At 47.7% G+C, this 71,194-nt stretch overlaps 4 protein-coding genes and 1 non-coding gene across 6 annotated transcripts; 3 read left to right on the top strand and 2 right to left on the bottom strand.

Annotated features, from left to right (window-relative positions):
- The first annotated feature begins 13,558 nt into the window (after positions 1-13,558).
- Positions 13,559-16,573, top strand: LOC125511281 (bZIP transcription factor 29-like). Its single transcript, XM_048676610.1, has 4 exons — positions 13,559-14,924; positions 15,083-15,215; positions 15,318-15,402; positions 16,034-16,573. Exons 1-4 carry the CDS (start codon positions 14,218-14,220, stop codon positions 16,264-16,266), a joined length of 1,158 nt encoding a protein of 385 aa, XP_048532567.1. The 5' UTR covers positions 13,559-14,217; the 3' UTR covers positions 16,267-16,573.
- Positions 16,574-17,097: 524 nt separating this feature from the next.
- Positions 17,098-22,479, bottom strand: LOC125511280 (myosin-14). 2 transcript variants are annotated; one of them, XM_048676609.1, is made up of 13 exons: positions 22,069-22,479; positions 21,409-21,584; positions 21,226-21,329; positions 20,853-20,936; positions 20,652-20,755; positions 20,487-20,573; positions 19,945-20,147; positions 19,396-19,597; positions 19,253-19,303; positions 19,070-19,168; positions 18,893-18,952; positions 18,517-18,641; positions 17,098-18,419 (listed from the first exon to the last, which is right to left on the bottom strand). In XM_048676609.1, exons 1-13 carry the CDS (start codon positions 22,261-22,263, stop codon positions 17,333-17,335), a joined length of 2,577 nt encoding a protein of 858 aa, XP_048532566.1. In that variant the 5' UTR covers positions 22,264-22,479; the 3' UTR covers positions 17,098-17,332. The 2 variants fall into 2 exon arrangements, with proteins under 2 accessions (XP_048532566.1, XP_048532565.1); XM_048676608.1 differs by having other exon boundaries at positions 18,517-18,638; positions 22,069-22,458.
- Positions 22,480-50,068: 27,589 nt separating this feature from the next.
- On the top strand, positions 50,069-53,412 carry LOC125511278 (probable LRR receptor-like serine/threonine-protein kinase At1g12460). The gene is made up of 2 exons (XM_048676605.1): positions 50,069-51,623; positions 51,707-53,412. Exons 1-2 carry the CDS (start codon positions 50,431-50,433, stop codon positions 53,187-53,189), a joined length of 2,676 nt encoding a protein of 891 aa, XP_048532562.1. The 5' UTR covers positions 50,069-50,430; the 3' UTR covers positions 53,190-53,412.
- Positions 53,413-53,563: 151 nt separating this feature from the next.
- Positions 53,564-55,055, top strand: LOC125511279. The gene is made up of 2 exons (XM_048676607.1): positions 53,564-54,457; positions 54,629-55,055. Exons 1-2 carry the CDS (start codon positions 53,774-53,776, stop codon positions 54,662-54,664), a joined length of 720 nt encoding a protein of 239 aa, XP_048532564.1. The 5' UTR covers positions 53,564-53,773; the 3' UTR covers positions 54,665-55,055.
- A 250-nt stretch (positions 55,056-55,305) lies between these two features.
- Positions 55,306-55,379, bottom strand: TRNAN-GUU. The gene has a single exon. It is a non-coding gene; the product is annotated as a tRNA-Asn (tRNA).
- Between the last annotated feature and the right edge of the window lie 15,815 nt (positions 55,380-71,194).

Raw genomic sequence — 71,194 nt, 5'->3', positions numbered from 1 at the left:
AGAGCTTATCGCACCCGATCATCACGTGGTGTCTCGGCATGATGAACTATAGCAATGGTGCATATTCAAGGAGAACACTTGTACCTTGAAATTTAGTGAGGGATCATCTTATAATGCTACCGTCGTACTAAGCAAAATAAGATGCATAAAAGATAAACATCTCATGCAATCAAAATATGTGACATGATATGGCCATCATCATCTTGTGCCTTTGATCTCCATCTCCAAAGCACCATCATGATCTGCATCGTCACCGGCTTGACACCTTGATCTCCATCGTAGCATCATCGTCATCTCACCAACTATTGCTTCTATGACTATCGCTACCGCTTAGTGATAAAGTAAAGCAATTACATGGCGATTGCATTTCATACAATAAAACGACAACCATAAGGCTCCGGCCAGTTGCCGATAACTTTTACAAAACATGATCATCTCATACAACAATTTATATCTCATCACGTCTTGACCATATCACATCACAACATGCCCTGCAAAAACAAGTTAGACGTCCTCTACTTTGTTGTTGCAAGTTTTATGTGGCTGCTACGGGCTTCTAGCAAGAACCGTTCTTACCTACGCATCAAAACCACAACGATTTTTTGTCAAGTGTGCTGTTTTAACCTTCAACAAGGACCGGCGTAGTCAAACTCGATTCAACTAAAGTTGGAGAAACAGACACACGCCAACCACATGTGTGCAAAGCACGTCGGTAGAACCAGTCTCATGAACGCGGTCATGTAATGTCGGTCCGAGCCGCTTCATCCAACAATATCGCCGAATCAAAGTAAGACATTGGTGGTAAGCAGTATGACTATTATCGCCCACAACTCTTTGTGTTCTACTCGTGCATATCATCTACGCATAGAACTGGCTCGGATGCCACTGTTGGGGAACGTAGCATGCAATTTCAAAAAAATTCATACGATCACTCAAGATCTATCTAGGAGATGCATAGCAACGAGACAGGGAGAGTGTGTCCACGTACCCTCGTAGACCGAAAGCGGAAGCGTTAGGTTAACGCGGTTGATGTAGTCGAACGTCTTCACGATCCAACCGATCCAAGTACCGGACGTACGACACCTCCGTGTTCAGCACACGTTCAGCTCGATGACGTCCCCTGAGCTCTTGATCTAGTAGAGGGTCGAGGGAGTGTTCCGACAGCATGACGGTGTGGTGAAGGTGATGGTGATGTGATCTGCGTAGGGCTTCGCCTAAGCACTATGACGCTATGACTAGAGGAGTAACATGTGGAGGAGGGCACCGCACACGGCTAAGAGAAATCTTGGTATGCCTTTGGGGTGCCCCCCGCCCCTGTATATAAGGGGGGGAGGAGGAGGTGGCCAGCCCAAGGGGGCGCGCCAAGGGGGGGAGTCCTACTTGGACTCCCAGTACAACTAGGATTCGCCCCCCCCCCCCTTCCTTCCAACGGAGAGGGGAAAGGGGAAAGCAGGGAGAAGGAGAAGGAAAGAGGGGGACCGCGCCCACTCCCCTTGTCCAATTCGGATTGGGCAAGGGGGGGCTCGCCTCCTCCTGTGGACTGCCTCCTCTCCTCCATTATGGCCCATTAGGCCCATTAACTTTCCCGGGGGGTTCCGGTAGCCTCCCAGTACTCCGAAAAATCCCCGAACCTTATCGGAACCATTCTGGTGTCTGTATATAACCTTCCAATATATCAATCTTTACCTCTCGACCATTTTGAGACTCCTCGTCATGTCCATGATCTCATCCGGGATTCCGAACAAACTTCGGTCACCAAAACACATAACTCATAATACAAATCATCATCGAACGTTAAGCGTGCGAACCCTATGGGTTTGCGAACTATGTAGACATAACCGAGACACATCTCCGGCGAATAACCAATAGCAGAACCTGGATGCTCATATTGTCTCATACATATTCTACGAAGATCTTTATCGGTCATACCGCATAACAACATACGTTATTCCCTTTGTCATCGCATGTTACTTGCCCGAGATTCGATCGTCGGTATCATCATACCTAGTTCAATATCGTTACCGGCAAGTCTCTTTACTCATTCCGTAATGCATCATCCCGCAACTAATTCATTAGTTACATTGCTTGCAAAGCTTATAGTGATGTGCATTACCGAGAGGGCCCAGAGATACCTCTCCGATACTCGGAGTGACAAATCCTAATCTCGATATATGCCAACTCAACAAACACCTTCGGAGACACCTGTAGAGCATCTTTATAATCACCCAGTTATGTTGTGACGTTTGATAGCACACAAGGTGTTCCTCCGGTATTCGAAAGTTGCATAATCTCGTAGTCAGAGGAATATGTATAAGTCATGAAGAAAGCAATAGCAATAAAACTAAACGATCATTATACTAAGCTAACCGATGGGTCTTGTCCATCACATCACTCTCTAATGATGTGATCCCATTCATCAAATGACAACACATGTCTATGGTCAGGAAACTTAACCATCTTTGATTAACGAGCTAGTCAAGTAGAGGCATACTGGGACACTCTGTTTGTTTATGTATTCATACATGCACTAAGTTTCCGGTTAATACGATTCTAGCATGAATAATGAACATTTATCATGATATAAGGAAATATAAATAACAACTTTATTATAGCCTCTAGGGCATATTTCCTTCAACAGGAGCATATTTTTCATCGAAATCAATACCTTCTACCTGTGTGTACCCTTGAGCAACAAGACGAGCCTTGTTTCTCACCACAATGCCATTTTCATCTTGCTTATTGCGAAAAATCCATTTTGTGCCGATGATATTGTTCTTCTTAGGATTTGGTTTGTCAACCAATTCCCACACATCATTCAATTCGAATTGCACCAACTCCTCTTGCATAGCATTCATCCAATCTGGATCATTCATGGCTCTTTCATACTTGGTAGGTTCTGCCAATGACACAAAGGAGAAACTGCCATAGTAGTTAGCTAAGCAAGTGTGTGAATGAGTTGTGGGTCGATAACCTGGATTCTCGAGTTCAATGAGAATTAATGAAGGATCAACTCGATTAGCCACTCGTGGATGAGGCTTTTTCATCTTGATGATCATTATCATTTTCATCAGCATTAGCATTCCCATTCCCTTCAGGATTGCCATTTTGATCAGCATCTGCAATTTGATTGCCATTTGCATTCGGAGTGGAATTTCCTTCGGCAGTAGATTGACGAGTTCTGCTTTGAGTCATAGGGGCATCATCATCAGAGGACTCGGGTGCATTTCCTTCAACTGGCTTGACACTCCCAATAGCCATTTGCCGAATAGCCTCCGAAATCGGTAGTTCATCTATCACATTTGGCAGGTGCTCCTTTTGGGAGCAGTTAGATTCATCAAATGGCACATTTACCGTTTTCATAACTTTCCCATGGTGAGAGATATAGACACGATAAGTATGCAAGTTCGACCATAACCAAGAAGAAAACCTTCATGTGCCTTAGGTGCGGGAAGAATGATTCATATCAAGAATGTAGCAAGGTGCACCAAAAACACGTAAATAAGAAACAATAGGTTTCTTGCCAGTGATAAGCTTATATGAAGTTTTTATAAGGAACTTGTGAAGATAAACACGATTGATAACATGACAAGCAGTGTTAATAGCATCAGCCCAGAAGCGAATAAGAGTTTTATACTCATTGAGCATTGTTCTTGCCATTTCAATGAGAGTTCTGTTCTTTAGTTCAACAACTCCATTCTGTTGGGGAGTGTATGCGGCAGAGAACTCATGAGTAATACCATTTTCTTTGAGAAATTCATTGATACAAGTATTTTTGAACCCAGTTCCATTGTCACTCCCAACGTGCTTAATTCGCACATCATATTCATTCTAGGCCTTCTTAGCGGAACTTTTGAAGATATCTTGGGTGCAGGTTTTGTCTTCGAGAAAGAATACCCAAGTGTATCGAGAGAAATCATCAACAATAACCATACCATAATGACTGCCACTGAAACTTGCATAATTTTGAGGACCGAATAAATCCATATGAAGAATTTCCAGAGGTCTTGTTGTGGTCATAACAGTCTTTGATTAATGATGCTTCTTGGACAATTTACCAGCCTCACATGCAGCACAAAGAAGATCCTTGGTGAATTTTACATCAGGAATGCTGGAAGATGATTTTTCTTCACTAGGGTCTGCAAGTTCCTCATACCTGCATGACCAAGCCTTTGGTGCCACAACCAACCTTTGGTCGCTTTTGCAAGCAAACAAGTTTGGACTGAGGGACCCTTAGAGAAATCCACAATATATAGATCACCTTTTCTAATTCCCTCGAATATGAAGGAATTGTCAGAGGCTATGAAGACAATGCATTTGGATATTGAAAATAAAACTAGCATGCCTGGATCACATAGCTTGCCAACTGACATAAGATTGAATCCAAGAGACTGAATAAATAAAACATCATCAATGGACTTGTCTCTGGATATAGCAATTTTACCTAGCCCAATTACCTTTCCTGTGTTGTTGTCACCAAAAGTGATATATTTCAGAGGAGAACCAATTAAGTTCGGGTCAACAAAAAATGACTTGTCTCCGGTCATATGACTAGTGCATCCACTATCCATTATCCATTTAGTACACCCAGAGAGAGTCTTGCAGAAGAATTAGGCTTTATTAACCACCCACATCTTTGCAGGTGGCTTCAAAATAGTAGAACAAGCAGGATATGATTTCTTTCAATAAACATAATTGTTGCTCGAGGAAGTGTGAGCTTAATCAAAAGAATAAGCATTGAAATTCCTTCCAAATGAATGAGCGTAGTGATTGTATGAGGTATGCATATACTCATTCTGTCGAACTTTTTCAAGTAAGTAACGAGCATTTTGAGCCTGCATGGTTAGTAACATGGTAACAGGTAATGTTTCAATAGTTTTCTTAGGCACCCATATAGCCTTCTTTGGTGGGGCATTTCTGCTGTTTGGTCCAACATAGCAAACAACAGCCTCACCGTGTTGATTTTTGAACAGCTTATAGTTGTCCAGAGAATCATTATTAGGATATTCAGGGATGGGAGAGTTATATCTCAAAAGTAATGCTGGATCAAGTGTTTTGCTCTTGGCAGGCACCCACACAGTGCGAGGATATTGATGAGGTTCCTAGTATGAACCATTTTCATTCAGTTTCCTTTCGAAACTAATACCTTCCTTCCTGGGATTTTTGTGAAGAATAGATTTCTTCAGAACGTCACAAAGGGTTTGATGCCCTTTGAGAGATTTGAGCATTCTTGTCTGAAGAAGATCCTTCAACCTAGAATTTTCATCAGAAACAGAACCATTTTCCTCGACCGAGTAGTTAGCATTTATAGGAGATTCAACATTTGATTCAGCATTGGTTCTTTCAAGGCATTTTAAGCAAGGTGGCGCAAACACTTCAGGTTTATCCTTAAGTTGTTGGGTGAGAAGAGAATTTTCTCTTATCAAATCCTCATGAGCCTCTCCCAGCGCCTCGAGTTCCTGTTTCCTTTGGTAAACATAGGTCAACCTTTCATGGTCATCTCAGAGAAAATCATGACGAGTTGATAGTTCATCCATTTGTGACTTGAGAGTGGAATACTCTTCGGTCAACGACTGATTTTTCTCCATCTCCTCAACTAACAACCCTTCAGATTTCCTGAGGGTTTTCTCAATTTTCTCAAGAGAGTTTTATTGAATATTTGCAATTTATATTAGTTTAGCATGGTCATCCTCATCCGAAGAATATTGATCACTAGAGTGAACCTTGTGGTGTTTGGAGGATACCTTTTCCTTCGAGGCTTTGTCCATGAAGCAGTAGGCAGGAGATTCATTGTCGCTTGACGGATTCTCGAAGAAGATTGTTGCAGGAGAAGAGGCACATGTTATGCCAGCCATGCCGAAGTCGAAATCCTCATTGGATTCATCAGCTTCTTCAGAGTCGGACTTCATTAGAATCTATCTCCTTGCCGATGTACGCTTTGGCCTTACAAGAGTTATTCTTGCTGTTGGAGGAGGACTTGTAAGGATTCCTTGAGGAAGATCTTGACGAAGATTTGAAGTGGAGTTGTCCTTCTTCTTGAAGAACTTCTTTGTTTTCTTCTCATTATCGGAGTCGTAGTTCTTACTCTTGCTTTTGCCTCAACAGTTGCCAGAATCATATCTTCCACTAGCCCGAATTTCAGCTTCCCAGAGAGGGCAGCCCGAAATGAAATTTCCAGGCTTTTTGCACTTGAAGCGGGTGTATTCTCCAGTAGGTTTTGATGAAGATTTTGAACCGCCAGAGTTGTTTGAACCTTTCTTATGGAACTGGCTCTTCCTGTGAAGACGCTAGAATATTTTCATGATTAATGCGAGATCTTCATTGAGCCTTTCTGTGTAATCTAAATCTGCATCGGCATTTCCATCGAAGGATGAATCAGCTACAACCTTGAGAGCATGATTTTTGCATTGACTTGAGCCGTAGAGATCTCTTTTCTCTTCTTCTTGTTCCTCGTGGGTATTCAGTCTTTCCATGATATCAGTAGAGTCGGGGATTTTGAAATCAGCTCGTTCACGAATCATCAGAACAAGTGTGTCGAATGAACTGTCAAGTGATCAGAGCAGTTTCTTCACAACTTCATGGTCAATGATGTCTTTGGCGCCGAGACCTTGAAGCTCATTTGCTATGTCACTTAGACAATCGAAGGTTTGCTGACAGCTTTCATTTCCAATGCACTTGAATCGATTGAATTTTGCTCGAAGAGTATCAATTCGGGCTTCTTTTTGAGTTGAAACACCTTCATTTATCTTCTCGGGGACATCCCAAAAATCCTTCGCAGTTTCACACTGGCGATAGCGAAGAAATTAGGCATGAGACGGATGGCCACCAAATTCATCTTTGGCGTGAGCATCCATCTGAATGAGTTTCTTCTCCTCGTAAGTGGGTGCTTGAGGTATTGCAACCATGAACCCGAACTGCACCATATTCCACATATCATCATCTTTTGCTTTGAGACGGATCTTCATCTTCTCCTTCCAGAAGGGATACTCCGTCCCATCGAATATGGGAATCTTGAGATGCGACTTGTAGCTCACTGAAGACATACTTAAAATCCAAGGTTGTTAGACCAAAATGAGTAGAGTCAAGGAGTACCTTGCTCTGATACCAATTGTTGGAACGAAGTATGTCTACCAGAGGGGGTGAATAGGAGTTTTAAAATTTCTTCGAAAAACTGAAAACTCTTGGAACCCAGCAGCGGAGCGAATGAAAGACAAACTACAATGAGCTAAAACTAAGTACCGAATGGAAACTGAAGTATGCATGAAGACAATTTACACGAAGGAAAAGCAGATCGAATGTAAATATGGGTAGTAGAGGTAACCGGTGGTGCTCGATGGTGGCAGGGTATTTGTTCGACCAGTTCGTCCTTCTGCACAAGGACTACGTCTGGTTGGAGGGGCTGTGACTTAACATACAAGATAAACTCTCTTCACCATATTCTCCTCGACAATTGGTTTGTCAACCATTGTCGATCACTCACGGTAGATACTTGAGGTGATCTCCGAACCTTTACAGACTTCTTTTCGAGAACCACAATCACACTTGGTCTCTGAAGAAATTGACACCTAACCGGAGTTTGCAGCTCTCAAGAGTAATAGGCGGAGCGTACTGAACTTAGATTCGAGTGATACTGAACCAATATCTAATTCTTCAGCTCTAGGGGTTTTCTCTCAGTGGATTTAAACTCAAATCCCTCACAGAGGTGCTCAACAATCTTCTTAGAATCAAACGGAGCAGCCACCGGACAAAGCCCGCGTGGGGTGGCTATTTATAGCCGCAACCTTCCCTGGAGGGAAATGACCATTTTGGACACGTGCTCCAACCAATGGCCAACCGACACGTTTACAATAGTCGGATTTTGAATTAACGGTAACATTACTTGAGGAACAAGTAATGCTAACTCCTCGGTCTGAGACAAATCTCTTGCAGCGAAGAAGATCGCAGTCTCTTGCTGGCAAGTATTTGCTCGAAACACAAAGAGATTTCTCTCGCAACTTTTATAGGATTTGGGTTTAGCATCAGAGAATCAAAGTTTCAAACGCTACACCCCTCTTAATAGTATGGTGGTCCTATGACTCAATAAAGAGAAGAAGAACAACGAGATATATGCTACGTCTTCAGTTCGTCTTCAATCTCTTCGAACACAGTCATTTTTCTTCGGACAGACACCGAACCAATTGCTTCACTTCAGAAACTTTTGAGGGGTCACTCTTGTTATCATAATCTTTGGTGATAACCTTCGTGGCACTGCAGGGAGATTATCTTCGTCGTTTGCATCAAACTCCTCGATGTTGTAGGGACCTGTTACTTTGTGTGTACTAGCAAACACATAAGTCCCAAACTGTTTATGTCAACAAACTCCAAAACACAAGGGGCCTATCTTGCACCAACAAAGATGATGTTAGAGATACTCAGCCCTATAGTGTTAATTTTAATAAACTTGATATCCCTTGTGGATAAAGATGTCCAGAGGAACTTAGGTGAAAGGTGAATGAGATTATGCCAAAATCTGTGTTTGCATTTTTACATGACACTTTAGCTTCTCGATGGTGTGATGACCTTGTCACTCTATGTGAGTTCACGTGTGTAAATGCGGCTTTGTCACATTTCTTAAATGTTATATATATTGAGAACTCTGCTGGCCAATGAACGGTCTACCGGTGTTTTGGCTCGGATTTCGGCTATGAGCTTGTTACTATGCATAGTGGTAGCACTACATCAAATATTATCCAGCTTTCTCTTGAATGTGTGTGTATATGGTAATAACCTCACAAGAGCTCAAAAGAGACAACATATTGGTCCATATTACTCAAACTTAAGCCACCAGACAAAAAGAATTCCAACATGCAATGACTGAAGTAAAGTGCTTGAGAGCCTTGATAGCGAGTCACATGTGGGTGTTAGCGAGTTACTCTAGTATTGTGTTATATTTACATACCTTTCGCTCCCTAATTCATGTTTTGTCTAACTAGGCTAAATAATGTGTTCCCGGCAAGCAAGTGTTAACTAGGCTAAATAGAATGAAAGCTACTTTGTTATTTTGTCTAGTTGAGCAAGAACTTTGTGTTGATTATCTTTGCTTCACTAACACTTGCATAATAACCATGCCACCGCTACAACTATACTAGGTTTTCACGTGAAGAAGTGGAGGGCTATCTAGTCATACTGATAGTAGGGAACCAAAACCTTCACGTTATTTCGGTTTAAACAACTGAGTTCCTTATGGTTTGGATTTCTATCTATGTTGCTCGAGGATGATCAAGTTTAAGCTTGCGGGAGTTGATGAGTGTTAGTTTACACTCATCACACCTTAGTTTAAACTGGTTTATTTCATAAAAACCCGAGAGATGCGCTCCGATATTGCTACTAATGACTAATGAATGCAAACGATTCCAAAATCCCCTCTTTATTTTGTTTTCACATGGAATTGGGATAAATAAGGATGAAATCAAGCATATACATGGAAAGGAGTAAACTGGAGATAAGAGAGATCAAATGGGAGGCACACCAGGCGCAAAAGAGCACCTCATACCAGCACTCATACCAGGCACATGCGGCTCTAGGAGATCTAACCCAACAACTATTACAAACTGGCCTTCGTCTAATTCGCAAAAGAGCACCGTCCAGAACCTCATATGTGCAATAGAAGCCATTCATCAACCCTAGCCGCCGCCATCTCCCATCTCATCTCCATAGCCACCACCATCTTGTTGGAAATATGCCCTAGTGGCAGTAATATTATGTTATTATATTTCCATTATTCATAATTAAGAGTTTATATTTCATGCTATGACTGCTATGATCCTGGTATATGCGATTCAGTGGAAAACTCATATGCACATGTGAAATGATAAGGCCTCCTTTGGTTTAGAGGAATTTCATAGGAATTCTAGAGGATAGGATTCTTATAGGATTTTTTTCCTTTAGAGCCCTTTGGTTCATAGGAATGGATTCCTATTCCTACATAGGATTGGTTCCTATCCTCCACATTTCATAGGAAAATAAAAGAGCCTAGACTCAATGGAAAAATTCCTTTGGTGTCAACCAAATGACATCTTGTTTTCTATTCCTACTCATAGGATTTGAGATACATGTCATCTCATTTCCTACAAGATTCCTATTCCTATAATAATCCTATCCTATGAACCAAAAGAGGCCTAAACAGTTAATAATAGGTTCCCTGTTTCACCTCTGAGACTAGCTCAAGTGTTGTTGGTGATCACGTTTTCCAAATCTTAGGATATCGTTAAGTGTAATGATAGTCCTAAAACAACATTGAGGGTATGATGTTAGAAGAATGATCATATCAAATCAGCCCAATACTTTTCTGTTATACTTTGTGATTATCTCGTCTGAATCATCTTTCATAACATAGAGTGTTAGCATGTGTTTTAGTTCCTCAGACCATGAGAGTTTTTCGGTTACTTCCTACCAGACGGTGGGCTTTGGGGTTGCTCAAACGTCATCTGTAACAAGGTGATCATAACGACAACTTTCAGGCTCACCGAAAAGTTTGACAAGTGACCGGATACCTCGAGAGTGGGATTTGCTCTTCTGACAATGGAGAAATATTCTTAGGGCCCTCTCGGTGCGACGACATCCATCATCGTCTGGCCAGACACACGTGACTATGTCACAGGGATGTCAGAACACGTCAACGAGAAAGAAGAACAGAACCGGTAACATGAGCAATGGTATAGTGAGCATGGTGATGACTCAGGAGGATACCGATGCACAGCGGGTTTTGTAAAGTATCGCGAAGCAAAGGGAACCTCACATGATAACCAAATGTTCACTCGAATATCATTCATGTAATCATAGGGACCGATATGGATGTCCATGATTCTGCTATCGGTCATTGCATATAGGGGTCACAAGCTTAAGGTAATCACGATCTACTGAGTTTTAGTGGGATGGGAGTGATGAGAATATATTTGTGATATTGTTTCATTAATATCTGAAATAGTTCCGAGAGGTTTCAGAAGTGTTTCGGGGTCACCCGTAGGGTTTCGGTGAATATCGAGTAATACAGTGTATTGCCGATTAATATATATATATATATATATAGGTGGAAAATGTTTCTAGGGATGTTTAAATTATATATATAGTGGTTTGAAATTATTTAGAACATTTTATATTTAATTTAAATATCAGTGGGCCTTAAAAGGCCAAGTAGTGGAAGGAGATATGGGCCACAAAGGCCCATATGGAAGTGCCCCCCCTCCTTTCCTTATGGGGGGGGTCCTACTTGGGAGGGGAGTGGAACTCCCCCCCCCCCCCAAGGCTACCGCACCAAGGGGGACTCTTTCCCCCTTGGTGGCTGGCCTCTCCCTCCCCTCTAACCTATATATACTAGAGGATTTCCACCCTATGTGCATACAAGTTTTGGAGCCTCCTCTAGTTGATCTAGTTCTAGTTCTTGTTGGTCCTAGTTGACTAATTAGAGCTAGCCCTAGCCACCTCTAGTCTTTATAATTAGAAAGGCAAGTGTTTAGTTTTATAGTGCTCCCACACTGTAATTCTCCTGCCTTGGCCCCTCTTGATAGTGCGGTTGCCCTACGACTCAAATCAAATCAAAATAAAACCTTCGAGTAGCCGGAAAACATAACCTTTGATCTTTTTTAAGTGGGGGGGCGGGGTCAACCATCTCAACAAAAAACGTCCAAGGAACCAAACACCTGAGATAAACCTTAGCAATCGTCATTAATTCCACTAACCACATTGTCACCACACTGAAATACCATTTAGAAATAAATGAACTTCCAATAGTGTCTAGTGTTATTATCACCTTCTATAATATATGTTTCTTTACATTTTTGCACACATTTCAGTGGCTAAAGATGTAGTAATGTGGAAACAAGAATTTACAGGGAAAGCAACACACTCATGATGTTGCACAAGAGGTGCATTCGAGCATACACTGTGACCACTACTATTTTAGGAAACTAATATGGAGCAAACATTCTAAATAATGTCCCTAATAGCGTGACAACGGTGCCACTGTACAATCACCTGGTGTTGCAACGTGGATGAGATTACTGTGATATCATGGGTGCGTGGACGTTGTTTTCGGCCATTGAGCAATAATGCGCTGCACGAGTGCCCTTCTTTAAGAAAAATCAACGCCGGTAAATATGTAGGTAAAAATATGATACACAAATGTGGTTTAACAATTGTGTTAGTCGTATATGAGAAATCCATATTTTTTGCATTTTAGGTTGTTGATGGCCATTCGGCGGTGACACACTCAACCCAACTGTCCATGCGCATGTCGACAATGTCGTTGACGTGTATCCTACCCCTCCACCACCCCGCCTCATTATATCTGCCCCTCCCCTCCTCATCCCTCTCGCGTTTCTCCACCTACCCAGAGCCCTTTCTCCACCAGATCTGACGGCCTCATGGCTAGGTTCGGCTATTCCTCGAGGGGACGGAGGCACTGTCGACCTCCTCTCATGGCTTTCCTCGGCATAGTCGCCGTCATGGTCTTCCTTTATGACGAATTCTGCTCGGTTCGTCCCGAAGGTACCCTTCAAAATAACCCCCCTTCCTATTCATTGCATTCCCTAGAGATTTTCTCTCCTTTCGGTTCTTGGCACCGCGGTGGTCCTAGGCCCTCAGCTAAGGTCTGCATCTGGGATCCCACTGGTTCGAAGCCCCTTCCATATCCCTTAGTCTCCTGTCAGGCTCTCCCCATCCCATTTACGAAGACACAAGAGATCTTATTTATACGAAGATCTGGCGCTTCAGTTTTGATTTCAAGGAAACTGAAGCAGGCAATCGTGGAACCGCATGCCCTATCTTCCATGGATTGGTGTCGATTCTCTTCGCTCGAGTCGAGGAATGTATCATGCCCCATCTTCTGCTCTGGCTTGAGTGGAGTCTCATCTGAAATCCCGCGTGTGTCTAGAGGCAGTCATCCCTCTCAACCTCCTTCACTGGAGGCATACATCGTGGTCTTTGGATCCAGATCTTCGCCAAGTAGGTCTTCGTCGTTGGTTCATATTCCAGAGTTATGCCACCAACCGTACGAGGGACTTATTTCTCTCCTACTTATGATGCTCTGTGTGATCCTCGTCATCGACGAGCTCGTGCCCTTCCTTGTCCAGAGGCTATCAGATGAAGTTGTCCTTGTCCTCTTTTCGGTGGGCGGCCATCATCTTCATCACCGGCGTTCAGCTATGGGCCCCGTATGATTGCGGCCTCTCCCTGCACAGCTGGGTGGCACAAGTTATCTGGTGCGTTGTTGTAATTTGCCCCCTTGTGTGTATGTTATTTACTTCTTGTAAATAAATAATAATTGAAGGTCTTTTATTTTTAAAAAAATAAAATCCCATCGCTTATCTCTTCCACGGGTCATTGATGAGGATCCACCTGGCCTGCCTTTTATCGACGTACCAAAAAAATATTTTTTGGTAAGCCAATAAATGACTACCAAATAAGTTTTTATTACAAAATAAAATCTTTTTTATACTACTACATTTAATATTGACAGATAATCATGAGCTAACGTATTAGCATATTTATACCCCGTTGTGACGCTAAGTTTTTTTTTGAGATGCACGCAAAGTATATACTATTTTTTTATAAAGAAGAGAGAGAAAACGTGTTTTCTACCGCTTATTTCTTCGGGGGGGCCACCGACGAGGCCCCAGCTGGAATGGACACGCGGACGCCGCCCGCTTGCATCCCTAACTGAGGTGACACGTGGCACATGGTCCATAGGGTAAGCCCCGCAGGTAACATAGGTGCTGGATCACGAGGCCGCCCCACAGCCGTCCATCCGATGATCCGTAGGCAGGAAGTTTCCGCTGCCGCAAGCGGCCACTGCCAGTCGATGCGTACTAGCCACGGCCAGGGCAGCAGTACACTGAATGCCGCTGGAGCTTGCCAAAAAAACGGTGCGTCGCCAGGCTGTGAGCCGCGGTGCAAAAGTGGCGGCTTGCGAGGCCCAGGCGAGCTCACCAAAGGCAAGCAAACGGGCCGGGCGGGCGGGCGAGCGATCGAACACGCGCACCGCGCACGCACGAGCCACCGGCACCGTCCCAACGGACGGCGATTAAAGGCCTCCTTAAAAGCGCGTCGTCTCCCACCGCTCCCAACCTCGCGATTCGATCCATCACCACCGTCTCGACCAGCACGACCCATTTCCGCCGCCGGCGCTGCTTGCTTTGCACTACTACCACGGCGGACGTCCCCGGCGCGAGCGGGCAGGTAAGCATGGAGCGCATTGGCGAGGCCCACCAGGTGCACCAGCTGCAGCAGGCGGCGTCGTTCGGCGTGGTCGAGCACTCCGTGGTGGCGGCGGCGGCGGCGGCCAAGCCGAGGGCGCCGGGGCTGCCGCCGACGCCGCCCGCGTCCTTCGCCGGGCAGCGGGGTGGTGCGGGCGGCGACGTGTGCATGGACGACTCCTCGGGGGCGGCGGGGCGCAAGCAGGTCGTGCCGGCGCACCGCCGGTCCCGCAGCGAGGTGCCGTTCGCGGGCTACTTCCCGCCGCCGACGCACCAGCTGCCGCAGCCCAAGGCGGAGGCCGGGGGCTGGGGCGACGGTGCCGGCGGCGACGACCTCTTCAACTCGTACCTGAACCTGGAGGGGATGGACGTGCTCAACTCCTCGTCGCCCGACAGCAGCGCCAAGGCCGACAGCAGCGAGAACGGCGACTCCGAGGAGTGGGTCGGCGCGGGCGTCAAGAGGAGCGCCGCCGGGGAGCCGGCGATGGCCGGGCGGCACGCCCGGAGCCTGTCCGTGGACAGCCTCATGGGGAGGTTCAACTTCGCCTCCCCCGGCGGCGCCGCCGCCAACGGCGCGGGGGGCATGTTCAGCCTGGAGTTCGGCAGCGGCGAGTTCTCCCCGGCCGAGATGAAGAAGATCATGGCCGACGAGAAGCTGGCCGAGATGGCCCTCGCCGACCCCAAGCGCGTCAAGAGGTACGTACGTCGTAATCCATTCGAACATCGCCTCAACCAATCAATCGATCAAGATCGCGAATCCTTGCCAAAGCTTCGCCATTGATGATCGGCGATTGCTGCTTGCCTAAAACGTGCTGTGGATTACGGAACTGAGATCGAGTTTGGATTGTGCGCAGGGTGCTGGCGAACCGGCAGTCGGCGGCGCGGTCCAAGGAGCGCAAGATGCGGTACATCGTGGAGCTGGAGCAGAAGGTGCAGATCCTGCAGACGGAGGCCACCACGCTCGCCGCGCAGATCAACCTCCTGCAGGTACACCATCTTCTTCCTCCTCTCGACCTCGTGCAACATCCATCCATTTTTATCTCATTGACTGAAATTGAGTTGACTGATGGTTCGAATTCGATGGCGCAGCGCGACTCGTCGGCGGTGGCGACGCAGAACAACGAGCTGAGGTTCCGGCTGCAGGCCATGGAGCAGCAGGCGCAGCTGCGCGATGGTGCGTTGCGTGTCCCCTCTCTCTCCCACACCCTGCTTGTCGTGCGTACAACATCCGCTCGTCAACGTCCGTCCGTCCGATCCATCCATCCACTCATCCATCCACCGATGTGCTTGGCACTAGACTAGAGTCTACATAGATGGTCCTTATCGTATCACGGCTCCTGACGTTGACATGTTTATCTGCGTGTCCTAGTCGTACGTGTGCTCCGCTCACGACCGCAGCTCTGAATTCCCTCGGTAGGTACGCAGGTAGCTCCCTCCATGCCGGTAGTCGTTGGCATGTAGTCTAGCGTCTAAGTACTAATCCATTACGGATGTGCTTGGCACTTGACAATGATCAAGCACCAAGATTTGCTTCTGTTTTAAAATTGACTCTTCAGATAAAATATGCTGCTTTCTCTCATCATGTTGTTAGTTGCTACCATAGAGTAGAGTAGAATAGATTGATTTGCACTCCAGAGTCTTCATTCGTACTCTAATTTTGGAAGTGTTTCTTTAACCGCTCGGGTGGCATGTGCTGCCTTAGTCCGAGTCCACGTATCTCCAGAGTCTTCATTCATGATTTTGCAAGTGTTTCTTTTAAACTCATGGTTCTGACATTCAGTTCTTCTCCTTGTGTGCTTGAGCAGCTCTGAACGAGGCGCTGACAGGCGAGGTCCAGCGCCTCAAGATCGCGACCATCGAGCTCGGCATCGGCGACTCCTGCTCCTCCAACGGCATGGCCCAGCAGCACAACCTCATGTTTCAGCAGCAGCAGCAGCAGCTGCAGCAGGCTACACCCATACCATTCTACCAGCTGCAGCACCAACAACAGCAGCAGCAGCAGAACGGCACAGCCAACAAGCATGAATCAAGAGAGTGATGGCGATGATGGCAGAAGCATTTGATTGGACTAGAGAAGAAACATTGCAGATTGCAGACACCAAAGGAAAACTTTGGTTTAGAGTTGAACTGTGAATTCATGTGGTTTTATTGACTCTTTTGTTTTAATGTCGTCGTTAATAATCGTTGTTGTTTTCCAGGCAGTGAGCCCTGCCTGTACTTTCTTTTTCTTTCTTATTATGTTCATTGGTTCTGTGGATATGTTACCTTTCAGTCACCAAAACTGGTGGAGCAGTAGTTGATTAATAACATATTCTTTTGTAGAACTAGTTTCTATTTGTTGGGTATTTTCTGCCTCTTCGTCGCTTCGGAATACACCTAACATCTCTGTTCCTAAATACAAGATGTTTTGGCCTATAAGTGAAATAGCGTGCGATTTCAAAAAAAAAATGCCATGCTTTACCACATTCTTATTTAGACAAGATATGAATGCGGTAAGCATGGCATTTTAATTTTTTTTGAAATCGCACACTATTTCACTTATATTTGTTATTATCCGACTCCTACAGTTATACTATCTTCAGACAAACACCCATGGGTTTGTAGGTACTCCCTCCGTTTTTATTTACTCCAATCAACTTTGACTGAAGTCAAACTTTTTGGAGTTTAATCAAGTTTGTAGAAAACAATACAAACATTGACAATAATAAACGTATATGGTGCAAAAATATATTCAATAGTGAATCTAATGGTATTGATTTGGTGGTGTATATGTTAACATATTTTTCTACAAACTTGATAAAGTTTATAAAAATTGACTTTAGACAAAAGCTAACATGCAAAGTAATTAAAAATGGAGGGAGTACATATAACTACTTAACTGGAGTAATAACAATTGCCATGATATTCCCTTTTAAGAATCCATAGAACGAATGTCATGGCAATGCCAAAAACTAACAACAAGAACTAGATATTTCAGATTGGACTAGTGATACAAAGAAGTCAGAAGCACAAGGAGACACAATGATAAATGCTCATAAACCGACTCAAAGGGTGCAGAAACTTAAAAATCGACATATGTACGAGGAAATCAGTTGTTTTTAGGCCTAACCCACAGAGTCCTCAACCATGGCTTCACTGTCAATATCTGCATCCCCGGCCTCGCTACCGTCCCGAGTCTCAGCATCAGACTCACTATCTTCAACGAAGTTTCCTGGAAGCTTCTTTTCAGGATCAAGAAGTCCAATCATATGATTAATAGCACGACGACCATCCGCATTAGTCTGGCTACCCGCTGAGTGGCCATCAGAGTTCACCAAACTGGTCAGGGCATCAGCTGCTGTTCTTTCCCCTGCGTCATCACCGTGTCCTTCAGAGGGGTCACCACCCACGTCTTCCGAGCAGCACGGAGACTCATTCTCCCCATTGACAGACGGTCCTGTTTCCACTGCCCAGCTACCGGCAACTTCTGAGGCCAACAGATCAGCTGTGCGAATAGTTCCATCCTGCGTGTCGTCAGGTTTGCTCGCAGAGCAGTCGCCCTCATGTTTCCCTTCAGAACACTGACCAATGCCATCTTTGAGGGTTAGGGATTGCTGTTCCTCATTAACTAGTGGCTGCCCTCCGTCTTTTGGAATCAAGTTAGATTCCTCGGTTTCTTGTTGTGCCTGCATTTCATCCTCTAGCTGCAAAGTCTCTCCCCCCATAACGCTGTTAATGGAATTATGATCATTGCAGCCAACATTACCGATTTGGCTTTCAGTCTCCAGAACTTGCTCGGTCTCTTGCTCAGGAGCTGTTGCAGTGTGGTCACCATGAGAATCAGATCCGATTTTCTCTATTGTCCTTTCTGGACTGGTGCACTCTAAGTCTTGAGTGCCCCCTTCAATTCTGGTACCACCGTCCTGCTGCTCGGTCATTTCTTCATCGGTGGAACTATGTTCACTTGCTTGGGTATTCTCTGCTGAAGCACCCGACATTGTATCTTTTGCATAGTCTACTGGCTTTGCACGGGCAACATCGGTGTTCACATTTGCTACTGGTACTTCATTGAGATCAAGACCCAGCAAGGTGCTCTCATAGTTCTCTTCGTCCTCTAAAGTTCTCTGCATAGCCTTAAGCTGTTCCTGCTGTTTCGCAAATAGAGAAGAGATCTCTTCCGTAGTTGAATAGAAAGCACGCAGTTGGGTCTCTCTGCAATTAGCAACAGAGGAAAGGGATTGTAGAAAAAGTTAGTTCCACAAGCTTGGACTCATATTGCCTATATATGATGCTGAAATTAAATGCTTACCGTAAAATAACTCTTTCTCTGGCCCCTTGATACCTACGTTTTTCAATTGATAGATCTCTCATTGTAGCAGCTACTTCAAGCTCAAGAGATGAGACCTTTGCCCACGCTTCTTCCCGAGCAGCCTGCTAACGAAGCACATGTATTATCAGATTGTAAGTAGAGGAGTGTAGCCTCTCAAACGATGAATAGAATAAATTTTTGCTGTCTGAAATATATGATACAACTTCGAACCCATGAACACCAGAGGCAAAAGCACAACAGAAAAGGAACTCTGACCTTATGAAGAAAGCAAAAGAAAACCAATATAATTTGCTCATGTGATGAAACATCAGAGAAACAGAAAGAGTCCCATTATGTGACTGGAACATTTTTCTACCTTTTCGTTTTCAAGTTCTTTCTTGAGCTTTCGCAGTTCAGTTTCCAGATTATCAGATTTCTACAATTGCAACAGCAAGAAATAGAAAAAAAATGTTATACACAATTACAAAAGATAAAAATACTTTTCACAGATGTAAATTGTACAAAGTATAACATGTGCGGAACCTCATGATACCTTTTGACTTTTAGCAGACACGAGTTGCTCATCCTGGAGTTGAGTTTCCAGTTCTCGCACTTTTTTCTCAGATGTTACAAGGCTTTCACGAGAGTCTTCCTGCATGAGAGTGCAGCAGTTGAAGTACAGTAATGGAACGACATAACTTAATATGAATAATGCAACCAAAATAATTGTGCATACCAGCTTAGACCTCAATGCTTCCACAAGCAAACGGGTTTCCTTTTCCGATTCCTGAAAAATAATGAAACTCTATTTTAAGTATGTGATATCACGAACATGAATTAGTCACCTGAACTTTGACTAGAATTGGAAGAGGGTTAAACCTGAAGCTTGACGATAAACTCTTTCTGTTCCTTTTGTTGTTTAAGGTAAGCCTCTGTCTGTCTCTTCATTTCGTCTTGAGCCTCTGCTTGTACTTTATGCAGCGCAGATTTAAGGTCTTCTGTAGCCTTATCACGCTCCTCTATTCTTAAGTTTCTCTCCTCGCTTAGCTGTTCCTCAAGCTCACATATATTTACCTTTTGGCTGCAAGCATTTCAACTTTATATAAGTGGTGCTAGTACCAGAGCTCATACATGGCAAAAAAAACTAATTTATTTATTTTCATAAGGTTAACCCTTCATCAGCGGAACAACAAAAGTGCAGTATGGAAACTTAGAGTTGGCCTGTTCGGAACGCATTTCACAGCTTATTTGTAGGGAATATAGCAATTCCTCTGGACTTCCTCCTATCAAAATCATGATTCCTACCCAGGAGTTTTTTCACAGATTATGGAATATATGCACCCTTATGATATAGAAAGTTACAAGCAAAATCCTCTGTATTGTCAGAGTGGTGGTGCAAAAAATCGATCCAACAGCTATGAAGCTCACCTGTGAATTATCTCGTCAGCATCAGCACGTGATTGCTTAGATGCACTAAGCCTCTCATCCAGATCTTTAATGGAATTCTGCAACTCTGTGTTTAATGTACTAAGAGAATCTAGCTGTTTCTGTTTCCCCTCTAGTGCTAGCTGAAGAGATTTAGTTTGCTCGAGATAAGAACTTGATGTAGTTTCTTTGAACTCCTTTAGTTCCTGCATCATCAGATTTGCACCAAAAATTTGGTTACAGGGAAGGGCAGTCATGCGTATAATTTGATAATCATATAGTTGCTGAAAACAGATGGATAAGTTTAATCGAAAAGGGACCAAAATGTTTACATTTGAAATCGGAATACATACTAGTGTATTACATCAACAAGGCAGTAAATATAACTTGGCAACACCAACAATCTTTCTTGACATTAGAATATACAAGAGCATTATTGTCTTATTACATTGACTGAAGAAAAAATAGAAATGACCCTGTGACATGCGGTACACTCATGTATCCTCCAAAACTATAAGCAAGCAATTATCTGTGTTTGTAGATACCTTTTCATGCTGCGCTTCAGCTGTTTTGCTTTCAGCTCTCAATGTCTCAATTGTCACAACATGTGCCTCGAGTTGTTCCCTGAGCTCCTGCATGGATTTTAGCTTCATAAGATAATGGAGATACAAGGGAGATTAACTTTTGCCATCTTGAAGGAGCAAACTTACTGCATTAGATTTTTCTAGTCTTCGAATATCATCTAGTGAAACAGGACCATCAGATGAACCAATGCCCAGACCTTTTAGCCTCTTGCTTTCAGAACCAACCTCCCCTTTAGGATCAAGTACAAATGGACGGCCATATCTCAGAACATGCAGTGTAGTTGCGAAATGTGATGAGCAAACATAGGACACCATATTCCCTCTTACCTGATTTTCTTTTGAGTATGGTAGTACCATTCCCTACGCAGCTGACCGCATTAACTTCCCGATAGACAAATGCATAAGAGGCATCTGTAAAATCAATATACAAGTTAAATGGGCATCAACAGGTAATATCACTTCTATAAAATTAGAGTGTTCATGCATGCAAGAGAAACCAGAAGCATGACAGTGACAACATAATTAAGTGCACGGAAGTAAATAAGGAGGGACGGGCACAAAATGTGAGGAAACACGAAAAATGCTTATAGAGAACAGCAAGCCAGACAGCACAGACCAGGTACAGGCCAATGGATAACATACCCCAACAAAACCAACGAGGATTAGACTAGTAAAAGCGGAATAAGCAGAAGCATTTTACCATGATGAGGAGGTTGGGTAAATGATATGATGTCCCCATGATTAAGCTTGGTTGGAGGTGATCGTTTCGTAACCTTATTCCAGTTGACATATGTGCCATTCGTGCTGCACAGATACAGCAAGTTAATTTAAGAAAAGGAAATTATTGTTGTCAGATAGAGCAAGATCCAGAAGCAAAAGAAACCTCGTGTCCTTGAGGTAAACAGGCACAGGTTCATCGCGTTGCAGCTCCCCTATCACAGTGTCCTTATATATCTTGCAATGATTCCCACTGACTGCCAAAACAGAAATCCTGAAGCGCGGGTTCTCGGTCGTGCGGCCCAGAATGTGCTCGTCAGCACTCAAAAGAATGTTCATCCCCTAAGATTCCAATCAGCAAATTTATGCCTCCTCATTACAATGGTGGTATGCATAACACAAGTAAAGGCCACTATGTCTCAACGCTCAACCATTGACTAATCAACAACATATGTCTGAGCTTATGCCAAGAAAGTTCCTTGAAGGCAAAGCTTTGCACTACGAATTAGACCAAGCCGGCTATTCGCCGCACATACAGCTTACTAGCAGAACCAAAGCTGCTAGACTGTTACTCTAGTGGTATCAACAATTAAGCAGATAACTGTACCAGGGCCAGACATGCGAGGTAAATTCTTCACAGGTAAAGAGTACAATGCCTGTTTCTGTCCATGGACCATGGGTGGTATTGTCCATAAATAAAACAGATTAATCAGCAATGCGGACAGGAACATGGCAGAATGACAGCAATGCCGAGTACCCCACCCAAAAATAAAAAGACGAAATATTGGGTTCTGGGTCTAGGGTTTAAGAATGGGAGGGAGTGGACCTCGGCGCGGAGGCGGGCCTTCTTGGAGATGGCGGTGAGGACGGCCCAGACGCCGGGCTCCGGGTTCTGCACGGGCTGGTCGGCGAACTTGCGCGCGACGGCACGCATCTCGTCGGCGCCCACCGGCGAGGGCTTGGGCGGGGTGCAGGAGACGGGCGACTCGGCCTTGGAAGCCATCTTGGGCGTCACCAGCATATCAGGCGCGCGCGTGGGGGGCGCGGCCGGCCGGCGGCGGAAGAGCGGGCCGGGATAGCGGGGAGGGGCGGGGAAGGGGGGACGGCGGCGGCGCGAGTGGGGTGGTGGCAGTTGGTGGGCGCGGGGCCGACGGCGGAACCCCTCGGCGTGGGGGCCGCGTGGCGTGGAGTTGGGCTGGTGGGGTGCCTCGGAGAGGGCGCAGAGGGTTATGATTTGCGCGGGTGAAGGTTAAGATTAGTTGAGAGGATTTGCGGGAAGATGATGGTGACTGTGTTGTGTTTGAGAAGGAACCGAACTGATTGGGATGGTCAAGAGACACGGCGCGTTTGGCAACTGGAAATGGCGATTTAGTAATTAGTAGCAGAGACATTAAAACTGCGCAACTTTTCATCTCAGGTCATTAACATTCACAGCCGTCGGATTTTCGGTGTTAGGACACTTCCGACCGTCCGATCAAGCTCTGTTACAACGCTTTTTTTTTTTTGCAAGGTGAGCTGGGTAGCTGCTCCCACAACAAAATTGGAGGTATGCGGTTGAGTGGGTCCCCCTCGCTCGCACGAAGCCCCTTGTGGGCTAAATGTCTTGCTTTTTCACAAGAAAAATCGCAAACCATACAGCAAAGCGAAGAAAGCCGCCCCTTCCCCTCACTGACCTCACGTCTCTCTCCCACGATGTATGCGATCATCGCCGCCGCAACTCCGCCAATGTAGGTCCGCTGCACATCCGGTTATCCCCATCGTCGCATCCTCACTTACGCTCTTGCGGAAACGATGGTGACCTAGGCGCTCCCTTCCCAGACAAGACCTCCTTCTCGACCTCTCCTTATCTCTACTGACCGGCGAACATGTGGTCGCCGTCACAAAGCGTAAGCCGACGAGATCTTGCATTTATCCACAAAGCGCACTGTAATGCCCCTGGATCGGATCTGAGAATTTGGGGTGAGGAAGGAGAGAGCAGAGTAGGTGAGGGGCAGACTTGGAGGAAGGGAAAGGAGTTCATTCATCACACGCTACCGATCTCGTTCGGTGGTTCGTACATTTGTAGCTGCCCCCTTGGGCCACCCTTACATGGCCTCTGGCCCAACGCACACACACACTGGCCCAAGGCCCACACGCATGCACGTTGCAGTTTAGTTATCTGAATAACTAACTGCACTCGTTCAGTCCGCTACTGATGCATCAGTAGGCGTGACATTGTCCTCCTCTTGAGATGGAGCCCCGTCCCAAACGCCGGCTGCTGGATAGCGCTGGCGAAGAACATCATAATCTTCCCAGGTGGTGGCTGTAGGTGGCATGTTTGCCCATTGGACACAGAGTTGCACCACCGGTGCATCACCTTTCTTCATCATCCTTCGCTCCAGAATCGCCACGGGCTCTGTTTCACCGCCAGTGAGCTCTGGGACTCGTGGCAGCTCAGCGAAGACTGGAGTGTAATCTGGGGTGAAAGGCTTGAGCTGAGAGACATGAAATACCGGATGGATGCAACTGTCCGGCGGCAACTGTAGGCGATATGCCAGGGTGCCAACCCGCTCTGTCACCTCAAACGGACCGGAGAACTTGTAGGAGAGCTTGCGGCACGGGCGGTTGGCGACTGTTGATTGCGCGTACGGCTGCAGCTTGAGGAGAACCTGTTCGCCGACGTCGAAGGCGCGTTCTGCGCGGTGGCGATCGGCTTGCTTCTTGAAACGAGCTTGGGCGCACGCAAGCTGTGCGCGCAGCATCTCGGTGTGCGTTGTCCAGTCCAGTTTGGGCGAGGCCGCTTGATCTTGCAGGGAGGAGCTCAGGTGCGGCAGGCCGCCCAGGTTCGGTTCCTTGCCGTACAGCGCCTTGAACGGCGAACACTTGAGCGAGGAGTGGTGAGCGGAGTTGTACCAGAATTCTGCTGCGGGAAGCCACTTGCGCCATTGCCGCGGCGTATCATGAACTGCGCGCCGCAAGTACATCTCGAGGCACTGGTTGACGCGCTCCGTCTGGCCGTCTGTCTGGGGGTGGTACGCCGTGGAGTAGAGCAGTTTGGTGCCGGCAGCGGCAAGCAATTCACGCCACATGGCACTAGTGAAGATCTTGTCGCGATCCGAGACGATGGAGTGAGGAACGCCGTGCAGCTTGATGACGTGCTCCCAGAATGCTCGGGCAACTTGAACCGCCGTGAAGGGGTGATGAAGAGGGATGAAGTGCGCGTACTTGGTTAGGCGGTCGACGACAACCATGATGGCGTCAGACCCCTCGGACTTGGGCAGCCCTTCGACGAAATCCATGGTCAAATCATGCCATGGTTCGGTTGGAATTGGTAGTGGCTGAAGCTTGCCGGCGGGGTGCGTGTGCTCGTGTTTTGCATGCTGACAGACGGCACATTGCTTGACAAAATTCTCCACGGCGCGCTTTAGGCCCGTCCAAGCAAACAGCTTCCGGACACGATGATACATGGCCGTTGAGCCGGAGTGGCCACCGACAGCACTGTGATGCAGAGCGGTGATCAACTTGGTCTGCAGCGCAGAGTTGGCCCCGATCCACAGGCGCCCATGTTGTCGGATCACACCATTCTGAAGAGTGCGCCCTTGATCATCAGAAGTGGTGACTGCCAGCTTGGCCAGGAGTTCTTGCGATTCAGGATCGGTTTCATAGGAGTTGGCGACCTCTTGCAACCACTGTGGCTGACAGACCGACAGTGCGTCGAGTGTCAGTAGATGCCCAACCCTGGAAAGCGCGTCAGCGGCGCCATTGTCGATGCCTTTCTTGTACCTGAAGGTGAACTGCAGACCCACCATCTTGGACATGGCCTTGCGCTGCAGCTCAGTCACCAGATGTTGATCGCCGAGCGTGCGGAGATTCTTGTGGTCGGTGACGATTTCGAATGGAGCGCGCTGCAAATAAGGCCTCAACTTGTCGATGGCCATCATGACTGCTAAGAACTCCTTTTCATACGTGGACAACTTCTGGTTCTTGATCCCCAAGGCCTTGCTAAGGTAGGCGATGGGGTGGCCGTCCTGGGTGAGCACCACACCCACTCCCGTGTCGCACGCATCGGTCTCGATGGCGAAGGGGCGTGAGAAATCCGGGAGCGCCAGTACTGGCGTGCTCACCATCGCTTGTTTGAGCATGTCGAACGCCTGCTGGGCCTTGTCGTTCCATTCAAATCCCTTCTTGGTCAGGAGCTGAGTGAGCGGCTTCGCGATGATGCCGTAATGCGAGACGAACTTGCGGTAGTAGCCCGTGAGACCAAGAAATCCGCGCAGTTCAGTTGCTGTGGAGGGCACCGGCCACGCTTGCATCGCGCTCGTCTTGCTTGCGTCTGTGGCTACTCCAGCCTGGGAAATGACGTGACCCAGGTACTCGATGCTCCTCTGGGCGAACGAACACTTCGACGCCTTGGCGAACAGTTGATGCTCGTGGAGCAGCTCGAGCGTGAGGCGCAGATGCTGTTCGTGTTCCTGCAGGTCAAAGCTGAAGACCAAGATGTCGTCAAGGAAAATGATGATGAACTTACGGATGTAGCGGCCGAATATGCTGTTCGTCAGGCATTGGAAGGTGGCTGGCGCGTTGCAAAGACCAAACGGCATCACTCTGAAGTGATAGTGCCCGTGGTGGGTTTTGAATGCCGTTTTTGCTTCGTCCTCTTCGCGCATACGGATCTGATGATACCCCGCGCGTAGATCAATTTTAGAAAAGTATTTCGCTCCTGCGAGTTCATCCAGGAGCTCATCCACAATGGGCAGTGGAAATTTGTTCTTGACCGTAGCAGAATTTAGTCAACGAAAGTCAACACAGAAGCGCCAGCTCCCATCCTTTTTCTTCACCAACAGAACTGGGGCGGCGTACAGACTCATGTTGTGTGTAATGACCCCGGACCGCAACATCTCGTGCACTTGTTGCTCGATTTCATCTTTCTGTGCTGGCGAGTACCGGTATGGTTTGGTGTTGATTGGTGTAGTGCCTGGCTCTAGGTGTATGCCGTGATCATACTGACGATGAGGAGGCAGTGACTTGGGTTCAGCAAATACATCTTGATATTCAGAGAGCACTTTCTGAATGTTGGGAGGTACTGGCTCATTGTTCACCTTAGCTGGTGCCTCAACAGTAACCAGCGTTGCCGTCCAGATGTCATTGGCGACTTCCATTCGGTGAAGTTCATAAACATCCAGTGCAGACGTGGGCGAGAGATTGGTGGTGCGAACCCCTTGCAGCTGCACCATTTTGCCTTCTGTTTCAAAGGATATCCGCTTCAGTTTCCAGCAATTCATCGGACTGTGGTCCGAGAGCCAATCCATGCCCAAAACTGCATCATATGCGCTCAGCTGTAGTACTCGCAGATCCGTGTGGAATGTGTGTCCTGGTACTTGCCATGCCAATTGCTTCACCATCTTGTTACAGTGCAGGCGTTGACCATTTGCTACCCGAACAGAGACGGGTGGCAGAGCTTGAGTATCGACTGCAATGCGCTGAATGAATGCCTCACTGACAAAGCTATGGGAACTGCCCGAGTCCACCAGGAGGAGCATCACTTGATCCCCAACTTGTGCACGGAGACGAACGGTGGCCGGCGCGTCTTCGCCGGAAATCGCATGCTATGATAGGGTACAGCACTCCGGCTCGGGAGGGGCCGGCTCATCGAGCAACTACAGCGCATGCACGGTGTCGTCCGAGAGGATCTCGCCGAAATCACCCACCTCGATCATCAGGATTTGTCTCGTGCGCTTGCACTGATGTTCACGGGAGTACTTATCGCCGCAGCGAAAACAGAGTCCATTGGCTCACCTGAATTCGCGCATCTGCCGCTCGCGTGTGTATTCGTCTCCGCCTGGTCGTGGGGGAGGCGCTGCACGCCCTTGGTTGGAGTTGGGTGTTGCTGGCGGTGGTCTGCCCACCGAAACGATGCGCGGGCGCTGCACCCTTTGCTTCTCCAGTTCGTCTTCCTGAATCCGCGCGAAAACAGCTGCTCGCCTGATGCTTGTTGGGGCTTGCAAACGGACGCCCAGTTGCAGTTCGTCTTTTAGGCCGAGAAGGAACTGGGAGATGAAGAATTGAGTGCTCAAGGTTGGATCCAAGGACAGCAGGTGATACATGGAAGTCTCAAATTGCTGACGATACTCCTGCACGCTCCCTGTCTGACGCAGCTGCACTAGCTGATGCATTTGGACTTCAAATTCTTCAGGTCCGAACTCTGCTTCCACTGCTGTTCTGAAAGCAGGCCATGTCAGAGCAGGATGCGTCTGTCGGTACGCCTGAAGCCACATCGCTGCGAGACCATCCATGTACAGGCCGGCAGTGGTGACCCAACTGTGCTGAGGCACCCGGTAGAGCTTGAAGTAAGAGAGGCAGCGCTCCAGCCAGATGCGCGGCGCATTGCCGTCGAAACGAGGGAAGTCGTGCTTGGGCGGCTTGGTGTGGTGCTCAACGCCCCTCTCGTACGCTGTGGGCGAATTTTGCAGCAACAGCGGTGGCCCGTGGTTGACCAGGTGAGCGAACGGCAATTGGGCAGTGCCCTCTGTGTAGAGCGGTGGTGGCGGGGGTGGGCGAGTCGTCGGCGGCGGAGGTGGTGGTGCGGGGTGGAAGGGGCCTGAGGTCGTCGATGTCCCTGATGCAGATGCCCTGAGGTTGCTTGCCGTGGCGGGATCGAGAGGCGGAGGGGATTTGCGGGCCTCGTCCACATCCGCTTGTGTGAGATCGATTTGCTTCGCTAAGTGCTTGAGCTCGGTGGAGACTTGGTCGTTGTAGGCGACTTGCGCTTGATGGCGCTCGTCGGCGGTCTTCTGGCTGTCGTCGAGGCGACGGAGGATGGACTCGAGGAGGCCCTGCATCTTGTCCGTGGTTTCCGTCATCGCATCCAGTACGCGGCGGGTCTGCGCTGACGGCTTGGACGGCGCCGTGGTTGCTCGCCGGATCTGGTGAACCCCAAGTAGGATTTCGAGCGAGCGCGTCGGAGAAGCTCGCACCTATCTCGGTGTGTGTTACCGCCGGATCGCGGTGCAGCAGACGGCGGGGGGGGGGGGATTTTTTTGAGAAGGCTCTGATTACCAGATTGTAATGCCCCTGGACCGGATCTGAGAATTTGGGGTGAGGAAGGAGAGAACAGAGTAGGTGAGGGGCAGACTTGGAGGAAGGGAAAGGAGTTCATTCATCACACGCTGCCGATCTCGTTCGATGGTTCGTACATTTGTAGCTGCCCCCTTGGGCCACCCTTACATGGCCTCTGGCCCAACGCACACACACACTGGCCCAAGGCCCACACACATGCACGTTGCAGTTTAGTTATCTGAATAACTAACTGCACTCGTTCAGTCCGCTACTGATGCATCAGTAGGCGTGACACGCACATGGTTGCACCTTTGTGGCCTCGATTCCATGTACCGCCATGACGCTCACCTCCTCGAGGTCTTCATGCCACACACAAGATGACAGATGGTGGTACCCCATGAAGGCCCATTGGGTGGTTTGATCTGTCACCTTGACTCCTCTCCATCACCGCATCATTATTGGATTTGAGACTTAAGGTCGGGTTGGATTTGTGGGTTAGTTTAGAAACTCACGTTTTTCAAGAAGAAGACATGTACCAAAGTGTATGCTTTCATTCTATACGCTGGATATCTTCGCATTGGCGTTGCCTTTGGAGACCATGCCTTCATATGTTCACTTTGCTCATACCATTTTGTTTGGCCTCGTCAACGGGATGGAGGAGGTCGAGACAGCGGTCTCGAGTTTGCTGGTTGGATGCCGGGGCGGCGGCTCCGAGCTTCAGTGCGACAATGGCCCTATTTGGTGGGTTATGCATCATGTTGGGGGCGTTCCGGGGATTCGAGGGTGGCAAGGTATGTCATGGTTGTGGGGTTTTGCATGATTGTCCCTTTATCAATCATTTGGTCTGGTCTTTTGCACGGTTGGTCCTTAATCAATCATGTGGTCGGTTTTTTTTGCACGGTTGTCCCTTATCAATCGTGTGGTAGTTGTGCGTGTGTGTGTGTGTGTTCGTATCAGGTTTTCGCCTGGTTATCCCTCATTAACTGGGTAATTATCTTCTTAATGAACTGCAAGAACCCCCTACCCGTCTTGAGGTGTACTAAAAAGGAAATATTTCACACTTAATATGACACTTGGATTGTTAGATTTGGTTTTTGGAGTTAGTCAGTGTTGACATAGTTCTAGATTAATGCATCAAATAAAATTTATTAATATGTTGTGCACCACATACGAAAATTGGTAATGTGCATGGACCGCAAGAGGGCTAGAAATTTTCTTAATGTGCCCTGGTTGTAGGACGACTTTATTGATGCTCTGAATAAAAGTTATGGTCTTCCAAGGTGAAAAAGACACTGAAGGCTGAAGGCCGATACATTTTGATATGGAGAACAATGCCATACAAGGTGAAATCGTCACTCCTACTTTTTAATTTAGAAGAGGTCATCTTTGTTACTGCTACTTCAGATGGATTGGTACCTCTATCATCAATAAACCACATGAATTATCATTTATAACATTCATTCATGTAAATGCTGAAAATGCATTTGATACACCAAATTCACATGTCTAAAGATCACATTTTGCTTGTTTTCTGTAGATGAAAGACAAAGTCAAGGAGCCTTCCGCGAGCGCCATAGGTCGGGTAAGCTTCATTTTTCTGACTAATTGTGTCGGTCATTGTTGCATAACATTGACATCGACCAAGTGTTATCCATTCGAACTTTCAGGTAAGGAAGCAACAACAATCGGATGTCAGGAGGTTTGAAAGTGCTAGTGATCAACTAGAGAGGGGGTGAATAGGCGATTTTTATGAAAGTCTTCAAAACATGGAAGTTTCGAAGACAAACGATAGAAATAAACCTATTACCATGTAGCGGAAGGTAGACTACACTAGGCAAGCCATAGTCAAGTATTCAATGAAGTGAAAAGCACAAAGACTAATAGCAGCTAGGCAGTATGGATCAGAATGGAAGATAGTATGAAGCCAATCAGAACAAGCAGTCACACAGTGAAGACAGAAGGATAATGCAAACAGGCAATGACTTCACAAGGACCAACTGCAAATAAAGAGATGGGAAGGATAGAACCAGTGGCTCGTTGAAGACAATGATTTGTTGGACCAGTTCCAGTTGCTGTGACAACTGTACATCTGGTTAGGGAGGCTGAGATTTAACTCAGAAGACCGCGTCTTCACCTTATTCCCCTTGAGCTAAGGACACCCAGTCCTTGCCCAATCACTCTGGTAAGTCTTCAAGGTAGACTTCCAAACCTTCACAGACTTCGTTCACCGGCGATCCATAATGAATCTTGGATGCTCAGAACGCGACGCCTAACCGGCTGGAGGATTCACAATCCTCAAGTGTAATAACTCTTCAGATCACTCGTCTGTTACAAAGGGATTTCATTTTTTAACTTGTTTGAACTCCATAGTTTTTCTGTGTTCAAAATGCACCATTCAAAGCCACATCATCAATTAGTACATATAGCTCTCATGAATAGATAAGTGACCAAATTAATAGAAGTTCATCATCACATTAAAAACAAAGTACATACATAGTTCTCACTGAACAACATATAGCTCTCCAGAGCATCTAGTTAAACCATACATTGAAACTATGTAAAACCTTTCAATGCAACAACAAATGCGATCATAATCACAACCAAGATAAAAATTGATCCAACGGCATAATGATACCAAGCCTTGGTATGAATGGCATATTTTCTAATTTTTCTAATCTTCAACCACATTGCATCCATCTTGATCTTGTGATCATCGACGACATCCGCAACATGCAACTCCGATATCATCTTCTCCTCCTCAATTTTTTTATTTTTTCTTTCAAGTAATTGTTTTATTCTTCAACTAAATTTAACCTCTCGACAATAGGGTCGGTTGGAATTTCTGGTTCAAGTACCTCCTACATAAATAAAATCTATGTCAACTTGATGGGCATAATTGTCATAAACAATAAATGAATCAAATAGTTATAGAAGATAATATATACCACATCCGAATCATAGCCAGGACGAGGGCCGACAGGGGCGGATACCAAAACCATCGCACTATATAATAACAAGCAATAATAAAAGTAAGAAAATTAGACAAGTATCTATCTAAAGTAAGAATTTTTTTTCTTTCAGAAGAAGATAAGAACAAGAGGCTCACCACGGTGGTGCAGGTGACGAGATCAGCGCGGGCGATCGACGGCGGTGAAGACGGGGACGGGACGTGACGGACCGCTAAACCTAGACAAATCTCGGGGAAAATGGAGCTTGGAGGTCGAGCTTCGAGAGGAGAAAGCTTAACTAGCGTGAAAGATCATGGATGTCGCCTAGAGAGGGGGGGTGAATAGGCGCTTTAAAATAATTACGGTTTAGGCTTGAACAAATGCGGAATAAACCTAGCGGTTAATTTGTCAAACACAAAACCTACAAGAACTAGGCTCACCTATGTGCACCAACAACTTATACTAAGCAAGATAAACAACTATGTGATAGCAAGATATATGACAAGAAACAATATGGCTATCACAAAGTAAAGTGCATAAGTAAAGGGCTCGGGTAAGAGATAACCGAGGCATGAGGAGACGACGATGTATCCCGAAGTTCACACCCTTGCGGATGCTAATCTCCGTTTGGAGCGGTGTGGAGGCACAATGCTCCCCAAGAAGCCACTAGGGCCACCGTAATCTCCTCACGCTCTCGCACAATGCAAGATGCCGTGATTCCACTAAGGGACCCTTGAGGGCGGTCACCGAACCCGTACAAATGGCAACCCTTGGGGGCGGTTACCGAACCCGTACACTTTGGCAACCCTTGGGGGCGGTCACCGGTACCCGTCAAATTGCTCAGGGCGATCTCCACAACCTAATTGGAGACCCCGACGCTTGCCCGGAGCTTTGCACCACAATGATTGAGCTCCGAACACCAACAACCGTCTAGGGCACCCAAGCACCCAAGAGGAACAAGCTCAAGGGTACCAAGCACCCAAGAGTAATAAGCTTCTCAACTTGTAACTTCCATGTATCACGTGGAGAACTCAAACCGATGCACCAAATGCAATGGCAAGGGCACACGGAGTGCCCAAGTCCTTCTCTCTCAAATCCCACCGAAGCAACTAATGCTAGGGAGGAAAATGAGAGGAAGAACAAGAAAGATAACACCAAGAACTCCAAGATCTAGATCCAAGGGGTTCCCCTCACATAGAGGAGAAAGTGATTGGTGGAAATGTGGATCTAGATCTCCTCTCTCTTTTCCCTCAAAAACTAGCAAGAATCCATGGAGGGATTGAGAGTTATCAAGCTCTAAGAAGGTCAACAGTGGGGGAAGAACACGAGCTCAAAGGATCGGGTTCATTGGGGAAGAAGACCCCCTTTTATAGGAGGGGGAAAATCCAACCATTATGTGCTCAGCCCGCACACGAGCGGTACTACCGCTCCACGGGCGGTACTACCGCTCAGGCAGAAGAAACAGGGAAAGGAGCAACAAAACATGAACCTTGGGGCGGTAGTACCACAGGAGACAGCGGTACTACCGCTGGGTTAAGCGGTACTACCGCTCCCTTCGGCGGTACTGCTGCGTAGAACAAAGGGTAAAGGGAAAGAGGGAACCGGGTGGTACTACCGCGGAGGAAGGGCGGTACTGCCGCTAAGGAGTGGTACTGCCGCACTACTGCCGCAGCGAGGTACCACACAATCCGACACAGAAAAAGACCCCTCGAATCAACACGGTAGGGACCTGGTAAGCCAGCGGTAGTACTGCTACGGAGTCACCGCCGGTACTACCGCTGCGGAGCGGTACTGCCGCTTGTGACCCCTCAGCGGTACTACCGCTGGGTACCATGGTACTACCGCTGGGACCCTGACAAATGTTGGGGATCGTAGCAGAAAACAAAAAAAATTCCTACGTTTCACCAAGATCAATCTATGGAGTCAAGTAGCAACGAGAGGAGAGTGCATCTACATACCCTTGTAGATCGCGAGCGGAAGCGTTCAAGAGAACGGGGATGGTGGAGTCGTACTCGCGGTGATCCAAATCACCGATGACCAAGTGCCGAACGGACGGCACCTCCGCGTTCAACACACGTACGGAGCAGATGACGTCTCCTCCTTCTTGATCCAGCAAGGGGAAGGAGAGGTTGATGAAGATCCAGCAGCACGACGGCGTGGTGGTGGATGCAGCAGTGATCGCAGCAGGGCTTCGCCGAGCTTCTGCGAGAGGGAGAGGTGTAGCAGGGGAGAGGGAGGCGCCAAGGCTTGAGGTGCGGCTGCCCTTCCTCCCCCCTTTATATAGGCCCCCTAGGGGGGTGTGCCGGCCCTAGGAGATGGGATCTCCTAGGGGGGCGGCGGCCAAGGGGTGGAGTACCCCCCAAGGCAAGTGGAGGCGCCCCCTCCCCTAGGGTTCCTAACCCTAGGCGCAAGGGGGGGCCAAGGGGGCGCGCACCGGCCCACGATGGGCTGGTTCCCCTCCCCACTTCAGCCCATGGGGCCCTCCGAGATGGGTGGCCCCACCCGGTGGACCCCCGAGACCCATCCGGTGGTCCCGGTACAATACCGGTGACCCCGAAACTTTCCCAATGGCCGAAACTACATTTCCTATATATAATTCTTCACCTCCGGACAATTCCGGAACTCCTCGTGACGTCCAGGATCTCATCCGGGACTCCGAACAACTTTTGGATTACTGCATACTCATATCTATACAACCCTAGCGTCATCGAACCTTAAGTGTGTAGACCATACGGGTTCGGGAGACAAGCAAACATGACCGAGACGACTCTGTGGTCAATAACCAACAGCGGGATCTGGATACCCATGTTGGCTCCCACATGCTCCTCGATGATCTCATCGGATGAACCATGATGTCGAGGACCTAATCAATCCCGTACTCAATTCCCTTTGTCAATCGGTACGTTACTTGCCCGAGACTCGATCGTCGGTATCCCAATACCTTGTTCAGTCTCGTTACCGGCAAGTCACTTTACTCGTACCGTAATGCATGATCTCGTGATCAACCACTTGATCACATTGAGCTCATTATGATGATGCATTACCGAGTGGGCCCAGAGATACCTCTCCGTCATACGGAGTGACATATCCCAGTCTCGATTCGTGCCAACCCAACAGACACTTTCGGAGATACCTGTAATGTACCTTTATAGTCACCCAGTTACGTTGTGATGTTTGGCACACCCAAGGCACTCCTACGGTATCCGGGAGTTGCACAATCTCATGGTCTAAGGAAATGATACTTGACATCCAGAAAAGCTACAGCAAACGAACTACACGATCTTTGTGCTATGCTTAGGTTTGGGTCTTGTCCATCACATCATTCTCCTAATGATGTGATCCCATTATCAATGACATCCCCATGTCCATAGCCAGGAAACCATGACTATCTGTTGATCAACGAGCTAGTCAACTAGAGTCTCTCTAGGGACACATTGTGGTCTATGTATTCACACATGTATTACGATTTCCGGATAATACAATTATAGCATGAATATTAGACAATTATCATGAACAAGGAAATATAATAATCATTTTATTATTGCCTCTAGGGCATATTTCCAACAGTCTCCCACTTGCACTAGAGTCAATCATCTAGTTACATTGTGATGAATCGAACACCCATGGAATTCTGGTGTTGATCATGTTTTGCTCTAGGGAGAGGTTTAGTCAACGGATCTGCTACATTCAGGTCCGTATGTACTTTACAAATCTCTATGTCTCCATTTTGAACACTTCCACGAATGGAGTTGAAGCGACGCTTGATATGCCTGGTCTTCCTGTGAAACCTGGGCTCCTTGGCAAGGGCAATAGCTCCAGTGTTGTCACAGAAGAGAGTCATCGGGCCCGATGCATTGGGTATGACTCCTAGGTCGGTAATGAACTCCTTCACTCAGACTGCTTCGTGTGCTGCCTCCGAGGCTGCCATGTACTCCGCTTCACATGTAGATCCCGCCACAACGCTTTGCTTACAACTGCACCAGCTTACTGCCCCACCATTCAAAATATACACGTATCCGGTTTGTGACTTAGAGTCATCCAGATCTGTGTCGAAGCTAGCATCGACGTAACCCTTTACGACGAGCTCTTCGTCACCTCCATAAACGAGAAACATTTCCTTAGTCCTTTTCAAGTACTTCAGGATATTTTTGACCGCTGTCCAGTGTTCCATGCCGGGATTACTTTGGTACCTTCCTACCAAACTCACGGCAAGGTTTACATCAGGTCTGGTACACAGCATATCATACATGATAGACCCTATGGCCGAGGCATAGGGGACGACACTCATCTTTTCTCTATCTTCTGCCGTGGTCGGGCATTGAGCCAAGCTCAATCTCGTACCTTGCAATACAGGCAAGAACCCCTTCTTTGACTGATCCATTTTGAACTTCTTCAATATCTTGTCAAGGTACGTACTCTGTGAAAGACCAATGAGGCGTCTCGATCTATCTCTATAGATCTTGATGCCTAATATATAAGCAGCTTCTCCAAGGTCCTTCATTGAAAAACACTTGTTCAAATAGGCCTTTATGCTTTCCAAGAATTCTATATCATTTCCCATCAACAGTATGTCATCCACATACAATATGAGAAATGCTACAGTGCTCCCACTCACTTTCTTGTAAATGCAGGCTTCTCCATAAGTCTGCATAAACCCAAACGCTTTGATCATCTCATCAAAGCGAATGTTCCAACTCCGAGATGCTTGCACCAGCCCATAAATCGAGCGTTGGAGCTTGCACACCTTGTCAGCATTCTTAGGATCGACAAAACCTTCTGGCTGCATCATATACAATTCTTCCTTAAGGAAACCATTAAGGAATGCCGTTTTGACGTCCATTTGCCATATCTCATAATCATAGAATGCGGCAATTGCTAACATGATTCGGACGGACTTCAGCTTCGCTACGGGTGAGAAAGTCTCATCGTAGTCAACCCCTTGAACTTGTCGATAACCCTTAGCGACAAGCCGAGCTTTATAGATGGTCACATTACCATCCGCGTCTGTCTTCTTCTTAAAGATCCATTTATTTTCTATGGCTCGCCGATCAATGGGCAAGTCAGTCAAAGTCCATACTTCGTTTTCATACATGGATCCTATCTCGGATTTCATGGCTTCCAGCCATTTGTCGGAATTCGGGCCCGCCATCGCTTCTTCATAGTTTGAAGGTTCACCGTTATCTAACAACATGATTTCCAAGACAGGGTTGCCGTACCACTCTGGTGCGGAACGTGTCCTTGTGGACCTACGAAGTTCAGTAGCAACTTGATCTGAAGTTTCATGATCATCATCAAAAACTTCCTCTCTAGTCGGTGCAGGCACCTCAGGAACATTTTCTTGAGCTGCGCCACTTACCGGTTCAAGAGGTAATACTTCATAAAGTTCTACCTTCCTCCCACTTATTTCTTTCGAGAGAAACTCTTTCTCTAGAAAGGACCCATTCTTGGCAACAAAGATCTTGCCTTCGGATCTGAGGTAGAAGGTATACCCAACAGTTTCTTTAGGGTATCCTATGAAGACGCATTTTTCCGACTTGGGTTCGAGCTTTTCAGGTTGAAGTTTCTTGACATAAGCATCGCATCCCCAAACTTTTAGAAACGACAGCTTAGGTTTCTTCCCAAACCATAATTCATACGGTGTCGTCTCAACGGATTTCGACGGAGCCCTATTTAAAGTGAATGCGGCAGTCTCTAAAGCGTAGCCCCAAAATGATAGCGGTAAATCGGTAAGAGACATCATAGATCGCACCATATCTAATAGAGTGCGATTACGACGCTCGGACACACCATTACACTGAGGTGTTCCAGGCGGCGTGAGATGTGAAACTATTCCACATTTTCTTAAGTGTGTGCCAAATTCGTGACTCAAGTATTCTCCCCCACGATCTGATCGCAAGAACTTGATTTTCCTGTCACGTTGATTCTCAACCTCACTCTCAAATTCCTTGAACTTTTCAAAGGTCTCAGACTTGTGTTTCATTAAGTAGACATACCCATATCTACTCAAGTCATCAGTGAGGGTGAGAACATAACGATAGCCACCGCGAGCCTCAACACTCATTGGACCACACACATTAGTATGTATGATTTCCAATAAGTTGGTTGCTCGCTCCATTGTTCCTGAGAATGGAGTCTTGGTCATTTTACCCATGAGGCATGGTTCGCACGTGTCAAATGATTCGTAATCAAGAGACTCTAAAAGTCCATCTACATGGAGCTTCTTCATGCGTTTGACACCTATGTGACCAAGGCGGCAGTGCCAGAAATATGTGGGACTATCATTATCAACCTTACATCTTTTGGTATTCACACTATGAATATGTGTAGCATTACGCTTGAGATTCATTAAGAATAAACCATTCACCATCGGAGCATGACCATAAAACATATCTCTCATATAAGTAGAACAACCATTATTCTCGGATTTAAATGAGTAGCCATCTCGTATTAAATGAGATCCTGATACAATGTTCATGCTCAAAGCTGGCACTAAATAACAATTATTGAGGTTTAAAACTAATCTTGTAGGTAAATGTAGAGGTAGCGTGCAGACGGCGATCACATCGACCTTGGAACCATTCCCGACGCGCATCGTCACCTCGTCCTTCGCCAGTCTCCGCTTATTCCGCAGCTCCTGCTTTGAGTTACAAATGTGAGCAACCGCACCGGTATCAAATACCCAGGAGCTACTATGAGTACTGGTAAGGTACACATCAATTACATGTATATCACATATACCTTTTGTGATGCCGGCCTTCTTATCCGCTAAGTATTTGGGACAGTTCCGCTTCCAGTGACCACTTCCCTTGCAATAAAAGCACTCAGTCTCGGGCTTGGGTCCATTCTTTGGCTTCTTCCCGGCAGCTTGCTTACCGGGCGCGGCAACTCCCTTGCCGTCCTTCTTGAAGTTCTTCTTACCCTTTCCTTTCTTGAACTTAGTGGTTTTATTCACCATCAACACTTGATGTTCCTTTTTGACTTCTACATCTGCTGATTTCAGCATTGCAAATACTTCAGGAATGGTCTTTTCCATCCCCTGCATATTGAAGTTCATCACAAAGCTCTTGTAGCTTGGTGGAAGCGACTGAAGGATTCTGTCAATGACCGCGTCATCCGGGAGATTAACTCCCAGCTGAGTCAAGCGGTTATGCAACCCAGACATTTTGAGTATGTGCTCACTGACAGAACTATTTTCCTCCATCTTACAACTGAAGAACTTGTCGGAGACTTCATATCTCTCGACCCGGGCATGAGCTTGGAAAACCATTTTCAGCTCTTCGAACATCTCATATGCTCCGTGTCGCTCAAAACGCTTTTGGAGCCCCGGTTCTAAGCTGTAAAGCATGCCGCACTGAACGAGGGAGTAATCATCAGCACGTGTCTGCCAAGCGTTCATAACGTCTTGGTTCTGTGGGACGGGTGCGTCACCTAGCGGTGCTTCTAGGACATAATCTTTCTTGGCAGCTATGAGGATGATCCTCAGGTTCCGGACCCAGTCCGTATAGTTGCTGCCATCATCTTTCAGCTTGGTTTTCTCTAGGAACGCGTTGAAGTTGAGGACAACGTTGGCCATTTGATCTACAAGACATATTGTAAAGATTTTAGACTAAGTTCATGATAATTAAGTTCATCTAATCAAATTATTCAATGAACTCCCACTTAGATAGACATCCCTCCAGTCATCTAAGTATAACATGATCCGAGTTGACTAGGCCGTGTCCGATCATCACGTGAGACGGACTAGTCAACATCGGTGAACATCTTCATGTTGATCGTATCTTCTATACGACTCATGCTCGACCTTTCGGTCTTCTGTGTTCCGAGGCCATGTCTATACATGCTAGGCTCGTCAAGTCAACCTAAGTGTATTGCGTGTGTAAATCTGTCTTACACCCGTTGTATGTGAACGTTGGAATCTATCACACCCGATCATCATGTGGTGCTTCGAAACAACGAACTGTCGCAACGGCGCACAGTTAGGGGGAACACTTTCTTGAAGTTATTATGAGGGATCATCTTATTTACTACCGTCGTTCTAAGTAAACAAGATGCAAAAACATGATAAACATCACATGCAATCAAATAATAGTGACATGATATGGCCAATATCATATAGCTCCTTTGATCTCCATCTTGGGGCTCCATGATCATCTTGTCACCGGCATGACACCATGATCTCCATCATCATGATCTCCATCATCGTGTCTCCATGAAGTTGCTCGCCAACTATTACTTCTACTACTATGGCTAACGCTTTAGCAATAAAGTAAAGTAATTACATGACGTTTATGTTGACACGCAGGTCATAAATAAATAAAGACAACTCCTATGACTCCTGCCGGTTGTCATACTCATCGACATGCAAGTCGTGATCCCTATTAGAAGAACATGATCAATCTCATACATCACATATATCATTCATCATTCATCACAACTTTTGGCCATATCACATCACAAAACACTTGCTGCAAAAACAAGTTAGACATCCTCTAATTGTTGTTGCAAGTTTTTACGTGGCTGCTATAGGTTTCTAGCAAGAACGTTTCTTACCTACGCCAAAACCACAACGTGAATTGCCAATTTCTATTTACCCTTCATAAGGACCCTGTTCATCGAATCCGATCCGACTAAAGTGGGAGAGACAGACACCCGCCAGCCACCTTATGCAACTAGTGCATGTCCATCGGTGGAACCGGTCTCACGTAAGCGTACGTGTAAGGTTGGTCCGGGCCGCTTCATCCCATGATGCTGCCGAATCAAGATAATACTAGTAACGGCAAGCAAATTGACAATATCGACGCCCACAACCACTTTGTGTTCTACTCGTGCATAGTAACTACGCATAGACCTAGCTCATGATGCCACTGTTGGAGATCGTAGCAGAAAACAAAAAAAATTCCTACGTTTCACCAAGATCAATCTATGGAGTCAACTAGAAATGAGAGGAGAGTGCATCTACATACCCTTGTAGATCGCGAGCGGAAGCGTTCAAGAGAACGGGGATGATGGAGTCGTACTCGCCGTGATCCAAATCACCGATGACCAAGTGCCGAACGGACGGCACCTCCGCGTTCAACACACGTACGGAGAGGATGGCGTCTCCTCCTTCTTGATCCAGCAAGGGGGAAGGAGAGGTTGATGAAGATCCAGCAGCACGACGGCGTGGTGGTGGATGCAGCAGTGATCGCAGCAGGGCTTCGCCGAGCTTCTGCGAGAGGGAGAGGTGTAGCAGGGGAGAGGGAGGCGCCAAGGCTTGAGGTGTGGTTGCCCTCCCCCCCTTTATATAGGCCCCCTAGGGGGGTGCGTCGGCCCTAGGAGATGGGGTCTCCTAGGGGGGGCGGCGGCCAAGGGGTGGAGTACCCCCCAAGGCAAGTGGAGGCGCCCCCTCCCCTAGGGTTCCCAACCCTAGGCGCATGGGGGGCCCAAGGGGGGGGCGCACCAGCCCACTATGGGCTGGTTCCCCTCCCCACTTCAGCCCATGGGGCCCTCCGGGATGGGTGGCCCCACCCGGTGGACCCCCGGGACCCATCCGGTGGTCCCGGTACAATACCGGTGACCCCGAAACTTTCCCGATGGCCGAAACTACACTTCCTATATATAATTCTTCACCTCCGAACAATTCCGGAACTCCTCGTGACGTCCAGGATCTCATCTGGGACTCCGAACAACTTTCGGATTACTACATACTCATATCTGTACAACCCTAGCGTCACCGAACCTTAAGTGTGTAGACCCTACGGGTTCGGGAGACAAGCAGACATGACCGAGACGACTCTCTGGTCAATAACCAACAGCGGGATCTGGATACCCATGTTGGCTCCCACATGCTCCTCGATGATCTCATCGGATGAACCACGATGTCGAGGACCTAATCAATCCCGTACTCAATTCCCTTTGTCAATCGGTACGTTACTTGCCCGAGACTCGATCGTCGGTATCCCAATACCTTGTTCAGTCTCGTTACCGGCAAGTCACTTTACTCGTACCGTAATGCATGACCCCGTGATCAACCACTTGATCACATTGAGCTCATTATGATGATGCATTACCGAGTGGGCCCAGAGATACCTCTCCGTCATACGGAGTGACAAATCCCAGTCTCGATTCGTGCCAACCCAACAGACACTTTCGGAGATACCTGTAATGTACCTTTATAGTCACCCAGTTACGTTGTGACGTTTGGCACACCCAAGGCACTCCTACGGTATCCGGGAGTTGCACAATCTCATGGTCTAAGGAAATGATACTTGACATCCGGAAAAGCTACAGCAAACGAACTACACGATCTTTGTGCTATGCTTAGGTTTGGGTCTTGTCCATCACATCATTCTCCTAATGATGTGATCCCGTTATCAATGACATCCCCATGTCCATAGCCAGGAAACCATGACTATCTGTTGATCAACGAGCTAGTCAACTAGAGGCCCACTAGGGACACATTGTGGTCTATGTATTCACACATGTATTACGATTTCCGGATAATACAATTATAGCATGAATAATAGACAATTATCATGAACAAGGAAATATAATAATCATTTTATTATTGCCTCTAGGGCATATTTCCAACAACAAAAACCACACTCAAGAAAACAAGAACTGCCATAACTTCTGCATATGAGCTCCGAATTGAGCAAACTCAAGCTTGTTGGAAACAAGACGACGAGTAGCATCAAAACAGCGACTGGTTATAGTAAGAAGAGGAAGGGGAGGTATGCCTAACAAAAATAGGAGTGAAACCTCCAATCGAGAAGAACCGGCAAAACCTCCAACATCGAAAACATCATAGAAGATGCAAGCGAACTCCGTTTTCGATGAACTCAAGCTTGTCAACAAGATGACCGTAAGCTCTAAGACTCACAAAGAGAACCAAACAAGAACCAAGAAAGATGATGCAAGGATGCAATGGTTTGAGCTCTCAACGAACGATACGATCAAGCTACTCATTGAGAGCCCCCCTTGATAGTATGGCAATCGATCCTATAACCCGGTCTCCCAACTACCATCATGAGACCGGTAAAATAGAAAACCTATCAAGGGAAAACCTTTGCCTTGCACATGGTCCACTTGAGCTAGATGATGACGATCTTGACTCCCTCAAGTTGGACCACCTTTCTTGATTGTGTTGGCTCGATGAAGACTAGTTGATTGCTCCCCCATACTCCACTATGGGTGAGCCTTTCTTCCGCACATCTTCACAGGTCCATTGTCACCACAAAGGACAACAAGCTTCAAGCATTTGATCTCTTCATGGTGCTCCACTTGAACTTGCACACCGCAACCTAACCCCACAAAGAACCCTCACGAAGACCATGGGTTAGTACACAAAGCGTAATTGACAATGCTTACCATACCATGGGATCACTTGATCCCTCTCGGTACATCTTCTACGCTTTGTGGGTTGATCATCTTGATTCACTCTTTAACTTAGTCTTGATCAACCTCTCACAAGACCAATCTTTAGGTAATTCCTTGAATAGCACCTTGGTCGACACAAACTCTCCTTGAAACCAACACATGTACTCCAAGAAAAGCCTATGGACAAAACCTTCAAATATAACTCAAGGCAACCATTAGTCCATAGAGATTGTCATCAATTACCAAAACCAAACATGGGGACACCGCATGTTCTTTCATAGCATGGCTCGGGCATTTCATCGAACACCTCATGTGCATAGGAGGTGAGCTAGAGCACCCAAATGCCCTCTCCTCGCCGGCCAGAAAAAACAGAGCACTGTGGAGTGCTCTGCTGCGGCGACGGGGTATATATAGGCAACTCATTTGTCCCGGTTCGTGGCTGGAACTGGGACTAAAGCCCAGCCTTCTGTCCCGGTTCGAGCCAAGAACCGGGACCAATGTTTGTGGGCCAGGAGCGAGGCCCATTGTGTTGGGGAACGTAGTAATTTCAAAAAAAATTCCTACGCACACGCAAGATCATGATGATGCATAGCAACGAGAGGGGAGAGTGTGATCTACGTACCCTTGTAGACCGACAGCGGAAGCGTTAGCACAACGCGGTTGATGTAGTCGTATGTCTTCACGGCCCGACCGATCAAGCACCGAAACTACGGCACCTCCGAGTTCTAGCACACGTTCAGCTCGATGACGATCCCCGGACTTCGATCCAGCAAAGTGTCAGGGAAGAGTTCCGTCAGCACGACGGCGTGGTGACGATCTTGATGTACTACCGTTGCAGGGCTTCGCCTAAGCACCGCTACAATATTATCGAGGACTATGGTGGAAGGGGGCACCACACACGGCTAAGAATATGATCACGTGGATCAACTTGTGTGTCTAGGGGTGCCCCCTGCCCCCGTATATAAAGGATCAAGGGGGGGGTGCGGCCGGCCAGGAGAAGGGCGCGCCAGGAGGAGTCCTACTCCCACCGGGAGTAGGATTCCCCCTTTCCTAGTTGGAATAGGATTCGGGAGGGGGAAAGAGGAGAGAGAGAAGGAAGGGGGGCGCCGCCCCCCTCTCCTTGTCCTATTCGGACTAGGGGGGAGGGGCACGCGGCCCAGCCCTGGCCACCTCTCCTCTCTTCCACTAAAGCCCACTAAGGCCCATATACCTCCCGGGGGGTTCCGATAACCTCCCGGTACTCCGGTAAAATCCCGATTTCACCCGAAACACTTCCGATATCCAAATATAGGCTTCCAATATATCAATCTTTATGTCTCGACCATTTCGAGACTCCTCGTCGTGTCCGTGATCACATCCGGGACTCCGAACAAACTTCGGTACATCAAAATGCATAAACTCATAATATAACTGTCATCGAAACCTTAAGCGTGCGGACCCTACGGGTTCGAGAACAATGTAGACATGACCGAGACACGTCTCCAGTCAATAACCAATAGCGGAACCTGGATGCTCATATTGGCTCCTACATATTCTACGAAGATCTTTTATCGGTCAGACCGCATAACAACATACGTTGTTCCCTTTGTCATCGGTATGTTACTTGCCCGAGATTCGATCGTCGGTATCTCAATACCTAGTTCAATCTCGTTACCGGCAAGTCTCTTTACTCGTTCCGTAATACATCATCTCACAACTAACTCATTAGTTGCAATGCTTGCAAGGCTTATGTGATGTGCATTACCGAGAGGGCCCAGAGATACCTCCCCGACAATCGGAGTGACAAATCCTAATCTCGAAATACGCCAACCCAACATGTACCTTTGGAGACACCTGTAGAGCACCTTTATAATCACCTAGTTACGTTGTGACGTTTGGTAGCACACAAAGTGTTCCTCCGGCAAACGGGAGTTGCATAATCTCATAGTCATAGGAACATGTATAAGTCATGAAGAAAGCAATAGCAACATACTAAACGATCGGGTGCTAAGCTAATGGAATGGGTCATGTCAATCAGATCATTCATCTAATGATGTGATCCCGTTAATCAAATAACAACTCTTTGTCCATGGTTAGGAAACATAACCATCTTTGATTAACGAGCTAGTCAAGTAGAGGCATACTAGTGACACTCTGTTTGTCTATGTATTCACACATATATTATGTTTCCGGTTAATACAATTCTAGCATGAATAATAAACATTTATCATGATATAAGGAAATAAATAATAACTTTATTATTGCCTCTAGGGCATATTTCCTTCACATTGGTCCTGGTTCGTGCCAAGAACCGGGACAAATGGGCCCAGACGAATCGGGACCAATGCCCACGAGGCCGCGGCCGGCCCCTGGGCTCATGAACCGGGACGAATGCATCCATTGGTCCCGGTTCGTGGCAGAACCGGGACTAATGGGCTGGCCGGGCCCGAACGAAAGCCCCTTTTTCTACTAGTGCCTTGCCCACGTATATAAAGGAGGGGGGAGAGGCCGGCGGCCAGGAGGGGCACGCCATGGGGGGAGTCCTACTTGGAATCCTAGTCCAAGTAGGATTCGCCCCCCCTTTTCCTTTCTCCACCGAAGGGAATAGGAAGGAGAGGGAGAGGGAAAGGGAAGAGGGGTGCCACCCCCTCCTCCTTGTCCTATTCGGACTCCCTAGGAGGGAGGCGCGCGACCACCCCCCGTGGGCTTCCCTCTCACTCCCTTAGGCCCATGTTGGCCCAACACTTTCCCGGGGGGTTCCGGTAACCCCTCGGTACTCCGGTAAAATACCCGAATCACTCGAAACCATTTCGATGTCCAAAAACAACCTTCCAATATATGAATATTTACCTATAGGCCATTTCGAGACTCCTCGTCATGTCTGTGATCTCATCTAGGACTCCGAACAAACTTCGGTCACCAAAACACATAACTCATAATACAAATCGTCATCGAACGTTAAGCGTGCGGACTCTTCGGGTTCGAGAACTATGTAGACATGACCGGGACACATCTCCGGTCAATAACCAACAACAAAACCTGGATGGTCATATTGGTTCCTACATATTCTATGAAGATCTTTATCGGTCAAACCGCATAACAACATACGTCATTCCCTTTGTCATCGGTATGTTACTTGTCCGAGATTCGATCGTCGGTATCCTCATACCTAGTTCAATCTCGTTACCGGCAAGTCTCTTTACTCGTTCCGTAATGCATCATCCCAAAACTAACTCATTAGTCACATTGCTTGCAAGGCTTATAGTGATGTGCATTACCGAGAGGGCCAGAGATACCTCTCCGATACTCGGAGTGACAAATCCTAATCTCGATCTATGCCAACCCAACAAACACCTTTGGAGACACATGTAGAGCATCTTTATAATCACTCAGTTACGTTGTGACGTTTAATAGCACACAAGGTGTTTCCTCTGGTATTCGGGAGTTGCATAATCCCATAGTCAAAGGAATATGTATAAGTCATGAAGAAAGCAATAGCAATAAAACTTAATGATCATTATGCTAAGCTAATGGATTGGTCTTGTCCATCACATCATTCTCCTAATGATGTGATCACGTTCATCAAATGACAACACATGTCTATGGTTAGGAAACTTTAACCATCTTTGATTAACGAGCTAGTCAAGTAGAGGCATACTAGGAACACTTTATTTTGTCTATTTATTCACACATGTATCAAGTTTCCGGTTAATACAATTCTAGCATGAATAATAAACATTTATCATGATATAAGGAAATATAAAATAACAACTTTATTATTGCCTCTAGGGCATATTTCCTTCACATATGTTGTGGATTTATTAGTATAGTTTTTTTGTGAATGAAAATTTGTATTACTCAACCACCAAGATTACAATCAGTAGAGGCTAGTTCAACTACTACAGAGGGGCCAGAACCAATCCAAGTCATAGTTATACCCTCAGTTCGAGCAAATTTTGTTAGGCTATCACTAACCTTATTTTATAAGCGGCTAACATGAGTAATACAATTTTCATGAAGGGACAAGTGATATCCAATATCTTTAACTAAAGAAGCATAAATGGATCTATCTTGGTCTCATCCTTGGATCATCTTAACTATAACTGAAGAGTCCATCTCAATCATAATCCAAGAGATCCCTCCGCTAGATTGCCAAGGACAATCCTTCCATATAGGCACTCAACTCTGCCTCCAACGCTTCACGGCACGAGAATAAATTCCTGCAAGCAGAAAATATGATACTACCATTGGAGTCCCGAAGTACCATACATGCTCCTGCCCTGTTATCAGCAAAAGATCCATCTGCGTTCAGTTTGACCCATCCAGCCGACGGAGCAACCCGGTGGACTCACGCTCTGAAGCGGTTCCTTGTAAAGCATATGGTCGTAATAAATGACAGATTTTCCTTCCAAGGGGTCAATATTGGATTCACCTTGATTACTATTAAGGACTCTAGATAGCTGACGGGAAATTTCTTGGACACTTCAAGCGGAGGTGGCTTTTTTAGATGAACTCACATTCCAAATGAACCAACAATACCATAAAGTCATGAGCAGCCTGCTTCTTTCAATCTCATGTAGGGGATCCAACACTTGGAATAACCATTCCTTCCCAGCATTCATAACCTGATCGACAGTCGGAAGATGCCAAACATCTGTCATGTATTTCCAGTATTCACGAGCTCTTGGGCATCTACAAGATGGGTGGAAGTTATCCTCAGGTTCTAAACCACACACAGGGCACATACTAGTAGTCTCAAGTGTTCTCTTGTGTTTATTTTTCCAGGTTGGTAGGGAGTCCGAAACAACACGCCATGCAAAAGTTCGAATTGTAGGTGGCACTTCAGCAGACCAAATGTTCTTCCACAGCACCCTTCGGCCATCTGGAGCTAAACTTGAGGCCGTGTCAATGGCTCTATTTGCTTCTTCGAAAGCGAAATCATATGCACTTTTTACAAAAAAAGACCAAGTTTGCCCGCCCCCCAAGCCAAAGTATCCGCATCATGCCTTGGAGATGCTCTAATTTTCAGAATCTCACTCACATCGCAAGGCAGAAAATAGTTGGCCAGTAGATCCATGTTCCATGACCCATTGTCATTTAGGACCTCAGAAACAAAGCGAATACGATAATGTCGTTGAGGAGATATTGGTTTAAAAGAATGTGGTCTTGAACTCGGAATCTAGTTATCCCTCCATACCCTTATACTTGATCCAATACCAACCCTCCACACGAGGCCTTTCTTGAGCAACCGAAGACATAAGTGATTGCTTGACACGAAGATGAGGCATTGCCCGAAAAACTTTATCTTCAAGTTTGCCTTCGGGGTAATACCTGGATTTAAGCAACCGGACGCAAAGGCTATTCGACCTATCAATAAGTCTCCATGCTTGGTGCCCTAGGAGTGCTTGGTTGAAGAGCCTATAATCACGAAAACCAAGTCCGCCTTTGCATTTGGTTTGAAGCAAATATCCCATGCCTTCCAATGTACTTTCCCCCGCCCTCTTTTAGACCCCCAATAAAAGTTCCTAACCATTCTCGTTAGGTCATCACAAACAGAAAAAAGAAGCTTATAAACACCCATAATGTAAGTTGGGTACAACTTGGGCCACTGACTTAATTAAAACCTCTCTGCCAGGTTGTGCAAGCCACCCATCTCCTTATTGGATTAACCTCTTCGTGAGACTTGCTTGCAAATTTTGGAAGCACCCCTTAGTCATACACCCTTCTGGAGTATGGAGCCCAAGTATTTCTCTTCAAACGCTGGCATAGTGACATTTAACACAGCCCTAACATCCTCCTAGTTGGCGATCAGGCATTCTTGGCCAAACATAATTGAACATTTGTTAAAATTCAGACTTTGTCCCGTGGCACTTCCATATAAGTCGAACACCCCCTTTACCTTTACTGCTTGATCATGGGTAGCTTCAGAAAAATAACAATGTATCATCCGCAAATAGCAAATGTGAGATCCCAGGTGCTCTACGACAAATTTTGATGGGAATGATATTTCGAACATTAACCTCATGTTTCAAGATGGAAGATAGACCGGCAACAACAAATAAGAATAAGAACGGTGATAGTGGGTCACCTTGCCGTAGCCCTCGCGACGGGTGCAAACAAATCGAAGAGGGTTCCATTTAATTTAACTGAATACCTCATCGATGTGGCACACGCCATTATGCAGTCCACCCAACGATGAGAGAAACCCAACTTTTGCATCATTTGCTTCAAGTCTTCCCAATAAACTCTATCATATGCTTTTGACATATCTAACTTGTATGCACAAAAAACTCTTTGACGGATGCGGGGGGCTACGACCGTGGTCGCTGGGAGCGGGAGATAGATAGAATGAGGGCAGATTGTGAAAATACGCTGGGCCACTTGTTTTTCATTTCCTGAAGCTGACATTAGAAAAGGAAGCGCGAAAGGGAATTAACAGTGATATGTACTCCTACTAGTAGTTGTAGTTTTCTGGAGCAGATATCGTGGTCGATTCAGGCCGTTTGATGGAATGGCATGGCATGCATGCCAATTGTCAAGAGACGCATCAAGCTCGGCAGAGAAAGAGAAAGGAAGCTCTCGACAGAGACGTTAGCATACCATAATGTCTCTTCTTTTTAATCAAACCCTGAGCCGAGTTGAGCCGAGCTGCAAGTGTGGCAGTCAGTGGCGCCCATGATTTGTGAGGATGATTACCGTTCTCTCTGGCTCTGGGGTTTGTAACGGAATCATTGCCGACAGAAAGGCACGCGGCTTCCAACGAAAAGCGCGCCGCCTCTGGTCCACGCCACCACTCCGGCTGCCTCCCTCCCTGCCGGTTAAACTATCCGGCCACCGCGCGCGCCGTGCATAATAAACAGCCACTGGAGACTGGACCAACAAGGTTACCGATCGGTGTGGGCACTTATACATTACACACTCTTGATAATTGCTGGATCGGCGTACATGCCGGTACGTGCGTGGTACTGGCACGACGGGCGCACGCAACCACCACCTAATCATCGTCATACCGAGGCATGTGTACCAGCACGTACACGCGTGTCGTGGCGTACGCAATGCAATGTAATGTACCGTACCCACGCCTGCTGCTGCATGCTTAACGATGGACGGAGCAACGTCGCGGCCGCCGTGCTGCGCTCCGCTCCAACGAAACGAAGGAGCAAAAAAGAGTGGGGAACAGCGGTCCGGACAGCGACGGAGCCCGCGTGCCGCCGATCGCCAGCGAGCCGGAGGAGGAGATTCCCCCACACCCACCCACCTCCTATCTGCTGCTATGCCCTGCCGCCCATGCGCGGCCAGCGATCCACCCGGTTCCCCACCCAAACCTGCGCTTTGCCTTTGCAGTCGCGACGCGCCTGGATGAACAATCCTCGTCTGCCTTTCAAAAAAAAAAAAAACAATCCTCGTCTGGGCCACACGCGCACCACGCCTCGCCGCCCTTTTCCCAACCCGATCTCCCCCATCATCATCTCACCTCCCCTCACCCTAGGCTTGGAGGTTTGACCCCTCCCTCGCCCCGGAAAGAAAGCAGTTTTTCCGCCTAGATTTCAGCATTTTCCCAGGTAAACCCCCGCGTACCCCGTCCCGGCGCTGTGCTGCGCACCGGACCAACCCGACCGGACCGACGTCAAGCGTCAGGCCATCGCCCGGCCGGCGCGCAAGTACTGGGGAAGTGGCAGTTGGTTCGCCGTGGCACCCGCACATTAACGCGCGCCACCCACCGCCACCTACTCACCGGTTAACCCCCTCCCTTTCTTTCTTTGGACTATACTTAGACCTCATCACTCCCACTGTCCACCGGAGCCGATCCTCGCCCGGACCCCGGAGGAGGAGCTAATGCGCGCCGTGCCGCCGCCGTTGCTCTCGCGATGACCCCCGCCCGCCGATCCCTCGCGCCGCTGGCGCTGCTGGCTCTGGCAGTGCTGCTGCATTGGGCCGCGCCGCGGGCGCTGGTGGAGGCGGCGACGCCGGCGGAGCGGCGGATCCTGCTGGACTTCAAGTCCGCCATCACCGCGGACCCGGACGGCGCGCTCGCGTCCTGGAAGCCCTCGGGCGACCCGTGCGCGGACTTCGCGGGGGTCTCCTGCGACCCGGCCACGGGCGCCGTGCAGCGGCTGCGCCTCCACGGCGCCGGCCTGGCGGGCACCCTCGCGCCGTCGCTGGCGCGCCTCCCCGCGCTCGAGTCCGTCTCGCTCTTCGGGAACGCGCTCTCCGGCGGGATCCCGCCGGGCTACGCCTCCCTGGCGCCCACGCTCCACAAGCTCAACCTCAGCCGCAACGCGCTGTCGGGCGAGATCCCGCCCTTCCTCGGCGCCTTCCCCTGGCTCCGCCTGCTCGACCTCTCCTACAACGCCTTCTCCGGCGAGATCCCGCCGGGGCTCTTCGACCCCTGCCCCCGCCTCCGCTACGTCTCGCTCGCGCACAACGCGCTCCGGGGCGCCGTCCCGCCCGGCATCGCCAACTGCTCCCGCCTCGCCGGCTTCGACCTCTCCTACAACCGCCTCTCCGGCGAGCTCCCCGACCAGCTCTGCGCGCCGCCGGAGATGAACTACATCTCCGTCCGAAGCAACGAGCTCTCCGGCGGCATCGCCGGCAAGCTCGACGCCTGCCGCAGCATCGACCTGTTCGACGTCGGGAGCAACCGCTTCTCGGGCGCCGCGCCGTTCGGCCTCCTGGGCCTCGCCAACATCACCTACTTCAACGTCTCCTCCAACGCCTTCGACGGCGAAATCCCCAACATTGCCACCTGCGGCAGCAAGTTTTTATACTTCGACGCGTCGGGGAACCGGCTCGCCGGCCCGGTTCCGGAGAGCGTGGTGAATTGCCGCAACCTGAGGGTGCTGGATTTGGGGGCGAATGCTCTTGCCGGAGACATACCACCAGTGATCGGGACATTGCGGTCGCTTTCCGAGCTCAGGCTCGCCGGCAACACAGGCATTACCGGTTCAATTCCCGCCGAGCTTGGAGGAATTGAGATGCTTGTCACACTCGACCTTGCCGGCCTTATGCTCACCGGAGACATCCCGGTGTCCCTGAGCAAATGCCAGTTCCTGCTTGAGCTGTGAGTGTTCGTTCAGTACTCAATTTCATCCAATTCGTCCAATGCTTTGATGCATGATGACTAACTGAACTGAATCATTGCAGGAATTTGTCTGGCAACAAATTGCAGGGAGTGATCCCGGACACCCTCAACAACCTGACTTACCTCAGGATGCTCGATCTTCACAAGAACCAACTCGACGGGGGCATTCCGGTGTCGCTTGCTCAGCTCACCAACCTTGATCTGCTAGACCTCTCAGAGAATAGACTGACTGGGCCAATCCCCTCAGAACTTGGGAACCTCTCTAAGCTGACACATTTCAACGTGTCCTTCAACGGTCTCTCCGGCATCATACCTTCTGCTCCAGTCTTGCAGAATTTCGGCAGCACAGCCTTCATGGGAAACCCATTACTATGTGGATCACCATTGAACAATCTGTGTGGTGGACAGCGAGCAAGACGATTGTCAGTCGCTATCATAATCGTCATTGTCGCTGCAGCGCTCATACTTATTGGGGTCTGCATTGTCTGTGCTATGAACATTAGGGCCTATACAATGAGGAGTAAGGAGGAGCAGGAAGGGAAGGAGGACGAAGAGGTGCTGGTCTCCGAGAGCATATCCGTCGGATCTCCAGGCCAAACTGCCATCATTGGAAAGTTGGTGCTCTTCACCAAGAGCCTGCCTTCAAGGTATGAAGATTGGGAGGAAGGAACCAAGGCACTGGTTGACAAAGACTGCCTTGTTGGTGGAGGGTCAGTTGGCACGGTGTACAAGGCCACCTTTGAGAATGGGTTGTCCATTGCCGTGAAGAAACTGGAGGCACTCGGAAGTTTGACAAACCAGGATGAGTTTGAGCATGAGATGGGGCAGCTTGGTAACCTCAACCACCCCAATCTGGTCACATTCCAGGGTTACTACTGGTCGTCCTCGATGCAATTGATCCTGTCGGAGTTTGTGACCAAAGGGAGCTTGTATGACCACCTCCATGGGAACCGTCGTCGCGCGTTTTCCAGAAGTAGCAGCGGAGGTGAGCTCTCCTGGGATCGGAGGTTTAAGATTGCACTTGGAACGGCGCGTGCACTCGCATATCTTCACCATGACTGCCGACCACAAGTCTTGCATCTCAACATCAAGTCTTCAAACATAATGATAGATGAAGAATATGAAGCCAAGCTGTCTGACTATGGATTTAGAAAGCTGTTGCCTATTCTAGGTAGCTTTGAAGTGAGCAGATCTTATGCTGCCATCGGGTACATTGCCCCGGAGCTAGCATCCCCGAGCTTGAGATACAGTGATAAGAGCGATGTATTTAGCTTTGGGGTGGTGTTGCTTGAGATTGTGACAGGGCGGAAGCCAGTGGAGAGCCCTGGGGTTGCTATACATGTGATTTTGCGCGACTATGTCAGAGAGACACTGGAGGATGGTGCTAAATCGGACTGCTTCGATCGGAGCCTGAGGGGATTCATTGAAGCCGAGTTGGTCCAAGTGCTCAAACTAGGCCTGGTATGCACTTCCAACACACCATCAAGCCGACCAAGCATGGCGGAGGTGGTGCAGTTCTTGGAATCTGTTAGGACTAATTCTTGATGTTCTGCTATCTGGAACATAGTAGCAGAATAGGATGTTAAAACAGGAAAAGGGTTTTCTGATTTTTTTTAACAGATGAAGATCACATTTCTTCTTTAATTCTTTATTATTATTATTGTGGCCCCAGTCCTTTTGTAAATGTGTTTAGATTTGTCTGCTCATTATCTATACTTTTTTTTAGATCTGTTTGCTGAATAAATGGCTATTTTGGTCGAATCACTAATTCCTCAGGATCTCCTCTTACTAATTTTGTACCAAGTAGATATCCTCCTTTTATCTATGCATGCATGCAAAATGCCAATGCAAGAGCGACCGCTCTGATTGGGAAATGGGAACCTTTTATCTTCATGGTCAGACCTACTCCTTTTATTTGTGGGATCCAAAGAGGAGTTGTTATTGTCCAATGGTGTATCAACTTTTATCAAGCTTGTAGCTGCAGGTTCAGCAAAGGGAACAGTTGAACTAACATTTTTGAAGCAGGGGCAGCTCATCTAACCCACAATATCCTTCCCTACATATCCCAGCACTAAATACAAGATTTGCAGCAGTCCAGATTTCATCCCCAACCCACCAATACATTCCAAATGGCCGAGGAGTTCGAGCTGCCTGAATTCAACCCGAGGGAGCGCGCCAAGCAGCAGATTTCGGTGCCATTTCTGTGGGAGGTGAAGCCCGGCGCGCCGAAGAGGGACTGGGCGATCTCCACCAAGCCATCACCCACAGTCTTCTCATGTCCATCCCCGGCCAAGCTTGTTGTCAGCGTGCCATTCCAGTGGGAAGAGAAGCCTGGGAAGCCCCTACAAGACATGTCACGCTTCCATGCACCGTCCGATCGTCATGCCGGCTTTTCGGTATCTCCTTACTCACTGAACCCTTTTGTGGCCGAAGATGATGAGGAGTACACGCTGGGGTTCGACCTGGAAGCGTTCGGGTTTCCCGACGACAGCAAGGCGTCCACCGGCGCCGCGGATTATGCGGACGGGTCGAGCCGCCATGGCGCCTGGTACTCGTTCTCAGAGTCGGAGGACTACAGCAACTCGAGCGGGAACACCTCTGCCCGGGAGTCCCAGTTCCCCCGGGCGCCGTCGGAGCGGAGCTGGGAGGTGGCCAACGATGATGACCATGAGCTGACCACCAACCGGCAGAGCCCTCTGAGGAGCGCCTTCACGCTGGAGGAGCTCATGATGCTGAGCCGCAAGCTGGGCGGCGGGCAAGGGTTCCCGGCCGATGTCAGGAAGAAGAGCCTCTCCCCCTCGCTCTCCTCCGTGGTAATAATGCCGTACACACTTCACACTTTTACACTGAGCTTTGCTTGATTAGTAGTACATCTGCACCAGTTAATAGTTAATTGGACAGACTACACTGTGCCCCCAACTGCTCCTGTTAATGGGCAGTGATTTGTTTGTCTGTCCCTCATGTTGCTCTGCTGTTCTTTCCAGGAGCTCATCAAGAAGTTTTTAATTGTGTGTTCTTAGTGAGTGGGCGGCTCCGTGGCTGCTGCGGGCACATGGGCGAGCTGTACCGTGTGCGCATGTGCGTGTGGGTGTGAGGTCTGAGTGAGATCCCTGCATCTGATTGATCGGGGAAGAAGCTCTGCGAGGCTGGATTGCTTGCTTGCTGGGAAGTAGAAGCCTACTTACTAGCTGGCCTGCGTGCTGGTGCTGTACTGTTGTGTTGTGTCTCCGAAGGAAGGAATCTTGTACTCTTTTCCCGGTGTTTGTTTCAAGATAAACAAACGCTGGGTTTCTTTCTGTATCAGGTTGCTGTTGCTTCTTGTATATGTGGAGATTCTGCTTCTTGTTCATTTGTGCATCTGTTTGTTTGAGACGGAGCAACAAAGATTTTGTGGTGGATTATTTTGCAACTAGCTCGATCTGTTTTGTTAAGGAGAATGTATATATACATGCACATGCACATGGTGAGGAAAAGGAAGATAACCAAGTTCTCGTTCATATTCAGGAATCTTGTCTGTGTGCAGCCCAATGCTAACTTGTAGTGGGAATTTTTAGTAGGATATATGAGGGAAATGATGATAAAAAAAGGTAATCCAGACACAAGGCTGTTGGAATTTGGAAGAAATATAAAGATGGAGATAATAAAAACATGACAAAAATATCGCTAGAAGGAGGGCTCGAACCTCCGACCTTGTGGTTAACAGCCACACGCTCTAGCCAACTGAGCTATTCCAGCTTTAGTAACTATAGCACCAGAGACGTATTAATAGTATATTGATCTATGGCTACCTTGCCAGGACACTATTTGACACGGGCGCATGTGCATGACCGCACCCGCTGACACAAAATTGCACTGGCCATTGCCACGGGCACGAAGCATTTTAAATTCTCCCTCAAATCTTCATAACTCCCTAAAAATCATTATTTTAATTTATCTAAATAGTCCTTTCCCTAAAAAATTTAACTCCTCAAAACATCGAGGGTAAGGCATCTCCAGGTCTTGATAATTCGATAACGCCAACTCATTAGCATTGTACAAACCATAACTACATTGCATACATACTATAATACGTACCAAATCGACGTCAAACTAGCCCTTGGATCGATCTACATACTAGTACATGCTAAATACTACGTAGCTCTATTTACCGTGGAGGCGGTTAAGGCCCTGTTCGGTAATCACCTGCTTCTGGAATCTACGGAACGGGAAAACTGCAACTCCGATGTTTTAAACTGCAGCTCCACCAACTCCTCTCCCAGAGTTATGGAACAAAGTGATACCGAACAACGCCTAAGATACTCATCAAACTTTAAACTGAAGCCGCTGTCCTAGTCGAAGGATGAGTTGAAAGCGGATGGGACATCGATCACCCCACGGGAGGCGGCGATCTCGTTGTCTTGACGGTGGCTAGACCAGATGGCTTCTTCTCCTTCTCCTTGTCCTCTGAATCATCTAGCAGCTCGTTGAGCTCACTGTAGTATGCGTTGTTCTCAGCGTCATGGCGAGCGAGCTTGGCGCGGTTGTCTTAGACCGCACACTCATCTTGGATGGATCCAAATAACGCCGTGTCGATAGTGATGTACTCGTGGTCGATGCACTCGGCCTCCCGGTGCTCTTCCGTCACCTTGTCCTCCAGCTCTTCCGCTCGAGGGACTATACCGCCATTTTCCAGGGAGCGAGCTTCAATGGAGGCGGCGTTGCCCAGGTCCCAAAGAGGCGGACAACGACGACATCATAGTCACACGCCGTCTCCTCTGTCGTGTTGAAAGTCCTAAGCCATTGGCGGCCGAAGTCCTTGCAACCAATCAAAATGTTATTTTCAAAAGCATCTTGGTGCTTTTTTTCACGTTCTCCATGAATGTCATCCAATGATGAAACTTTGCAACCAATCAAAACGTTTGCCAATGTTTTTTTTTATCTTTTTCAATTCTACTCTTCACCCGAGCTCACATGAACTCGGGATCAGAACAACAATTTCGGTCCAGCAAGTGAAGGATACTTTAGAGGTACAAAAGCTATATTTTTAGGGGCTATACGTTTTATGAGAGCAAGATAGTGCTTAACTCCCTAAAACATACTTTATCTCCTTAAATGTAGCTGTTAAGGGATATGCTAGAGATGCCCTAACTCCTCAAAAGAGTTACTTCCTACTCAAATTTTAGCAGGATAGGCACCCCTCACAAACCGACAAACCTACCCATGCAGCGCCTCATTTTTGGGGGGCTAAAAACTCAGCCGCCTCTCACCTCCTCCCTAACAGCACCTTAGATCTTCCCGTCCTCCTTAACGACCCCCTGTGCACCCTGATCTCCCCATACCTTCTTTCGTCCTGATACGTCTCCAACGTATCTATAATTTTTGATTGCTCCATGCTATATTATCTACTGTTTTGAACATTATTAGGCTTTATTTTCCACTTTTATATTATTTTTTGAACTAACCCATTAACCGGAGGCCCAGCCCAGAATTGCTGTTTTTTTTTGACTATTTTAGGGTTTCGAAGAAAAGGAATATCAAACGGAGTCCAAACGGAATGAAACCTTCGGAAACGTGATTTTCTCATCAGATAAGATCCAGGAGACTTGGACCCTCCGTCAAGAAAGCCACGAGGCGGTCACGAGGGTGGAGGGCGCGCCCCCCTAGGGCGCGCCCCTGCCTTGTGGGCCCCTCGAAGCTCCACCGACGCACTTCTTCCTCCTATATATATCGACGTACCCCCAAACGATCGGGGACGAAGCCAAAAACCTAATTCCACCGCCACAACTTTCTGTATCCATGAGATCCCATCTTGGGGCCTGTTCCGGAGCTTCGCCGGAGGGGGCATCGATCACGGAGGGCTTCTACATCATCATCCAAGCCTCTCCGATGAAGTGTGAGTAGTTTACTTCAGACCTACGGGTCCATAGTTAGTAACTAGATGGCTTCTTCTCTCTTTTTGGATCTTAATACAATGTTCTCCCCTCTCTCGTGGAGATCTATTCGATGTAATCTTCTTTTTGCGGTGTGTTTGTTGAGACCGATGAATTGTGGGTTTATGATCAAGTCTATCTATGAATAATATTTGAATCTTCTCTGAATTCTTTTATGTATAATTGGTTATGACGGTGTCCTGGACTAGGGGGTACTCACCACGTCGTCTCCCGATCTATTAGATTGGGCCGAGGACCCCCATGGCCGTATACTCATGGGCCAGTTCGGACAACTGCCGCATACATGGAAGATTCCACAAGACTTGGTGATCAAGACAAGGACTCCTCCCCACCGGCGTATTCGGCTAGGACTCTTGTTATCCTAGGCCTGTGGTGCATTATATAAACCGAGGCCAGGCTAGTCGATAAACAATATATATACAATCATACCATAGGCTAGCTTCTAGGGTTTAGCTTCTCTGATCTCGTGGTAGATCTACTCTTGTACATATCATTAATATTAATCAAGCAGGACGTAGGGTTTTACCTCCATCAAGAGGGCCCGAACCTGGGTAAAACATTGTGTCTCCTGCCTCCTGTTACCATCCGGCCTAGACACATAGTTCGGGACCCCCTACCCGAGATCCGCCGGTTTTGACACCGACATTGGTGCTTTAATTGAGATTTCCGCTGTGTGATCGACAAAGGGATCAATGGCTTGCCCACTGGTCAGCTGCGACGCCGACATCTTCGTCGCCGGCTCAACTGGTCACCTTGGCTCGACCGAGGACCGTGCTCCATCTCCGATCGTCATATTCGGACGGGAGCCTTCTTCAACATCAACTCCGATCTCTATCATGATCATAGAGGAGTCATCCATGGAGCTTGAGGGCTCAACGTCAACATTGCCCTCGGGCGGCCGTGCTGTTTTTATGGACAGCGAACTTGTATTCGCCGTCACCACCTCCTCGAGCGTCGGTTTGACGATTGCTTCGGTTGAATAGTGCGGAATTACGTCTACAACAGCCATGCAAAATTTCGTCGAGTTCCGATGGAGGAATCTCCGACAATCTACGATATACCGGAGCCCTGTCAAATCTGGACGGGAATCTGGACGAGTTTAGGGCGTGGTCTCTAGAGCCCAGCTCAGAGGTACTTTGGAAGATCCAACCGTTCATCTACTGTGGAATTCCCATATCTACCACCCCTCCAAATTTCAGCTCGATCCGACGGTTCAAACTCCGGGAACCTTCTGATGAGTGGACCAATTTTCGGATCCGTTTTCTGCGCGAATACGGATCCGACCCGAATTCATGTTTTTTTATGAACGTGATATTGGACAACCTTTTTAGAGGAATTCTCTTCTAGGGTATTGTGCGTTGTTTTTAAACACGTGTCTGTAAAATTTTAAGCCTCCCATGAGGTCATCTTCATCATCATGCTGGTGTTAAACCAGTCCGGCAATATTGCTCCAAGACTGCCGACCTGCGCTAGACACGGAGTCACTTTGTTGAGCCGAGCTCAACTTCTTCGGATCATCATCTCGGCAAGCCGAACAAGAGTCCAGCATCACGAAGGATAAATCATCACCAACATCGCCGCCCCACAGATTACACGGAGCGGGCATACCGGCATCGCCGCACGGTCACTTCATCAAGCCGGCATCGACCACGTCACGACCTGCATCGGCAGAGCCGCACTATTGCTTCTTCAAGCTGGTGTCCATCATGCCGACCTACTTCGACTCATCGGCTGACATCGAGGCTTCGACATCTCAGCTGGACCGGGGGCTTCGCCATCTCTTCATCAACCTACTCCGGAGACTTCGGCGTCACTAGCCTACTAGCTCTGTCACGTTAGCTGGACCGAGGGCTTTGCCTCGGCAAGCCAACCTTTGCCAGCATCGCCATGCCGTCGCTTTATCGCCCATCAGGCAATGGGTGTGCGGATCGAGTCCCAATTTTGGGAATCACCTTTCTTCGGATTGCTACAACGGGAAAGTATCTAGTGCTCCCAGGCTTGGGGTGCTCCCGGTGCTCCAAATGTCCGAAAAACATTTTTAAAATGTTCAAAAAATTCTGAAAAAATGCGGTAGATCGACGGAACATCGATGTCTCTTGTCACAAAATTTCAAATCAAAATTCGAAACATTGCTCGAGATACAAAAATGACTAATTTTTGTACATAACATAAGTTGGGCTTTAGTTTTGGCCCATTATCACATTGATGTCAAATTTGTCATTTTTGTATCTCGAGCAATGTTTCGAATTTTGATTTGAAATTTTGTAACAAGATACATCGATGTTCCGTCGATGCGCTGCATTTTTTTCAGAATTTTTTGAGCATTTTAAAAAATGATTTTCGCATCGGAGCACCGGGAGCACCCTAGGCTTGGGAGCACTAGATACTTTCCAACAAATAAACCAGGTGCTATTAATCCTACTATTTTTTGCTTGTTTGGGCTCATTTTTCCCAATAAATTATTACTCTGGTTTGTCCATCATATATACGCAGGTCTATCAAATGGTGGCCTCATTAACGAGGCCACATGGTGGTTCAGTCACTTTCCGTATATAGTCCGGCGAATGCCGCATTCGGAACTCGGACCGACCTGTGAATTCAGGCTTTGCCACGCCTTTACCGCATCACGCCGACGCCCAGCATCGACATTGACTTTGGTGCCAGGCCATATTTCTTTTATTACTCACTTTGCATAAATTATTTATTATGCAACAATTTTTTTAATTACTATTATTACTATTATCTCCGGTTTGCACTATTTTTTGTGCACAAGAAAATGATCCGGGGACTTCGGCGTCACTCTGCCGGTCTGCATTGACCGTGCTATGTCACCACTTCGGCGTGTCGAGCTCTCCGCTCCGCCACCTCGGGACCGGCTTGGGGGATGGAACCTTGTCCCACATCAATCTCGGACCGCGTCATCAATGCCGAACACATTAACCAGCTAAGTCACTTTCATGCTCAAAATTTTAATTTTTAAGTTGTGTTCGGTTCGACCAAACATTATACTTTTTTCGAAAAAAGTTGCTTGTAAAAAATCTCCTTGTCAAAACTTTGTTTGCGGCATGGAAATTCAAATACCCCGTTTACTTGGGGGCTTCCTTCATGAAGCTTTTTCCTCTTGCATATGATTATACTTGTACGGCTTCGTTCCTTGTTCGTGTATTACGCCACAATATGCACCATATTGACTTAAGCGATTTGCAAGCTGGGTTGCCTGGCTCCTGTGCTTACCCCTATGTTCCCGATTGTTCGGCTAGGGAGTAAAGGGAGCACCTCTGCGATTGTCACGACCGGGTCCTCCGAGCTCTGACCTCAGACTGGGTGAAGCCAAAAGCTAGCGCTCTTATTGTTTTCAATCATGGTCGGCACACAACGGAACTCATGAGTACAAAAAATCTATTGCACAAGTCTCATAGCAATAATGAGCACCGAAGAAAGGTATCGGTGGGGGTACTATTTTCTTCGAAGATGCTTCTTACACTTCGTCTGTAATATAGCATAACTTCCCTGAGCGCGCTTTGTCTATTACAGCCTTATGGCCCGGTTACCTGGTTATTGGAAACACTATCGATATTCTCGACAGGTGGAGTACATAACACTTTTCGGTCCTTGACCGAAGAGGGAGAAGCCGACGGTCGGTTAAGATGCGTTTAAAGTTCGGTTGAACAGAGATATGATATAAGTACTTCGGTACATACAATCATTATACATAAAATTCTTTTACCCAAGTCACTTGGGGGCTCTTAAAATTTATATAAGCTATTTTATAGTAAATGTGTTTTCTTCTTGGTCGTTGCAAAGTCTTTTTCTATCGCTCCTTTTTCGACGTGAGTGTGTGGTCAATAGCCAGATAACCCATTTTCTCTCTAGTGACCGCTCGAGTTTAGTCGCTAAACTGGTCTAACGAGAAGCACTCCGCCTTCGGGATAGGAGGCTGCAGCCGTAGGCTGACCCTCTTGAAGTCTTGAGATCGGATGTGTAATATTAATGCACGACAGAAGCAATATGCATCGGTTTCGAATTGTGTCTTCGGTCAATAGTTGGGTTGCCCGGCTCCTGCACTTGCTTCCTACGTTCCGCTTTGTTCGGCTAGGTGTGCAAAGGGAGAACCACTGCAATTGTGCTTCCAGCTCACATGGTTAAGCACCTCAGTGGAGAAAGCCAAAAACTGACTGTCACAATAAGCGTAAACTGGTCAGTGATCCGATGACTGTGTTAAATGATGGGCCATTCATAACAATGGCCGAAGTGTTTACGGCTTGATCTTGACTGTAGCCGAACACTACCGGGGGCTATTAATTGGCCTCCCAAACTAAATCCTCGATATTTTGCTCTTACATTAGAGCTGAGGTTTCGTGATCATGCTTAGCATGACAACCCAAAGAAAGGAACCGATAGCAGGACTATTTTCTTTGGAAGACATTTCTTATGTTAAACAGTAATATAAAATATCTCTCTGCGTACCTTTGTTTATAAAACCATATGGCCAGATTGCCTTGTTTGTCGTAAATCTTTGCCCTCATAAAGGCTTTATAAAGTAGGACAAACACTCCTCGGCTACTAGCTGAGGAGGTGGAAGCCGATGGTCGGTCAACAAAGTTTTGTACAATGCGGGTCCGAGAATTAATGACGTAAAGTACTTAGATACATAGAGTCATTACACATAATTTGTGATTTTACTATGGATATCGATTCTTAATTCGGCCACCCGTGCCCGCATTAAGGCTCGGGGGCTATTGGGCTTCGTGCTTATTATTTACAAATATTAAAGGGGCACATCGATCCCCTGATCTGGTGTTGCCATCCGACCAGTGTCTCGGGGGCTACTGCATTGCCTGTCCAATGCAGAAAATTTTATGTGCAATATAGTTTCTGAGGAGATTTTGATCCTCAGGTTGGTCGGCCGCACCCAACCTGAGTCTCGAGGATTGAGCACGCCGCTTTTAGTGTCCAGAAGTATTCTGCCGAGCTAGGACTTGATCCTCAGGACGATTTTGCAAATCAACCTGAGTCTCAACGGGTATTAGGATCAGCGGTCTTAAGTCATCCTTCAGGTGCATCTCAGGTTTTAGACCGATACACACCTTGAGGGCTACTGGCTATATATCTCGACAGAGAATAAATTGCACCAATAAAAAATATTGACAAAAAATCGGCCCACAGTCGGGGTGGTGCACCACCTCGGAAGCAGTCCGGCATAAAGTTCGGGCGCTAGTGGCTGGCTCCATAGAGGGCATTTCCGGCATTAAGCTCGGCTAAACTCCTTCAACTTTTTTGTACCAAGATGATCTATGACATCTTGGATATAGTCCGGCGTTGGAGGTCGGATACATTTTGGCGTTGGAGCTTGGACACAGTCCGGCGTTGGAGCTCGGATACATTTCGGCGTTGGAGCTCGGAAGTAGTCTGGCATTGGTGCTCGGCTGCAAAAGATACCTCGAATGCAGTCCAACGTTGGAGCTCAGACGCAAGAGGACACTGCCTCCCGGGAACAACTTCAAAACCCGAGATGTGGCATAAAAATAACAAGGCATTGATAAAGGCCGGAAACTTAAAGGGGCTCCTCGGATACCCGACGTATAAACTTGTCGAATGCATTTCGGCGATCCTCAAGATCGAAGATGAGAAGATTTGTTGAACCAGTTCTCAAGACCGACAACCGAAGATGAAGAATAGTTCGGAAGAATCGAGGAGCATCCCTAACTTGAAGACCGGTTCAGGGGGCTACTGACGGTGTCCTGAACTAGGGGGTACTCACCACGTCGTCCCCCGATCTATTAGATTGGGCCGAGGACCCCCATGGCCGTATACTCATGGGCCAGTTCAGACAACTGCCGCATACATGGAAGATTCCACAAGACTTGGTGATCAAGACAAGGACTCCTCCCCACCAGCGTATTCGACTAGGAATCTTGTTATCCTAGGCCTCTGGTGCATTATATAAACCGAGGCCAGGCTAGTCGATAAACAATATACATACAATCATACCATAGGCTAGCTTATAGGGTTTAGCCTCTCTGATCTCGTGGTAGATCTACTCTTGTACTACCCATATCATCAATATTAATCAAGCAGGACGTAGGGTTTTACCTCCATCAAGAGGGCCCGAACCTGGGTAAAACATTGTGTGCCCTGCCTCCTGTTACCATCCGGCCTAGACGCATAGTTCGGGACCCCCTACCCGAGATCTGCCGGTTTTGACATCGACAGGTTATCTTTGCAAGTCTCTTTGAATTATCAGTTTGGTTTGGCCTACTAGATTGGTACTTCTTGCCATGGGAGAAGTGCTTAGCTTTGGGTTCAATCTTGCGGTGTCCTTTCCCAGTGACAGAAGGGGTAGCAAGGCACGTATTGTATCGTTGCCATCGAGGATAACAAGATGGTTTTTTTATCATATTGCATGAAACTATCCCTCTACATCATGTCATCTTGCTTAAGGCGTTACTCTGTTTTTAACTTAATACTCTAGATGCATGCTGGATAGCGGTCGATGAGTGGAGTAATAGTAGTAGATGCAGGTAGGAGTCGGTCTACTTGTCTCGGACGTGATGCCTATATACATGATCATACCTAGATATTCTCATAACTATGCTCAATTCTGTCAATTGCTCAATAGTAATTTGTTCACCCACCATAGAATACTTATACTCTTGAGAGAAGCCACTAGTGAAACCGATGCCCCCCGGGTCTCTTTCTCATCATATCAATCTCCATCACTTTATTATTGCTTTGTTATTACTTTGCCTTTTACTTTTCACTTTGCATCTCTATACCAAAAATACCAAAAATATTATTTATCATCTCTATCAGATCTCACTTTCATAAGTGACCGTGAAGGGATTGACAACCCCTAAGCGCGTTGGTTGCATTGAGCTATTGTTTTTGTGTAGGTACAAGGGACTTGAGCGTAGCCTCCTACTGGTTTAATACCTTGGTTCTCAAAAACTGAGGGAAATACTTACGCTGCTTTGCTGCATCATCCTCTCCTCTTCGGGGAAATCCAACGCAGTGCTCAAGAGGTAGCAAGAAGAATTTCTGGCGCCGTTGCCGGGAAGTCTGCGCAAAAGTCAACATACCAAGTACCCATCACAATCCCTATCTCCCGCATTACATTATTTGCCATTTGCCTCTCGTTTCCTCTCCCCCAATTCACCCTTACCGTTTTATTCGCCCTCTCTCTCTATCCTCCCTCTCTTTCTCTATTTGTCTTTTTGCCCGTTTGCCTTTTTGTTTGCTTGTGTGTTAGTTTGCTTGTTTGTCACGATGGCTTAAGATAATACTAAATTGTGTGACTTCACCAATACCAACAACAATGATTTCCTTAGCACTCCGATTGCTCCTCTTACCGATGCTGAATCTTGTGAAATTAATACTGCTTTGCTGAATCTTGTCATGAAAGATCCGTTCTCCGACCTTCCTAGTGAAGATGCCGCTACCCATCTTAATAGCTTCGTTGATTTGTGTGACATGCAAAAGAAGAAAGATGTCGATAATGATATTGTTAAATTGAAGCTATTTCCTTTTTTGCTTAGAGATCATGCTAAAGCTTGGTTTTTATCTTTGCCTAAACATAGTATTGATTCATGGAACAAGTGCAAAGATGCTTTTATCTCTAAGTATTTTCCTCCCACTAAGATCATCTCTCTTAGAAACGATATTATGAATTTTAAGTAACTTGATCATGAACATATTGCACAAGCTTGGGAGAGAATGAAATTAATGATACGTAATTGCCCTACTCATGGTTTAAATTTGTGGATGATTATACAAATTTTTTATGCCGGATTGAATTTTGCTTCTAGAAATCTTTTAGATTCGGTTGCGGGAGGCACTTTTATGGAAATCACTTTACGAGAAGCTACTAAACTCCTAGATAATATTATGGTTAATTATTCTCAATGGCATACTGAAAGATCTACTAATAAAAAGGTGCATGCGATAGAAGAAATTAATGTTTTGAGTGGAAAGATGGATGAACTTATGAAATTATTTACTAATAAGAGTGTTTCTTCTGATCCTAATGATGTGCCTTTGTCTACTTTGATTGAGAATAATAATGAATCTATGGATGTGAATTTTGTTGGTAGGAACAATTTTGGTAATAGCGCGTATAGAGGAAATTTGAACCCTAGGCCTTATCCTAGTAATCCCTCTAATAATTATGGTAATTCCTACAACAATTCTTATGGAAATTATAATAAGATGCCCTCTGATTTTGAATCTAATATTAAAGAATTTATTACTTCGCAAAAGAATTTTAATGCTATGATTGAAGAAAAATTGCTTAAGATTGATGATTTGGCTAGGAACGTTGATAGAATTGCTCTTGATGTTGATTCTTTGAAACTTAGATCTATTCCACCTAAGCATGATATCAATGAGTCTCTCAAAGCCATGAGAATTTCCATTGATGAGTGCAAAGAAAGAACCGCTAGGATGCGTGCTAAGAAAGATGCCTTTATAAAAGCGTGTTCTTCTAGTTCCTATGAAAATAATGATGAAGATCTAAAAGTTATTGATGTGTCCCCTATTAAATCTTTTTTTTGCAATATGAATCTTGATAATGATGGGACTGAATATGATCCACCTTTACCTAGAAGGCGTTCTAAGAATTCGCGAATCTTTTGATCTTGATGCTAAATTTGATAAAAGTGGGATTGAAGAAATTAAAACCCTAGATGTTGCTAAACCCACTATTATGGATTTCAAGGAATTTAACTATGAAAATTGCTCTTTGATTGATTGTATTTCCTTGTTGCAATCCGTGCTAAATTCTCCTCACGCTTATAGTCAAAATAAAGCGTTTACTAAACATATCGTTGATGCCTTGATGCAATCTTATGAAGAAAAACTTGAATTGGGAAGTTTCTATCCCTAGAAAACTTTATGATGAGTGGGAACCAACTATTAAAATTAAAATTAAAGATCATGAGTTTTATGCTTTGTGTGATTTGGGTGCTAGTGTCTCTACTATTCCCAAAACTTTGTGTGATTTGCTAGATTTCCGTAATTTTGATGATTGCTCTCTAAACTTGCATCTTGCGGATTCCACTATTAAGAAACCTATGGGAAGAATTAATGATGTTCTTATTGTTGCAAATAGGAATTATGTGCCCGTAGATTTTATCATTCTTGATATAGATTGCAATCCTTCTTGCCCTATTATTCTCGGTAGACCTTTCCTTAGAATGGTTGGTGCAATTATTGATATGAAGGAAGGGAATATTAGATTCCAATTTCCATTAAAAAAGGGCATGGAACACTTCCCTAGAAAGAAAATAAAATTACCATATGAATCTATCATGAGAGCCACTTATGGATTGCCTACCAAAGATGGCAATACCTAGATCTATTCTTGCTTGTAATGCCTAGCTAGGGGCGTTAAACAATAGCGCTTGTTGGGAGGCAACCCAATTTTATTTTTATTCCTTGCTTTTTTGCTCCTGTTTAGTAATAAATAAATTATTTAGCCTCTGTTTTGGTTGTGTTTTTTGTGTTTAATTAGTGTTTGTTCCAAGTAGAACCATTGGGAAGACTTAGGGAAAGTCTTGTTGAACTTGCTGTAAAAAATAGAAACTTTAGCACTCACGAGAACTGCTGTCATTTTTATTTGGAGAGTGATATTTAGTTAATTCTTTTTGCAGATGATTAATAGATAAATTCCTCGCGTCCAGCAATTTATTTTAGAATTTTTGGGGTTCCAGATCTTGTGCTTGTCAGTGTTCTGGGAACGGGGGTACCCAGACTTGCATGCCTGCGGCCTGCGGTGTGGCTCAGGTGGGGGCCCAGCGCGGCCCACCTTCATCAGCTCAAGCTCAAGACCGTCGTGAGGGGCCAAGCCTCATGGGGCGGACAATAGGAAGCTTCCTCAGAGGCAGCCTCATCAGGCAGGCTCACGAGGAGGCGGAGAGATCAAGGCAGGGGTACCTCGCGAGGAGCCCATGACGCAAGCCATGATGATCGAGACCAGGCGGGCGCCAGGCGGACGCCGGCCTGCGCAGTGTCCTTTTTTCCCCTTTGGTGCAAAGGGGGCAAGCACAGTCCAAGGCATCGGGCAAAGGTTACCATTCCGGTACAACAAGACCAAGACCAGCAGAGCGGCAGGACGAAGGTCACCGTGGAGCCCAAGACGACGTCATCACCAGTGCTTTTGGCAGCCGAAGACCACCTTTGGTCAGGATAACTTGTACTATATGTTCCCCTTCAAAATGGCCAATTGTTGGCACCCTTCCTGCTCATTATTTGGGGAGAGGCCCAGGGCCTCTATAAATAGGGCTAGCCACCACAAAAGGAAAGAGACACCCAGGGGGGATGAAAGAGAGATGGCTAGAGATCTGATAGAACCCTAGCAGAGAGAGAGAGAGGCGACTGAACTCACCCAAGCAGTTCATCGCACCAGCTCAAGAACACCTCTTGCGAGGCTGTTCTTCCCTTGTACTGTTCATCATCAGCCCCCGAGGCAATCCACCACACCACACACTGGAGTAGGGTATTACACCACAACGGTGGCCCGAACCAGTATAAACCTTGTGTCCCTTGTGTTGTTCGTTGTTTCTAGCTTAGATCACGCGAGGAGATTAGACGTAGATCGGTAGGGGAGAGATCTCCGCGCGCACCCTAGTGTTCAAACCTCAAGGGTCTGTCGAAACCCAAAATCCGACATTTGGCGCGCCAGGTAGGTGTGCACCGGAATCCTTCTTCCTCCGCATCACGTTCCGTCGCCTCGCCGTTCAGATGTCAAGCGACCCGGTAGCCAACGCCGACCGCTGGGCAGCGTGGCCCGCCCACGCCGTGGCACCAGCCCAGGGCGACCTCAACCTTGCGCCTCAGGCAGCCCGCGCTCCGCAGGGCGCTACGGGGCGCGGGCGACGCGGCCAGACGCCGCCTGCCCTCACACCACGGCAGGTGTGGGCTGCAGCAAGGGCCTCAGACCACGCCGCGGCCACAGCGCCATACACCCGACGGGTGCAAGCGAGTTCCAGGGCCGCGCTCACGGTGGCCCGAGAGCTGCTACGGTGCCGACTGCTGGAGGGCGGCCGCGACGTGTTGTTGGAGCGAGTAGCTGAGCTCCTGGACGCCGCCGCATCAGGAACACCTCCTTTCCGCGTCCAGCTGCCACCCCAGACCCAAGGCGGGCCGCATGGCGGCATCGTGCGCGCGCACGCGACTTCCAGTGGACTCCAGGGCCCGTCCAGCGCCAACACCTCCACCGGCACCGGGCGACAAGTCACGCCAGCCCCCTCTCAGGCCAGCGAAGGGGTGCATGCCGCGACCTTCGGCCTCGGCGGACTGCCGCGCCATCACCCCCAAGGCAGCACTCCAAGCCAGGCTGCGTGGCATGCAGGGCGCTATGGCGAGGCGCATGGGGCAGCGACCCCGGAAGCTTATGTGCCCCACATGGTGGATCAGGGGTGCGCACTGGAGGAAGATCATGGCTCATTCCTCGGGCCAGGCTGGGGCGAGGAGATGCCAGAAGTTGAGCTTTTTCAGGAACGCCAGGAGAGCCTCGACAACCGCACCGGCGGCGGCAACTATCGGGTACCACTCATCCCTCAGGAGCAAGTTTATGCTAACCATGGGTCGCAGGAGATACAGGTCGCCGCAGCAGGTGGCTGCCCCAATTCTGCAGCCTCATACCCCTCGGGAGGAGGGAGCAGGGGGCTGCAGGAGAGGGGACTAGATTCAGGTTCGTCCCCGCGGCGGTCGGAGCAAGGCATTCTCAGGAGGTAGGCCCCCTGCTGGGGAGGTGCCCCAGGGCCTGCCCCCGGTAGGGGACCCGTGGTCGTCGGGGGAACCGCTGGCGACCGCTCTGCCTCTTTGGCGTCGTCCTGGTTTCCGGTCGCCCTCGATGGCGGCAGAGTGAGGCGCAATGCGGGGTCCTCGTCTGGCGATATGAAGCAAGGCCGGTACCTATGAAGAAGGCCCAGTGCCTGTGAAGCTCGCCGCTCGTGACACTCTCACGTAATAATGAGTGGGGTTGTACACGCCCCGGAGTCTTCGGAGAGCCGCCCTCGGGCCTCGCGGGCTCCCGCCCACGCCCAGTGGCAGCACTTAGCTCCGCGCTGGTGAGAAGACGTCGAAGACTAGACTAGGTGCCGGGCACGGCCTTTTGCTTTTGCCTTTCCCTGTTGACAAAGTTCTTCGATTTGGACTTAAGTTGGATTTGAGCTCGATGCTTGCGTGTGTTTGGGGGAAGGGGTGTTTAGTCTCGTTCGAGAAGTCTCTTGTGTTCTGGTTTCGGCTTTGCGTCCCAAGTTAGCATCGGCTGCCCCCCTCGCGAGCCCCTCGCGAGCCGGGCCGGGCCAGGCACGTTTACAACCAGGACCGCTGTTACCGCACCCTTTCCGGAGGTTTTCATCGTGGAATCTACAAGTTAATTAGAAGACACCCAAGGTGCGGCGGCCCCCGCAGGCCCGCTCGGGACTCGTCGGGGTCGGAAGGTACACAAGTCAGCTGACCCATCACCGTGCCAGCGGCTAATTTCACACGCAACGTTATACTTACCAGGGTAATAATTGCAAACCTTTACATGAGGGGATTCCCCTCCCAAAATGCTCTTACATTCTTTGGGGCCAAGCCCGAACCTTCTTCGTGCAGGATAAACAACAGTGACATGCGGTCAGTCGGACATATCACTCACCGCGTCTTCTTGGGCATCCTCGGAGGCATCGCTGGCGTCATTGACATTGCCGCCGCCGCCAGCATCTCCGCCAGCGTCAGGCTTGTCCACAACACCACCTTCATTGGCGGCCATGACCATGCCTTCATCATCAGACACAAAAGGCCCTAACGAGGGCGTCCACATTATCCTCCACACCCGCAACACCAATGAATGTCAAGAGCTCAGGGCCGTGAGAGATGGACGTGTCGGCCGACGCCCCGAGCGCAACGACAGGGGCTATGGCCGAGGAGGAGGAAGAGGTGGCGGACGATGGGAAGACCGTGGCCCTCGCCAAGGGTGGTGAGACCGACCTCGCGAGGATCGCTGGCAGGACCAGCCTCGCGAGGGAGGCTGGAGAGATCAGCCTTGTGAGGATCGCCCGCACGGCAACACAGGTCTTCCTCCTCTGCCGCCACCGCCAAGGAGGAACGAAGACCAACATCAAGACGAGGGAGCTGGGGGCTTCTAGGAGCCGCGCGCAATCGCTTGCATCTTGGGTGGCGCGCAGGCCCCAGCCTCACAACGCATCTTCAAGCAGTTTGCTCGCGAGGTGAATGCAGTCCTCCCCAAGCTTGAGGCCACGCGCCCTCTCAGGTGGTCTGCGTGCGCCATCACGTTTAGCTCAGCGAATCAGCTCAAGTGCGCGGCAACGGCCAGAGTCCTCCTGATGCTTTGCTCCCCAGATATCAGCAACGTGCAGGTCACCAGGACCCTCATTGACGGCGGAGCAGGACTCAACGTCCTGTCCGTCGAGACGTTCGACAATCTCCAAGTGCCGTACGATCAGCTTCAGCCAACCAAGCCCTTCTCAGGAGTCACTAATGGTTCCACTGTTCTGATAGGGCAGGTTCGCCTTCCAGTCACCTTTGGGCAGCGCAACAACTACCGCACCGAGCTCATCGACTTCGACGTCGCCCACATCCGTCTGCCATACAACGCCATTCTTAGGTACCCAA

This window comes from Triticum urartu, chromosome 5, assembly GCF_003073215.2.
Source record: "Triticum urartu cultivar G1812 chromosome 5, Tu2.1, whole genome shotgun sequence".
Taxonomy (NCBI): domain Eukaryota; kingdom Viridiplantae; phylum Streptophyta; class Magnoliopsida; order Poales; family Poaceae; genus Triticum; species Triticum urartu.
The sequence above is the reverse complement of the archived record's forward strand: the minus strand, read 5'-3'. Positions and strand labels throughout refer to the sequence as shown.

Excerpts from the sequence above, each read along its gene's own strand:
- LOC125511279 (XM_048676607.1), top strand. The coding sequence starts at position 53,774 with ATGGCCGAGGAGTTCGAGCTGCCTGAATTCAACCCGAGGGAGCGCGCC. Across the intron at positions 54,458-54,628 it reads CCCCCTCGCTCTCCTCCGTG|GAGCTCATCAAGAAGTTTTT; the intron begins GTAATAATGCCG and ends TGTTCTTTCCAG.
- LOC125511281 (XM_048676610.1), top strand. The coding sequence starts at position 14,218 with ATGGAGCGCATTGGCGAGGCCCACCAGGTGCACCAGCTGCAGCAGGCG. Across the intron at positions 14,925-15,082 it reads GACCCCAAGCGCGTCAAGAG|GGTGCTGGCGAACCGGCAGT; the intron begins GTACGTACGTCG and ends GATTGTGCGCAG. Across the intron at positions 15,403-16,033 it reads GCAGGCGCAGCTGCGCGATG|CTCTGAACGAGGCGCTGACA; the intron begins GTGCGTTGCGTG and ends GTGCTTGAGCAG.
- LOC125511280 (XM_048676609.1), bottom strand. The coding sequence starts at position 22,263 with ATGCTGGTGACGCCCAAGATGGCTTCCAAGGCCGAGTCGCCCGTCTCC. Across the intron at positions 20,574-20,651 it reads GACTAGAAAAATCTAATGCA|GAGCTCAGGGAACAACTCGA; the intron begins GTAAGTTTGCTC and ends AAATCCATGCAG. Across the intron at positions 19,304-19,395 it reads AGTTTATCGTCAAGCTTCAG|GAATCGGAAAAGGAAACCCG; the intron begins GTTTAACCCTCT and ends ATTATTTTTCAG.
- LOC125511278 (XM_048676605.1), top strand. The coding sequence starts at position 50,431 with ATGACCCCCGCCCGCCGATCCCTCGCGCCGCTGGCGCTGCTGGCTCTG. Across the intron at positions 51,624-51,706 it reads TGCCAGTTCCTGCTTGAGCT|GAATTTGTCTGGCAACAAAT; the intron begins GTGAGTGTTCGT and ends GAATCATTGCAG.